At 38.1% G+C, this 72,089-nt stretch overlaps 4 protein-coding genes across 4 annotated transcripts; all 4 read left to right on the forward strand.

Moving 5' to 3' along the window:
- Positions 1 to 13,049: 13,049 nt before the first annotated feature.
- Positions 13,050 to 13,991, forward strand: LOC101826744 (olfactory receptor 9I1-like). Its single transcript, XM_005063786.2, has one exon. It carries the CDS (start codon positions 13,050 to 13,052, stop codon positions 13,989 to 13,991), a length of 942 nt encoding a protein of 313 aa, XP_005063843.1.
- A 20,134-nt stretch (positions 13,992 to 34,125) lies between these two features.
- On the forward strand, positions 34,126 to 35,061 carry LOC101827001 (olfactory receptor 9Q1). The gene has a single exon (XM_005063787.2). The coding sequence runs from the start codon at positions 34,126 to 34,128 to the stop codon at positions 35,059 to 35,061; it is 936 nt and encodes a 311-aa protein (XP_005063844.1).
- Positions 35,062 to 47,078: 12,017 nt separating this feature from the next.
- Positions 47,079 to 48,023, forward strand: LOC101827276 (olfactory receptor 9I1-like). Its single transcript, XM_005063788.2, has one exon. It carries the CDS (start codon positions 47,079 to 47,081, stop codon positions 48,021 to 48,023), a length of 945 nt encoding a protein of 314 aa, XP_005063845.2.
- Positions 48,024 to 64,381: 16,358 nt separating this feature from the next.
- On the forward strand, positions 64,382 to 65,332 carry LOC101837634 (olfactory receptor 9I1-like). The gene has a single exon (XM_005063241.1). The coding sequence runs from the start codon at positions 64,382 to 64,384 to the stop codon at positions 65,330 to 65,332; it is 951 nt and encodes a 316-aa protein (XP_005063298.1).
- The last annotated feature ends 6,757 nt before the right edge of the window (positions 65,333 to 72,089 follow it).

Below are 72,089 nucleotides of genomic sequence, written 5' to 3' on the forward strand. Positions count from 1 at the left end.
GGGATATCAGGGTATAAGTCATCTCATCAGGGAAATAGGGAAGGGGTATCTCTCTATGGTGGGGAGGGAGGTGAATAAAGAAGAAGATGGGATCAGTATAAAGGAAATAACAGGGTACAAGTGATCTGATCAGGGAAACAAAAAAGGGGGCTCTTCAAAGTAGAATGAGGAAGATAGAAAACAGGGGTTTAAATGTCTGAACAGGCCATAAGGAATCACACTACTTACTATTTATTATAAAAATCCTTAACACTTGTAATCTGCATATAATTATACATATTTAATTTAAACTTTTTTTCATCGGGTATGACAATATCTCCTCCAAGAGCAAAGTGCTCCTCAAACATACAGATTATTACTGTTGTCCTTGGTTGACATACAGAGGTGTAAGGCAAGTCTTTATTGCTAAAGACACTATGTACCTCAGTCACAGGGCTCAGAGATCCATGATCTGGAACCAACATAAATGACGCCTACTAGAGGACTATTTACAAGGTACCAGAAGATGCTGTGAAAGATTCCAAAGGAAGGAAACATCTAGAAGTCATACCAGGATATGCCATTTATGAACCACAATAATTTCCAGCATGGTACAATAACCATAGGATACAGCAGTGATCTTCCTGTTAACTAACACCTCTCTAATTGGACTTAAGCCATAATAAACAAAACGGAAACCTTTTCTCATACTTTAAACCTAACCAACTACTCAGTGCTAGTGAAGTTGTGATCTTGGAGGAGAACCTACAACCACTAATTTACTAGAGCAGCATAATCCCTAACAACATTGTGAATACTTGTTCTTAAACCTACAGATATGTGCTGTTCTCAGACTTAATCAAGGAAACCTTTATTTGCAACAGACATAAATCATTACAGAAAACCAATACCAATACAAATGTAGACTTGTGGAGCCCAGTTCCAATGGACATATTTACCAAACACTCCTGTACTTAAGGCTCGGTGAGCACTTTGGGAGAGTGGACAGAAATACTGCATGAGCCACAAGACCAAAGAGTTTGCTGAGAGATCGTGCCCACTAATAAACTCAGATGCTACACCCATAAAATCTTACACACATGACTTCCTAAATAGTAGCTGGACGGAGAGGACACCAATAGACATGCTAAATTTGGTGGAGGGAAAGTCTATAAGGCTTCAACCCTACACAAAGTAATAAAGAATAGTGACAGCAGGAAAACTATTCTTTTCTAGAGAATTACACACTAATTGGGTATCCAATAATAGATGGTTGGCCCCGAAAACATACATACAAGTGACATTATAAAGATTGATCAGGTTTTATTTTAGAATATATATATATATGATATATGTATTTTTAGAATATATATGTGTATGTGTGTGTGTGTACATACAATAAAGGAAAAGGGAGGCCATGAATTTGAAAGGGAGCAAGGATAGGTATGTGGGGGGATTTTGAGGAAGGAAGGAGAGGAGAGATATTATATAATTTTATTACAATTTCAAAAATATAACAAAAAGTAAAAAATCATACATGAATAATAAATAAATAAATCCATTTCCTCCCAAGTTGGTTTTGGTCATGGTGTTTCACCACAGCAATAAAAACCCAAATCAAGACTAATTACCATTCTTCATCCTATCTTGTTTTGAAGATTACACTATTAACACTTGGGGTATTACATAATTATTGTTGTTCCTTTTATAACATTTGTATTAATTTTAGGGAAGAGTTCCATCTTAGATTAGGTTCCTTTAAAAATCAACTGGGATAGAGCTTGGGGATGAATGTATCCATGAGGGATTCCTCACAAAGTAAATATGCAAGAGAGAAAATGAAACAAACAGCTAAGCAAGGTGTCTCTTCATCTGGAGTACAGTGTTGTAGAGAAGACAGATATTTCTACAGAGAAAGCTTGTGAATTTTCTTTGAGACAACAGCTTGGAAGTATGCCTGTGGGAAGCCATCCTAAAGGAAAAAGAGATTTTCCTTTAGGGAGGTTTGCATCATTGTTGGTAGGTGTTAGATATATCTAAAGTGGAGATAGGGAAATAAATTTGGGGGAATATGAGTGTTCTTCATCCCATATAAGAATGAGAAATAAATCTGTATTAATAAATAATTCAAGTTACTCATGTTATAATTCCTGATGTGGTATGTATGTATGTATGTATGTATGTATGTATGTATGTATGTATGTACACACACACACACACACACATATATATATATATAAAATGTCAATATTCAGCATATATATGTGTAAACATACAGACACACACACACACAGACACACACACACACACGTGTTTTTTTGGGATCCCTCAGGGGACTGAGTCTAGGTCCTACTCCACATACGCTTAACTTAAATTTGTAGGATGCACAGTATTTGGGTATTTGCATACAGTCTATATACATCATCCTGTATACTGTAAATTATCACTAGAAAACATAATATTTTATACTATGTTAATAACATATAAGAAGATGTCATATATCATTTTTCAGAAATAATGACAAGAAATACTTGTACTGTATTTATTCTGTAAAAATGTAATGCTTCTCAAACACTTTCTGTCCCATGTTTTTTGAATCTATGACTATGGGTCCTGTGGATATGAAGACCATCTCTACAATCCAATATATAGTTATATAGTTATAGTGATTGTATGTCTATAAAACGTAGAAACTAAAATCACAGATATATATTATGATGTTTTATATTATACAACATTTGCAAACTTGTGCTAGTTAGCTTTCTATAGCAGAGGGAAACTGTATTACCAAACAGCTCTCAAAGGGCTTATTTCATGTTACAGGTTATATCTCATCATGAGGGGAAGAAGGGAGGAACTCAAGGGAGAAACCTAGAGGCAGGAAAAGAAACAGAGACCATGGTGGATCTTTTAATGGCATGCTTCCTGATCTTTGCTAAGATAGTGTTTTTATAAAGTTCATGGTCCCTGTCCTAGGGATGACAGAGCCCCCATTGAGATAGGCCCTTATACTTCAGTTGGCAATCAATAAAGTGCCTCATAGACATGAAAACTGGCCAAGCTGATCAAACAATTTCTCATCTGAGACTCCTTCAGATAACTCTGGTCTATGTCAAACTGACAGGTGAAACTAGGAAATACTGTTTTCTCTGTAACTTTTTATGGGATCCCTCCTCTACACAAGAGCTTGGAGGGTATCCATGTTTCAAAACAATTGGGAGGAATCTCTTGTTCTCAAAGTACCACGATTTGAGCATATTCAAATGTAGATGTCACTACAAAAGAGGCAGTTTATCAACTGAAAAGAAGGTTTGTAAGGTAGATCTTTCCTTTCCTGTGGTTACTTAGATGTTTAAGATACATAGCTCAATATTTTTGAATGACCCAATGACAGATCCTGCTACTTCCCAAAATATTGTATTGGGATATTGGACCATCTCAGTAAAATTACTGTGTAATGGTTATAATTTCCCACAACTCATCTCAACAGAACAGCCTACAATGATACAGGAACATCAACCTCAAGTTTAAAAATGTATATTTCTGCCGGGCAGTGGTGGCGCATGCCTTTAATCCCAGCACTCGGAGGCAGAGGCAGGTGGATCTCTGTGAGTTCGAGGCTGGGCTGGACCGATAGCCTCCAAAACAATACAGAGAAACCCTGTCTCGTAAAAACAAAAAAAAAATGTATATTTCTATACCTGTAAGCATGTTGATAGTTCCAGACTCTGTTCTGAGTGTTTTATAAGTATCATCAGGTTTAACTTCTATAATCACTCTTGGGGAATAATTGAGAAATGATAATTCACTTAAATTCACAGTGTAGCAGGAGGATTTCAACCCATGGAATCTACTGTCGAAGTAAATGAGCTAAAGAAGTGTATTTTTATCTTCTTCTTTTAAAGTGTTGACAATGCTTTTTAGAATGGGGTTATTATTATTGTGATTTAAATTTTTTCCTTTATATTTTGAATATCCCTTTATATTTTTAATACCCCATATTAAATAAATTTCACTAATCTGAAAAAATAATACCAAGAAACTATAGCCTAGTAGTTACAGGCATCAAGTCCAGGCCCCATGGTTCCCATCTCAGATGTTCTTTTTTGAAAAAGATTTCTTTCATGAGAATGAATAAGCTGCTTGCATGTGTGTATGTACATCATGTGAGTGCAGTACCCTTGGAGGCCAGAAGAGAGTATTAGCTCTTCCAGAAAAATGTGAGTTCTGGGTCTTCTGGAAGAAAGGCTAGTGTTCTAAAATGTTGTACAGCTCTTGACCCCTTCAGTTCTTCTTTTTATTATGGCTGAGTGTTTTATCACTCTGCCTTTCACATTATTTATTGTAGACTATAATAGTGGTAGGAGCTGACTTATGAGATTTTTTTTGTCAGAACTTGCTGGCTCAAGTATAAATTAAATTATTATAGTATGTTAATACTGCCCCATATATAATTAATACATATCCAATTAAAAATTAGTTGAATAAATGAATAAGCAGTTTGCTAGGATTTTCCATAGTCAAATTATTTTATTTGTGTCTCATAAATGAGATTGGCCAGGGTAAGTCATTTCAGATTGCTGACAAGTTCTCAGAAAGCAGAATACAGAAGAATCTTCCCCTTCTCCAAAATGAGATTGAATCACTGTGGGGTTTTTGGATAGGATGAAGTCTGGGTGGAGGAGTATTAAGAGTGATAATATAGGGGATATTTTCTGAAGGTGTCTTTCCTCTGAGAGTGAGAGAATCCTAATTAGAAGCTGAGGGCATGATTAGAAACTCCACTCAGTTGTAATCCCTTAGCCTCAGCCTTCTAATTGCCTTGCTGTGATGAACGATCCAGGCCAGAATAGGGCAGAGGTCCCACACCTATTAGCAGGTTCTCCTCTTATGCTGGGGCTGCAGACGCCAGAGATGCCTCTTTTTCCAGACCCTCAAAGTTCCAGTTAGACATCCTATTCTTCCCACACTCCTATAACTCCCTGTATTTGGGAAGGACCTTTGGTCTTGCTGAAGGTGAGTGTAGCATTAGCTGTTCAGGGAGAGAGAAAGAGAGAGAGAGAGAGAGAGAGAGAGAGAGAGAGAGAGAGAGAGAGAGAGAGAGAGAGAGAGAGAGAGAGAGAGAGAGAGAGAGAGAGAGGCAGTTCAGATTTCAAATGTACTAAATAACCTGAGTCTTGCTTTACTTGCATCTAAAATATGCCCTTCTTTTAGTTTCTTTGCAAAACAGTGTCAAAACTAAGCATAATCTTCTTGTGTCTTGCAAGTATACCTAGCACTTAAAATCTTTGGCTTTCATCTGCAGCTGATAAGTATTTTTATATATGCTTTTGGTAATTATTTAAAGTGTCAGAAGACCTGAGATCACATGATGAAATTACACAGAAAAGTGGGGAGGCTATTCAGTGATTTTTGTATTTAATTGTCCTAATTTCCCTTGAAAGAATTCATTGCCTGCTCCCATCATTTTCTAAAGTAGGGATATTGGAAGCTCTGGGATCACAGGCACTGTGCTAAGACTCCGAAAAGAGTCACAGCTCAAGCAGTTCAAGCAGTAGAAAGAATATCTATGGCTGCAGGAGTCATAGAGTATAATTATCCCAACCATTACCCTTGGCTTAGTGGTTTTAGGCAAGACCTTCTTCATTGCAAGGTCTCCGTTTCCTTTTCTCCAGGAGAGGTGGTAATTGCACTTTATCTTTAAGAAGGCAGGGAGGTGAAGCAACGACTTTCAGATTTTCATGTACATCTAAGTGTGAACAGCAGACAGGGCAGGCTAATCAGGATATGGGTAAGGAATAGGGAGAGATAGTTGAACTCTAGGTGTGTGCTACTACCTGAGAGTATATTATAGGGTTGGAAAATGAGGAAGACTTACAGGATCTAGAAAATGTCACATATTTCTGCCACCTTTGGAAGGGACGGCATATCTCTGGGGCACTTGCTGAAGAGTCTCTGATGTCTGGTACATTTCTAGCATTTATTTCTTCCTAGCTTTCATGACTCATTTTCACACCACCTGACATCTTTGTGTCTTACTTTCTTCCTCTTAAAATGGACTGTATGAGGATCAGGTGAGGTAACAGGGGTACTGTGTTCTAAAATAAGGGGTTTTGGGTAATTTGTAGTTTGTAGAATGGGAGGCTTTCCTCTGTGTACCACAGACATTTGACTAAACATGAGTTATATTTTTCTCATTCCATCCTCACAAAATTGCCATAGATTGAATAGTTATTAGGATTGTACTGTGCATCACATAGCTGTTATTCAGGCAATTGAAGAGACTGGCTGGATTTGATCAAATTTAATAGACCTTCAAAGAATTCTAGCTCCTGACATCATGCTGTTTTTACTTCTGTTATTTCTAGTGAAAACTTGCTGTCAGAAACTTTTTTCATGTTTTTTTATTCAACTGGAAATGACAATTTTTTCTAGCCAAATTTATGAGGGAAACATTTAACTATATCAGTGTATTATATGTGTGCTAACGTGTTTCTCTCTCTGTCTCTCTCTCTGTTTCTCTCTCTGTCTCTCCTCTCTCTCTCTCACTGTGTGTGTATGCGTGCACGCACATGCATGTATGCGTGTGTGTGTGTGTGTGTGTGTGTGTGTGTGTGTTTTGTCGAGGTTTTCCTGCATGTGCGTGCATGCAGAGGTGGGGACCATAGGTTGGTGAAGGGTGTACCCTAAATCACTCTCCATCTTAGCAGTTTTAGATAAAGTCTTTCCTTAGACCTAGAGTTAATCATACAAGAGGGACTTGCTAGCAAGTCCCAGGTTTCTTCTGCCCCCACCTTCAGTACTCTGACTACAGGCATGAGCACTTGCGCTTGACTTTATGTGACCCCTGGGTATCTGCACTTATGTCTTAATGATTGTGAGGCAAGCACTTTGCCCATTGTGACATCTTCTTAAACCTGCATTTCTTGAATAGAGATGATTTTCATCTGTAGCTTAATCCATTTCTGGATGATGTAGAGAACTGTCATATTTTTCATCATTTAAGATCTGAGGACCTACATGTTCAGCAACACACTAAGAGGAAGCAAGAGAATGCTGCCTCATACTCTGCTATCCTCCTTCACTTTTAGCTCAGCCCAGGCAGATAATGTTAATTTGGTCATAGGAACAGGGGGAGCATTATAGTCATCTGTACCACTTATTTTATCTATTTTCCAGCATCTCCATCATGCTGTCGACTACAGAGTAAATAGGTAAAAATCTTTACACATTTTATTGCATAATTCCAGCTGATATCACTGGATACTTAATTTCAGGCACATCATACAATGTTTGTGCCTCACCATTTAAACATAATTTTAAGTCTGTCATGGAGTTTCTAAGTGGGATGTATAAATATTCTTCAGATCCATGGCATATCTCATTGTAAGTGCTATTCTGAAGCTGCTCTCAAGGCATACAGATAATCTCTTGCAAGTACAAATCTTTAAATTTTATTTTAGAATTATCTTTCTATGTATTTTATTTATTTCACAGTATTATCTTAATTCTAAATCCACACCTTTCTCAGTTTTAAGAGTCTGTTAAAGTTTAGTGGAATTTCTCACTTCTGAAATACCTGCTAGTTTCCTGAGGGTTAGCTAAGGTTTAGGAGAAAGCATTGGTAATCTCAGCAAACCACCTTGAGCACCTTTTTTTTCTAACTTTGGAATAAGTGGAATCCTATATCATAGGTGTGAGCATCTTTGGATGATAAAGGAGGAACTGTGAGGTCTGGTGAGGAGGCTTAAGGGATAAAATGCCTACCGTGCAAATGTTTGTCCTGGGGTTTAAGGTGGACAGGCATAGTGGCCAGTGGCACTCCCAGAATACTAGAGGCAGAGGTGCGATCCTGAGGACAAGGTGGCTAGCTGAACTAGCTGTATTGGGTGATCTCTGAAAGACCCTATCTCAATAAACAAGGTGTAGGATGACTGTTGAACAGATTGAAGAATTTCTGGCTTCGACAAGGACCTGGACCCCTACATGCATTTCCACAAACATACATGTATGTAAGTATACCACATATACAAGCAAAATATAAGTCTTGGGAAAGCATGATTAATGTTCGTAGAAGAATATCCCAGTTACAGAGATCTTCTTAGGGAGGCCCAGAAGTGAAGTATTTCTTGACTTGGTGAGCAATTAAGTAACAGAGAGATGTGGATGGAAAGTGTGCGACCTTACTTTGGATGGTGGCGGATAGTGGTGGACTTAAATTGCATTAAGAATCACTTTGCTCTGTTACCTACTTTCTAACTGAAAATTCCATGCATGGGGCTTAAAAATAGGACACTGATGTTCCAGTATTCTGTTTGTTCACTCTCAACAGTCATGTTCATCTAAAGTTCCAGGACAAAGATTTCCTCTGCAATCCCACACAGCCATGGCTCTTCTTTCTACATGGAGATTTTGTTTTCCTCAACCTAAGCTATTAGGAATTTAATTGGTTATTCTGTGTAGAAATATAAACCATTGTGGAGCAGTGTAAGAACTTATACAGCTTACTCCATATCAAGATGATGGCCTTTACAACATTTTGCAGTTCCTCTGATGTTCAGCAGCCACTGACAGTCAGTTCTTCGAACCTTCTTTAGCCCATTCCAAAATGAACATATTCACAACATACTCAGTCATGTATGAATTAGGAACCCCTCTCTATAGTATTTTTTTAAAAGTGCATCTATTTTACTTTTAACTGTGTGTGTGTGTGTGTGTGTGTGTGTGTGTGAGAGAGAGAGAGAGAGAGAGACTTTCTTTTAAATTTCATTTATTAAAAATGATCTGTGTTTTGATATCTACAGATTTCGGTATGTGTTCTTTAAAGGTATAAGAACTTGTAATAACTTTTGAGGCTGGAGTTTCATGTATCTTTGAGCTGCTTGACAAGTGTGCTAGGTGCTGAACTAGGGTCGTCTGCAAGAAGAGTATGTGCTTCTCGCTGCTGATGCTTCTCTCCAACCCATTCACTAACTCCCTATGACAGAGAAAATCAGTGTTTTGGAAGAAGATGGAAATAGGATTATTCCTTAAGAATACAAAAAACAAATAAAACATTTATATCATATATCCCAGATGTGGGGGCAAACTACTGGACACTGACCATTATTCTACCATTAAGTGAGCTTTTGCCAAATATCAATTGAAGTTTTACTTCATTATCTTTCTAAATCCATGTGATATCTTTTTAAAATTTAGAGTTTTATTTCACTTATTCAAAGAGGACAAATAGAATGGCACACAAATTCCACATCATAGCACTTCAGAACTCCAAATGATGAGTATAGAAAGGCAGAGCCAGGGATGCCTGACACATAGTAATAACCTCTTCTGTGTAGGAATTCTAATTTTATGATGCCAGCTCTGTATTCTTTTGTTGCTGTTGTTTGTTTATTTTTTTAATTTTTAATATTCTAATTTAAGTTAGAAACAAGCTTGCTTCATATGCCAATCCCAGCTCCCTCTCACTACCATCCTCCCCTGACCCCCCACCAGCACCCCATCCCATTTTCCCTCAGCTCCCTAGGGAGGGTGAGGCATGCCTTGTGGGATCCCCAAAGTCTGTCATATCATCCTGGGCAGGACCCAGGCCCTCCCCCAGGTGTCCAAGCCAAGAGCACATCCTTCCATGTGGAATGCAGCTCTGTCTCTTAATGAGCTTTGCAGGCTAGTTCTGGAATGACTTGATTCATGTATCTCCTTAGTGGATAATAATCTGGCATTTAACAGTTGGGGCAAGTCATTGGGGATAAAAAACTTGGAAAATGTCATGATGTTTGGCAGTACAGACAGGAAAGACCAATCAGAAAAAATGCTCTAGAGGTTCTAAGAGTATTTGTTCTTTTTGACTGTCTGTAAGCATCTAAGTCCACTTTTTCTCATAAACATATCAAAAAATAACCCCAATGCCAGGTGTGGTACACAGTTGTAATACCAGAATTTAAGAAGGTGAGGCAGGATAGTAGGAACCTGAAATCTACATGGGGCTTTGTGTATGTGTATATTTATGTTCTTTAAAAAATAAGAAGACACCCCCCAAAATAAGAGGAATCAAAAAATCTACTGATACACCTATAGTTACATTGTCTTTTGATATTTTTAATTTAAAATAGATTTTTCCTTAAAATATATATTTTTATTACAGTTTCCCCTCCACCAACTTCTCTCATATCCTCCAAATTTCCCATCTAACCAGATCCATATCCTTTCTTCCTCTCTTGCTCATTAGAAAAGAACTAGGTATCTAAAATAAAAAATAATACAATAAGATAAAATAAAGTCAAATAAACAAAACAGAAGAAAAAGCCCCAAAGCACAAGAAATATCTATAGATTCAGACACACATATTAACACATACGGAAATCCCATAAAAACAGAGAATTGGAAACCAGAATGCATAAGCAAAGACTTGTAAGATAAAATGCCAGGTAAATCATTACAATAACAAATCTTCAAAATACCCTTGAGTTAATTTTGTATTGGCCATCAACTACTGTGCATAGGACCTGCCTTGAGGAATGTTTCCTATACCCAAAGAGACATTTTTGAACAAAATTAATTTTCTTTTGTGATATGTTGTCAGTTTACAAGATAGCTTCTAGATTACAAATGGGGACTGTGACTACTTTTCCTCTCAGTGCTAGGACCAATGTGGCTTAGAGTTGGGCAGGCCCTGTGAGTGTTGGCATTATTGTGTGAATTCATATTTGTTTCAGTCCTATTATGTCTAGAAGGCCTTGTTTCCTTGTTGTTTTTCATTCCTACTGGCTTTTACAATCCTTCTACTTACTCTTCTATAGAGTTCTCTGATCTCTGAAGGGAGTGATTTGATGGAAACATTCCATTTCAGACTGAGTGTAATGAGATCTCTCTCTGTAAACTGCCCAGTTTTGAGTCACTGTGTTTGTTCCCATCTACTGCAGGAAGGTTTTCTCTGATGATGGCTGAGTAAGACATTGATCTGTGGTATAGCACAATGTCGACAGCAGTCATTTTATTGCTATGTTCTTTTAGTACAACAGTAGTATTTGGTTTTCCTATAGGTCCATAACATGTCTGATCTTAGTTTTTTGACCAGTGTCAGTTCTGAGTTCCATTTCAAGGAGTATGTCTTAAACCCCAATAAGTCAGTGGTTGGTTACTCTCACAAGTTTTGTGTCCCTACTGCACCAATATATATATTATAGGTAAGACATCATTGAAGATCAAAGGGTTTGTAGCTGGGTTGGTGTTGACTTTTTTCTATGGTAGAATACAGAGTATTTTCCAGTACCATGAATACTAGTCAGCAGAGGCTAAGTCTCTGGGTAGACACCAGCTAGACTCCTCTGTGTTCAATGCATTATGTATGTGTTGTCTTCAGCAATACAAACTTACCATCAATTTATGGAAAACAACCAATTGCCTTGGCAAAAATGTAGGTTGTTTCAGGGGTTTCCCTGGGTCTCCTTTGTCCAACAACTCAAGATATAATCCACTACTGATATTGGAGGTTTCATTTGGTGGTTGAGAGATGTTTAAGTTGGTCCCTTATTTTATTTGAAGATTCCATTTCAATTTCTTTCATGTATGTATATATTTTAAGAAGATTTTTACTATGCTAAGTTTCCATATGATATCTTAATGGTCCTTATTTTTAGATGTCCCACCCAACATTCTATCTCTTACCCTTATTTTTTCTCCCCGTATCCATTTATTCCTTCTGTTTCAGTCCCTGACCCCTGTTCATCCATAACTGTAGCAAAGAAGAAGAGACAACCCATAGAACTGGAGAAAAGCTGTACTAACCATAAAGGTCCTAGGGGATTCATATCCAGAGTTTATAACGACCCTGAACTATTAAACACTCAAAACTAAGTCATCCAATAAACCAAGGGCAATAACAAAACAGAGAACTCTCAAAAGTAAAAAATACAATACAAAGAGCCAATAGATATGTGAAAAAAGTTCAATATTCTTAACCATCACAGAAATACAAATTAAAACTAAATTATGATTCTATCTCACCCGAATAAGAATGTCTATCATTATGAAAACAAATGGCAGTGAAACTTGGTAGCATCAATCTACATTATTATTATTCTGGAGAGTGGGGGAAGAAGATCACAATTCAATATCTTCTTTAATTGCAAAGTGAACTCATAATGAGCTATTTCAAAATTAAAAAAGAAGTGGCAATGAACATTAGGGTATAGTTCAGTGGAAAAAAACTTGCTTAGCAAGTTTGAGTTGAGTTACCACTAAAAACTCATCATCAACAGCAAAAAGTACTTAAAACATTTCTGGTGATAATCTGAAGAAAGAGGAACCTTTACACTTGATTGGAATGCAAACTGGCCCACTCAATATGGAAACCATCACAACAACCCATCAAAACACTAACATTAGAACTGTCCTACCAAACTGTATTACTTCTGGGTGTGTCTCCAAAGAGATTCAAGACAGCATGACACAGAGACACTTACACACCAGTGTTTATTGCTGCCATAATCACAATACCCACAACATAGAACCAAGCAAGATATCCATCAACAGATGAATAAATATTGAAAATATGGTAGATATACACAGTGATGTTTTAATTGGCTATAAAAACAAAATCATGCCATTTTAAGGAATACTGGTTGAAACTCCTACTTAGAATGATTAGTTAACTTGTTCAATGTCTGAACGGATTTTTAAGCTATACTATCAGATCATTGTTTCTGAAAAGCCTTTTTCTAGATGAACTTGAAGTCAATATATAGTATTAATACAAGAACTGCAGAAATTTGGAAGTCCCTGAGAAACTGAGTGCTAAGCCTCAATTTGCCTGTTTTCTAATTAAGAAGCCATGTGGGATGTTTTAGTCACTTTCTCACTTTGTTATTCTTCTGTCAAAAGTGCAAATAACACAACATTGTGTGCTTCACAGGATTTATAGACCAAATAAAAGCAACCTCATGAAAATAGTGAAGTGTTTGCAAATAATGCTCATTAAGAAAACCATGTAGGTTGTAGTTTTCATATTTAATTATTAGTGGAATCTTCTTATTAACTGTTATTTTATTTCCTCAGGTGACCTTAGATTTATGGCAGACAATGGCAGCAGGGTGACAGAATTTATTCTGATGGGGTTCCAGCTTCAGGCAGAGCTGCATCTAGGTCTCTTCTTTGTATTTCTAGCATTTTATCTCATCACGATGGGAGGAAACCTCGGCATGATCCTGCTAATTCAGAGTGATCCTCGACTCCACACACCCATGTACTACTTCCTCAGCCATCTGTCCTTCCTGGATATTTGCTATTCATCTGTTATTGTTCCTCAGCTGCTGGAGACCTTGGGGACTCAGAAGACGGTCATCACTTATGAGCGCTGTGCCACCCAGTTCTTCTTTTTCACCTTGTATGCTAGTACTGAGTGCTTCCTTTTGGCCGTGATGGCCTATGACCGTTATGTGGCTGTGTGTAGTCCCCTCATCTATGCCATGGTCATGACGCCACAGACTCGCCTGGGGCTGGTTGCTGCAGCATACTTTGGTGCAATGGTAAATACTGTGGTCCGGACTGGCTGTACCTTTTCCATTTCCTTTTGTAAATCTAACAAGGTTGACTTCTTCTTTTGTGACCTCCCACCCCTGCTGAAACTTGCCTGTAGTGAGACCAAGTCAAAAGAACAGGTGATCTTCCTTTTGGCATTCCTGGTTATCACAACTAGCATTTCAGTGATTCTTATATCCTACATCTTCATTATCTGGGCTATTCTGAAGATTCGTACAGCAGGGGCCAAAGCCAAGACCTTCTCCACTTGTGCATCTCACATGATTGCAGTGGCTATTTTTTTTGGAACACTCATATTCATGTACTTGAAAGGTAACATGGGTAAATCACTCTGGGAAGACAAGATTGTGTCTGTATTCTATACTGTGGTGATACCTATGTTGAACCCTATGATCTATAGCCTGAGGAACAAGGAGGTGAAGGAGGCTCTGAAGAAAGCTTTCAAAAGAATGAAGATTTCCCAAGGAGTGTAAGACTTAAACTCCATAAGTCCAGAAGTTCCTAACAGTCCTTTGGGCATTTGTTTTGTCTTCTTAATATATGACTGTTTTCATAGTTGTATTCATATATTGAAGCAGAAAGTGAAAGTTTGGTTTCCAGAAATTTTATTAGCTCTATGATTTTGAGCAAGAAATTCTTTGTATCATTTTATCACACATAAATTTTTTATTGAGGTTTTAGAGATGGCTCAATAGTTGATAGTGTATCTTGTTCATGTACAGGACCCAAATTCAGTTCCAAGCACTAACTGTTACCTCTAGCTACAGATCCATAGGCTCTTCTGGCCTCCATGGGCTTCCTCTCTCTCTCTCACTCCCATCCCCCACATATACACACATGATTACACAATTAAAAATACTACTTTTTAAGAAGGAAAATTTCCTTTTTGCTATGATTGAAAGTCAAGAAATGTTTAGCTCACATGAAGACAGTCTGAATCAATGGCAAAGAAATTTATAATTGGAAATACATTATAAAATGTAAGATTTATTTTTATATATGTTCTGGATATTGTTGACTGTTTTAATCAGCTACTCCACTGTTTCATATGAAACTCATCTTTTAACTCTGATTATTACAAACAACAGCATGTTTCTTCTGTGGTGAAGATAAACTCTTTGGCTAAGCAGATATCAACATTGGACAAAGAAACTGAACTCACTCACTCATAAACAATTTAGGTGTTTTTCATGGAGGAATAGAAGTAACCAAACAAAAGAAGGAAGACTGGGTGGAAAGGATTTATGATTCAGGAATACTCAACTAGAGTATGTTTGCTTATTTCCAGGAGGGTATAAAGTCAAGATACTGAAGAATAAAGGGAAGAAGTAATGAATTATATTAATTATTGAAACTTTTTGATCTCGATATATAGCTAAACTGAATCTATAGCATTATACTAGTTTTTGATGAGCAAGGTTTAGAAATTCTATTTTTTTCTCATCATTATTCATGGACAGATGCTTCAATTAATCCAGATTATTTTCTGTTCTCTATTGATAGATACCACTATCTTCTCGCATCTCCTCTAGGACATTTATTTTATCGTCAGAAAACAGAGAAGGACAAATCTATCACCTTTTAATGACCCCCATTACGTGTTAGAAAACTTACTTGGGAATATCTCTATGGAGACTTCACAGTCTTGTTTGTCATTTAATTAAATATATAAAGACTACTGTGTAGCAGAGAAAACATTTGTTTGGAACATGATAAATAAAATACACAATAAATTACATATGAGTTATCCTGAATGGAATTCGAAACATGGGGCATAGTCATATACCAGGCCAGACCATTATATAGATAATTAATTTTCAAAGTTTTGGAAAGTAGAAATGAAAAATATAACAAAAACAAGAATCATGGATCATTTTTAATTTTTTAAGTAAAGCTTTAACACAGTCTGGTGTGGTTAAAACAAAGCATCCCCAAAGAACTAACATGTAGGCAGAGACCTAAATAATTAAGTATGCTGTTTTACTGAAACTATATCAGACTGGAATAACTGTGAATGCAAAGTTCTGTGAAAGCAGATGAACCAAAGAGAAGCCAGATTGAGGGAATCTTCCTTTTTTCCTGGATTTTCAAATTGGATTTTATCTTATGTTTAATGATAACTTTTTATTTTTATCAAGTTGTATCGTAGTCTCTTATTAGACACTAGAAGGTTTATGGAAAGTGATCTGGTCAAATAATTACAATAAATCAGTTTACTCTTTCAATAAAGTGCTATTAACATAATCCATTGTTCTGTTCAGTATTATATCTGAACAGGATTATATATTGAATGAAATAAATTTTTATTTAAATTAAAAACAGTCTTATTTTACATACCAATCCCAGTTCCCTCTCTGTCCCATCCTCCCATGATCCCCACCCTGCATCTATTCCCCAGGGAGGGTGAAGCCTCCCATGAGGGATCATCAAAGTCTGACACGGATTGAGGGAATCTTAGTATAAAAATGCAAGTGGTGGATTCAGGAAAAAGCAGGGTCCAGAGCCTTGCAGGTTTGCTTATGGACTTGTGAATTTTATTTCAATAGCAGGATATGACATGTTAGTTCTGACTTTCAAAAAAAAACACCCTTTTCCTGTAGTTGGTTGGGTTGGAAAGGAGGCCAGTGGGGATGGAAATAGAGGAGCATAGACTTAACTGTGTAAGAAACAGCTGGCATATTCTAGTGCATGGTGGTATATTTCTGTGAGATACAATATTATGCTCTCAAATTCATAGGAGGAAAGAAAAAACTAGCAGGTGAATAACTGTGATGAGAGATTATGACTAATTCTTAGAAAAAAGGTAAAGTTGAAAAAATATAACTTGGTGGTATCTGCCTTGGCATTTGTGCACAATAATTTACATAAGGTCTAATATTTCTATGTTCTATAGGCTATGCCAGTTATCAAATGGTTATTTTTTTAATTAATCTCATGGTCTATGCCAGGCTGTGATAGTGAGCTTAAGAAATCATTCATTACAGAGAAATTTTAAATACAAACACACATACAAAAAATTAGACTAAGGTTTCTATTCTTGATGGTAGTGGGAATTAGTTACCTCACTTTCCTACCAGTTTCTACTTTGTAGGTCAAAACTAACTTACTCACTTATAGATGAGTCATTTTATATAACTAATGTATGCTTATTAAAATGTCTGAAACAGACAAACGAATGATTTTCCCAGTATTGAGTCCATGCACAATTACTTCTGGAATACACAAGGCAGAGTAAAATGAGTTTTAGTGATTACAGGCATTGCTTTATTTTTAATATTATAATTTTGTTTTATGTATATGAGTGTTTTGCCAACAAGCATATATGGATGGTTACCATGTACATGTAGTTAGCAAAGAGGCCAGAAAAGAACCCTATATTCCTTGGATCTGGAGTTGTAGATTGTTGTGAGCTATCATGTGGAGGTTAGGAATTGAGTTCTATTCCTCTAGAAGATCAAGTGCTCTTAACTACTGAGCTATCTGTTTTGTCACAAAAGCCTAACTCATGAATTTATTGTTTTATCAGTGACACATATCAATAAATGAATGAAACTATTTACTCTCTGATCAGTATGAAGTTCTGTGCTAAGATTCCCTTAGCTCATGTAAAGGCAACTTTCATTTTTTTAAATGCCATCCTTAAATAAAATATTTTTCACTCCTTATTTTATTTTATCACTGGCCTCAGACTCAAGGATTTTCTTCATCAGCCCTTCAGGTGCTGAACTTGAAGTCCCAGGCCACCACAGAGACTCACACATAACATTTTAGAAGTAGAAAACAGTCAGTGGTTTTGCAATGGGTTTCTTTTTTCTTTACAACTTATAATCTGATTACTTTAGAAATTTGACTTTTAAATGAAAAGATTTCACAATAATATATTCGCTCAAATATACACACAAATGACACTGAAAATATGAAGAAAGTAGGATTTCAAACTGCATTTTTTTAAAGCTGGAAAAGACAAGTGGCTATATTCTGGTACTATAACAGTGGTTGTAACTAGACATACAAGATCAACAAAGTTACAAACCAGTCTAAACCCAGCATAGGTGGAAGAGAGGCTCATGTAGTGCCACCTTAGCTGAGGAGTTGTTGGCAAATGATGACTGCTGGGGGAGGGGAAAAAGTTTTCTTTGGGGCTACAGGCCCTGACAACTACATGTTCTCCAATAGATGATCCTATAGCATTGTATACACAGGCAGAATCAAATAAAATCATTGAATTTAAAACTAAAAGGAAAGTACATGAAGTTGGGAGGAAGAAGTCATGGGGAGGCATAGGAAGAACCTTGGAAGGGAAGGAATAGGGATGAATTTGTGCAAAATATATATGTATGAAATTCTCAATAAGAGAAAGTGTGGGGGGGGTACCATTGAACGAATTGGTACAGGATAATGCTTCCTGAATGTAACACCAGTAGCCTAGACAATGAGATTGACAGTTAATAAATGGGACCTCCTGAAACTGAGGAGTTTCTATAAGGCAAAGGACACAGTCAACAAGACAAAAAGGCATATCACAGAATGGGAAAAGATAATCACTAATCCCACATTTGCCAGAGGGCTGATCTCCAAAATTTACAAAGAACTCAAGAAGCAAATCTCCAAAGCACCAAAAGATGCAATTAAAAAATGGTTTACAGAACTAAACAGAGAATTCTCAATAGAGGAGTCCAAAAAGGCTGAAAGACACTTGAGAAAGTGATCAACATCCTTATCCATTAAGAAAATGAAGACCAAAATTAATCTGAGATACCATCTTACTCCTGTCAGAATGGCTAAAATCAAAAACACTGAAGACAATTTATGCTGGAGAGGATATAGAGAAAGTGGGGGGAACACTTCTCCACTGCTGGCAGGAGTGCCAACTTGTACAGCCACTTTGGAAATCAGTCTACCATAAGACCCAGCAATTCCACTTGTAGGCATATACCCAAAATATGCACATTCATACAACAACAACATCTGTTCCACTGTGTTTTGTTTCTTTATATTAATTTAAGTCAGAAACAAGCTTGTTTCACATGTCCGTCCCAGCTCAATCACCCTCCCCTCCTCTCCTCCCCTACTCACCAGGTCCCCCATTCCCTCACCCAATCTCTGATCCCCAGGGAGGGTGAGGTCCTCCATGGTAGATCTCTAGTGACTGTCATTTCATCAAGAGCAGGTCTTTGGACCTTCCCCAAGAGTCCCAGCTGAGAGAGCATCACATATTGTCGCATGGGCACTCAAAGTCTATTTATAAGCCAGGGATAAATATTACCCAAGGACCCATGGATTACCTAGGCCTCCTCCCAGACACCCAACTTCAGAGGGTCTTAGTCAGTCCCATGCTTTCTACACAGCTATCAATCTGATGTCCAAGAGCTTTCCCTTCTTCTGATCAACTGTTTCTGGGGGTTAAACCAGCCCAGTATTAACTCTTTTGCCCATCAGTTCTCTTTTTCTGACACTGGATTCCAGGAGTTCAGTTCAGTGTTTGTGGGTATCTGCCTCTGCTTCAGTCAGTCGCTGGATGAAGGTTCTGTTTCCCAGACTCTCTGGCAGTGGGATTGTATGCTGGCACTCCCCTGATTCATGTCTAAAACACATAAATGCATGAGTACATACCAGGTTTCTCTTTATGTGACTGGGCTACCTCACTTAGGATGGTTTCTTCTACTGCTGTTCATTTGCCTGAAAATTTCAAGATTCCATTGTTTTTTTTTCTGCTGAATAGTATTCCATTGTGTAAATGTTCCATATTTTCTGTATCTATGCTTCAGTTGAGGGGCATCTGGGTTGCTTCCAAGTTCTAGCTATTACAAATAATGCTACTATGAACATAGTGTAACAGATGAGCTTGTTGTATGAATGTGCATCTTTTTGATATATACCTGAGAGTTGAATTGCTGGATCTTGTTGTAGACTGATTCCATTTTCCTGAGAAATCACCATACTAATTTCCATAGTAGCTGTACAATTTGGCACTCCCACCAGCAGTAGAGGAGTGTTCCCCCTACTTTCTCCACATCCTCCCCAGCATAAACTGTCATTGGTGTTTTTGATTTTAGCCATTCTGACAGGAGTAAGATGGTATCTCAGAGTTGTTGTGATTTGCATTTCCCTGATTGCTTGGGATGTTGAGCACTTTCTTAAGTGTCTCTCAGCCATTTTAGACTCCTCTACTGAGAATTCTCTTTTTAGTTCTGTAGCTCACTTTTTGGGGGGGCATCATTTCAATATCATATGTCTAAAGTTATATACACTTATGGTTGGGTTTTCTATTTTGTTCCATTGATCCAAATGTCTGTTTTTGTGTGAACACTGTGTTACTTTTATTACTAAACTGCATTGTACTTCTGCATCAAGGTTATGCATCAATTCTGTCTCCAGGATGCTGCATTGAGTTCTTTGCCTGAATTCCTTTAAAGATAGTCTCTGATCTCAAACAAGAAATTTCCTTCCTTAAGTCACTTTTCATAGTAGTGTTTTGTCACAGCAATGGAAAACAGAACTAGGAAATGGTGCTTTATGAAGTACTATTTCTTTGCTTAGTTTAATTAAGGGATTTAGTTGTTTGTGCTTTGACATTCTGCTACAAGCTGACATTACAGAAATCAGTCGCCATTCCCAGTCTTCTTTCTTTTTTGTGTTCTTTTTTTATTTATATTTAAGTTTAAATTTAGATTAGAAACAAGGTTGCTTCACATGTCAATTCCAGGTCCCTCTCCCTTTACCTCCCCTCCTCCAGTGCCCTCCCCCCAACCTCCCCAATTGTCCCCTCATTTCCCCAGGGAGGGTGAGGCCCTCCATGGGGGTGTCCATAGTCTGTCATTTCATCCAGGGTAGGGCCTAGACCCTCCCCCAAGAGTTCAGGGTGAGAGTGCATCTCACATTGTTGGATGGGAGTCCAAAGTCCATGTGTATATTCGGGATGAGTACTGAGCTACTGCCCAAGGCTCAATGGATTACCTAGACCTCCTCACTGACACCCACATTCATGTACCCCACTTTTTGATTGGATCATTTGGTATTTTGCAGACTTGCTTTTGAGTTCTTTGTAAATTTTGGAGATTAGCCCTCTGTCAATTGTGTGGTTAGTGAATATGTTTTCCCAATTTGGGGGGTTACCTTTTTGTCTTGCTGACTGTGTCCTTTGCCTTACAGAAGCATCTCAGTTCCAGGACATCCCATGTATTAATTGTCGATCTTAGTGTCTGTGACATTGGAGTTATGTTCCAGAAGCAGTCTCCTGTCCAATTTGTTCAAAGGTGCCTCCCACTTTCTATTCTAACAGGTTCAGTGTGCTGGATTTATGTTGAGGTGTTTGATCCATTTGGATTTAAGTTTTGCGCATGGCAATAGACATGGATAATGCCAATATCCAGTTATGCCAGCATCATTTGTTAAAGATGCTTTCTAATCCTGCAAAGGTAAACAGCACACCTACTGGAAGTATAAGTAAATATTTATTGTAGAATTTACTCACAAGAGAAAATCAAGCAACCCAGATAAGCTGAGTATTTTTCTGCTGCCGAACTGGAAGTGGAAAGAGAGCGAGACGTTCTGCTAACAGTCTTTTATACCTTCCTCCGTACACACCCCTAGGCATCCCCAGTGAGGCAAAGTTTCTTTACTGCTTCAAACACCTTTTCCAAAGTATCCTTATTTGAATCAGACAGTAGTATGTCATCCATATAATGATATATTAACAAATGTGGAAATTCCTTACGAATTATTTCTAGAGGTTTTTGCGTGAAATATTGCCACAAAGCTGGGCTATTTAACATACCTTGAGGCAGCACTTTCCACTGGAATCTTTGTACCAGTCAAGAATGATTATAGGTAGGTACTGTGAAGGCGAACTTTTCTCTGTCATTTTCTTGTAACGGTATAGTGAAAAAGCAATCTTTTATGTTTATAACTATAATTGGCCAATCCTTAAGTATTAGAGAAGGTAGTGGCATCCCAGGTTGTAGAGACCCCATAGGCTGAATTAACTTGTTGATGGCTCTAATATCAGTAACCATTCTCCACTTACCAGACTTCTTCTTGATAACAAAAACAGGTGAATTCCATGCACTAGTTGACTCCTCAATATGTCCAGCATCTAGCTGTTCCTGAACTAACTTCTCCAAAGTCTCTAACTTCTCAGATGTCATAGGCCATTGACCCACACAGACAGGTTCATCTGTTAGCCATTTTAAGGGTAGAGCTTTTGATTGCTCTGTAGTTTTGGCACTAGCATCAAGTTTCTGTACAGCCTGTACATTTGGCATGTTTCCTGTACTGCCTTTCTATATTCTTTCTACCACCAAGAGCTTGTCTATAATTCCTATCTAATACAGGAGGAATGTTAGTCTGCGTATTACATTGCTGTAATAGATCACAACCCCAGAGGTTTATAGCAATATCTGCAACATATGGCTTTAACCTTCCTCTCTGTCCTTCTGGCCCAAAAAAGTCAACCCGTCTAACACTCTATTTAATTTGAGATAGGGTTCCAATCCCTAAGTATTGAATGTTACCCTCTTTTAAAGGCCAAATTGGGGGCCAAGACTTCTGATTTAGGATGATGTCATCCCTAGTGTCTAAAATGCCATTAATCATCATGTTATTTACTTTAACTAGTAACTTGGGTCTATGATATTGTATAGAAGTTTACCAAAATATATGTTTTGTATTTCCTCCTGATATAATTGGTTCATCCTCTGGAGAGAATGTATTATTCAGTGCTGTATTATTTACAATGGGCAGTGGATTTTCTAATTGTCCTGGGAGAGGCTGTCCTCCATTGTCACTGGGAATGACCAGACTACCTTGGGTTTTGGGGATTTCATGAGACCCCTGCACAAGTTTCCCAGCTGTAAAGGTCTACCTTGTCTATCTGTAGTCTACCAGCATTCCTTGGCCCAATGTCTTCCCTTTCCACACCTCCTGCAGAGACCAGAAGGCTGAGGCCTTTTGTCTGAAACATTCCTGGTAGAAGCATTATTTCTGGGAATACATGTCTGTTGAAATTTTTGGAGATTGCCTCCAAAATGCAGGCCTCTATATCATCACAGGTAGGGTATTTGGCATTCTGGTGCCTTCTCAAACCTGTAGAAATCGTTTCACCTACCCAAGCTCCTGTATTCTGACTTTTACATTCAAGGTTAGCTGTATATAGGACCCATTCCTCCAATGGCACTGATCTTTTTTTTTTTTTTTTGGTTTTACGAGACAGGGTTTCTCTGTTTTGGAGGCTGTTGGTCAAGCCTGGCCTCAAACTCACAGAGATCCACCTGCCTCTGCCTCCCGAGTGCTGGGATTAAAGGTGTGTGCCACCAACGCCCGGCTTCTGATCTTATTTTTAATGGCCAAAGTACCTGCTTGCGTTGTGGATTTGCATTCTCATATGCCAAAGATTCTATTAGGAGTCGCTTAAATTCTGGATTTGTTACTTCGACTTCTATTGCTGTGGACAATTTCTCTAAAATTCAGTGAACCCTTGGACCCTGTACTACTTTTGGGTATAGGGTTGCATTATCTCTCCTGTTTCACAAACCTCATCCAAAGTATTCAAAGCAGCTGTATGGCATAAAGATAACATGTGCTTGTCATATGCAGACTGAACCTGCGGGTCAGCATAAGCACCCTACCCTTTTCAGTTACAGATACTGGGGAAACCATAGGTGAGGGCATACCAACCTTAGGGAGATCTTTCCGGCATTTGAGCGGTGTAGGGAAACCCGTGTCCTGACCTGTTGCCTGTATGTCTGATACTGAATATCAGATTGGACATCTTTTAAGACCTGCAATCTATTTATCATTGTTTCTCTGAGCTCTTGAAGTTCTTGGGTCAAATAATTTTCTAAGGACATAATGGAATTGTTCATTTTTTTGCATTCATCATTTACACATGATTCCAAATATTTAATATTCACATCCTTAGAAAGTATCTCAATAGCATGTAAACTGCCTTCCAGAAATAACGTTCTATCAGCTAGTTTGTCATTGCTCTCAGACATGGAACAAATCTTTTCTGTTAGCATTTCAATTTTATGTTCCAGTCTTTGTAGTTTGCTAGTGAAATCATCAAACATGGAACAGTTTTGTTGGTTAAACATTTCAACATTATGTTCCACTTCTTCTATTCTGTCTGTTGAATCGATAGATATGGAACACATTTTTCCTGAAAGTAATTCAATTTTATGCTCCGTCTCTTTAAACCTGTTTGTCAGATCTACATTATCATTTTTAATATCCTGAACATTTTTTACTGAACCTTCCTTACTATCCTGCAAGGAATTTTCCATTTCCTGAATTTTTTGTACTAGGATTTCATAACCATCCTGCAATGACTGTATGACCTGTATAAGTTTGTCATATTTTGTCCTAATTTTGAACCATTTCTTTAGCAAAGTTATATGGATTATGAAACTAATAATCACCATCGTGGGTATAAAGTACCTTCCAGGTAGGTCCTCAACCCTTTCTAACATCCCATCCATACAAAACCAAGAAAATTCTTAACATCCTGCATTGTAATGCTAGTTGCCATTGTATAAAGCAGTTAAGTTTGTTACCAGTGGAGTTCTATTCAGGTCAAATTCAGCAGGCCACCAGTGAAAGAACACGTGGCCGCGAGAAAAATCTCCGAAGACCATTTAACCTTACCAGCAGGTAGAAGGTACTGGTTCCCGGAAGTGGGAATTGTGCCTTGTTGAGCAAAGTGGTGGGGAACTTAGCAAAAGGAGAATTCATGTGTGCCTGGGCCGGCTGTGGTTGGGCTGAGAAGCAGCCACTTTCAGGGCACCTGGATCCAGGTTCCGGAACTTTTGACACCAAAATGATGGTGCAATGATAAATGGCACACTTACTGAAAGTATAAGTAAGTATTTATTGTAGAAATTACTCACAAGAGAAAAACAAGCAATCCAGATGAGCCGAGTATTTTTCTGCTGCCAAACTAGAAGCTGGAAAGAGAGCAAGAAGTTCTATTGTCATTTATACCTTCCTCAGTACATGCCCCTAGCCATCCCCAAAAGTGGGCCTGGCTAGTTATGTAGTTCACCACCTGCATCCATATATGTCTCTAGTCATGCCTAAAGTGGGTGTCATTAGCAGTACGGTAAGCCACCCTTTTATTACCTCATCTGTATGTGCCTCTAATATGCCACATGGCTAATGGTGGAGTACCAAATTTCACCCTACAGCTTTCTTTTTTCCTTTGCATAATTTTAGCTTCTTTGTCAAAGATCAGGTGTTCATATGTGGTGAATGGGTTAATGTCGGCATGTTCAATTCGATTCCATTGGTGTATCTGTCTATTTTTGTGCCAATACCAAGCTGTTTTCAGGACTATAGCTCTGTAATAGAGCTTGAAGTCAAGGATGGTGATGCCTTATACCCAAAAGATGCCCATTCATACAACAAAGATGTCTGTTCCACTATGTTCATAGCAGCTTTATTTGTAATAGCCAGAACTTGGAAGCAACCTAGATGTCCCTCACCCGAAGAGTGGATAGAGAAAATGTGGTACATCTACACAATGGAGTACTATTCAGCAGAAAAAAATAATGGAATCATGAGATTCGCAGGCAAATGGATGACACTAGAAGAAACCATCCTGAGTGAGGTAACCCAGTCACAAAAAGAGAAACATGGCATGTACTCTCTCATATATGGATTTTTAGACATAGATCTGGGGAATGCCAGCCTACAATCCTATGGCCAGACAGTCTGGGAAACAGAAACTACATTTAGTGGCTGGTTAAGTACTGAGCTGAACTCAAGAAAGCCAGTATCAGAGAGGGAGGACTGATGATCAAAGGGATTAAGACTGGGCTGGTTTAACCCCCAGAAACAGCTGACCAGACAAAGGTTAACTCTTGAATCCCAGGCATCAGCCTGGGAATCCAGCATGGGACTGATCAAGACCCCCTGAATCTGGGTGTCAGTGAGGAGGCCTAGGTAATCTATTGAGCCTTGGGCAGCAGATCAGTACCCATCCCAAGTATACACACGGACTTTGGACTTCCATAGAACAATGTGAGGTGCACTCTCACCCTGAACTCTTGGGGAAGGGTCTAGGCCCTGCCCTATATGAAATGACAGACTATGGACACCCCCATGGAGGGCCTCACCCTCCCTGGGGGAACGAGGGGATAATGGGGGGGAAGAGGGGAGGGTACGGGAGGAGGGGAGGGAAAGGGAGAGGGACCTGGAACTGACTTGGGAAGCAACCTTGTTTCTTATCTAAATTTTAAAAAAAAGAATAAAAAAAATAGAAAAAAGAATCAAAACACACACACACACACAAAAAAACTGTGACTACGTACAACTTATTGTTCAATGATTGGAAATGTGTGAATTAGTAACATATTTCAATTTCCATTTTTATGATTTCTGTATTTTATAAATTATGTATCATTTTATAACTGTTCGTGTAAGAGGAAAAAAAAGAAGAATTGTTTGTCTGCAAAGAGGAAGCAAGGGAGGTAGGAAATGTGACAGTGTGAAAAGTTGCTTTGTCCTTGTGTCCTATCCTTATTACAATTACAGGAGATGTTCAGATTTAATAAACAATAACTGGTTAAAAAAAAAGGGATGGTGATGCCTACAGATGCTGCCTTTTTAAACAGGGTTGTTTTGGCTATCCAGCTCTTTTGTTTTTCCATACAAAGTTAAGAATTGTTCTTTCAAGGTCTGTGAAGAATTGTGCGGTGGTATTAATGGGGATTGCTTTAAATCTGTATATTGCTTTCGGTAAGATTGCCATTTTTACTATGTTGATCCTACCTATTCAAGAGCATGTGAGATCTTTCCTTCTTCTAGTGTCTTCCTTAATTTCTTTCTTTAAAGACTCAAAGTTCTTGCAATACATGTCTTTACTTGTTTTGTTAGTGATACCCCCAAGGTATTTTATGTTGTTCATGGCAATTGTAGAGGGTGATGTTTCACTGCTTTCTTTATCAGCCCTTTTATCATCTGGATGTAGTCAGGCTAATGATTTTCTTGAGTTGGTCTTGTATCCTGCACTTTGCTGAAAGTATTTATCAGCTTCAGGAGTTCCCTGGTAGAGTTTTTTTGGGTCATTTATGTAAACTATCATATCATCTACAAATAGTGAAAGTTTGACCTCTTTCTTTCCAATTTGTATCCCCTTGATCTCCTTTTGTTGACTTATTGTTCTAGCTAGAACTTCAAGTACAATATTGAAGAGGTATGGAGAGAGTGGACAGCCTTGTTTTGTTCCTGATCTTAGAGGAATTGTGTTGAGTTTCTGTCCATTTAGTTTGATGTTGGCTGTTGGTTTGCTGTATATAGCTTTTATTATGTTGAGGTAAGTTCCTATTATCCCAGATCTCTCCAAGACCTTTATCATGAAGGGGTGTTGGATTTTGTCAAAGGCTTTTCCAGCATTCAGTGAGATGATCATGTGATTTTTGTTTGTAAGCTTGTTTATATGGTGGATTACATTGATGGATTTTTGTATGTTGAACCAATCCTGCATGCCTGGGATGAAGCCTACTTGATCATGGAGGATGAGTTTTCTGAAGTGTTCTTGGATCTGATTTGCCAGCATTTATTGAGTATATTTGCATCAGTGTTCATGAGGGATATTAGTCTGAAGTTATCTTTCTTAGTTATGTCTTTGTGTGGCTTGAGTATCAAGGTTATTGAAGCCTCGTAGAAAGAGTTTGGCAAAAACCCTTCTCCTTCTATTGCATGGAATAATTTGACAATAATTGGTATAAGCCGTTCTTTGAATTTCTGGTAGAATTCTTCACTGAGATGATCTGGTCCTAGGCTTTTTTTGGTTGGCAGATTTTGATGACTGCTTCAATTTCCTTAAGGGTTATATATCTATTTAAATTGCTTATCTGTTCTTGATTTAATTTTGGCAAGTAATATCTACCCAGAAAATTGTTCATTTCCTTTAGATTTTCAAATTTTGTGGAGTACAGGTTTTCAAAGTATGACCTGATGATTCTCTGGATTTCTTCAGTGTGCGTTGTTATGTCCCCCTTTTCATTTCTGATTTTGTTGATTTTCATGTTCACATTCTGCCGTTTGGCAAGTTAGGATAAAGGTTTGTCTATCATGGTGATTTTCTCAAAGAACCAACTCTTCCCTACATTGATTCTTTGTATTGTTTCCCTAGTTTCAGCTTCATGGATTTCAGCCCTCAATTTGACTATTTTCTGGCATCTACTCCTCCTGGGTGAATTTGCTTCTTTTTATTCTATACCTTTCAGTTGTGTTGTTAATTCTCCAGTGGAACTATTCTCCACTTTCTTCAATTGGCCACTTATTGCTATAAAATTCCCTTGTAGCACTGCTTTCAAAGTGTCCCATAGGTTTGGGTATGTTGTCTCTTCAATCTCATTGAATTCTAGGAAGTCTTTAATTTCTTTTTTTATTTCTTGATTGACCCAGGGATGGTGCAATTGTGCATTTATTCAACTTCCATGAGTTTGTAGGGTTTCTGAAATTTGTGTTGTTGTTGAATTCTAATTTTAAAGCATGGTGGTCTGATAAGGTTCATGGAGTTATTCCATTTTTTTTGTACTTGTTGCCAAGCATGTGGTTGATTTTTGAAAAGCTTCCATTTGGTGCTTAGAAGAATGTACATTCATTTTTATTTGGGTGGAATGTTATATAGATGTCTACTAATACCAATAGGGTCATAACTTTGATTAGTTCCTTTTCTTATTTGTTAAGTTTCTTTCTGGTAGTCCTGTCTAGAGGGGAGAGTGGAGTGTTGAATTCTATCATTGTAAGAGTGTGGGGCTTTGCATGTGATTTGAGTTTTAGTAATGTTTCTTTTATGAGCATGGGTGCCTTTGTATTTGGGGCATAGATGTGCAAATTTGAAACTTCTTCTTGGTGGATTTCTCCTGTGATGAGTATGAAGTGCTCTCCTTCATCTCTTTTGATTGATTTTATTTTAAAATCTAATTTGTTAGATATTAGGATTGTTACCCCCGCTTGTTTCTTGGGTCCATTTGATTGGAAAATCTTTTCCCAACCTTTAACTCTCAGGTAATGTCTGTCTTTGAGGCTGAGGTATGTTTCTTATATGCAGCAGAAGGATGGATTCTCTCTTCTAATCCATTCTGTTAGCCTGTGTCTTTTTATGGGTTAGTCAAGACCATAAATATTGAAGGATATTAATGACCATTGATTGCTCATTCTTGTTACTTTTGGAATAGTTGATGGTGGTGGAATTATAAGTGGATTTCCACCTCTTTTCTTTTGGCTGTTGGTAAGGTGGAATTATCTATTGCCTATGTTTTTCTGGTTGTAATTAACTCTCTTCATTTAGGGTTTTCCTTCCAGAACTTTCTGTAGGGCTGGATTAGTGAATAAGTATTGTTTAAAGCTGGTTTTGTCATGGAACATCTTGTTTTCTCCATCTATAGTGATTGAAAGCTTTGCTGGGTGGGTGTGGCAGCCTAGGCCAGCATCCATGGTCTCTAAATGTTGGTAGAATATCTATCCAGGACCTTCTGGCTTTCATTGTCTCCACGGAGAATTCAATTCAGGTGTGATTTTGATAGGTTTGACTTTGTACATTACTTGGCCTTTTTCCTTTGCTGCTCTTAATAGTATTTCTTTATTCTGCATGTTAGGGGTTTTTATTATTATGTGGCAAGGTGACTTCCTTTTGTGGTTCACTCTATTTGGTGTTCTGTTGGCTTCTTGTACTTTCATTGGCATGTCTTTCTTTAAGTTGGGAAAGTTTTCTTCTATGATTTTGTTGAATATGCTTTCTGTCCCTTTGAGGTGGATTTCTTCACCTTCTTCTATACCTATTATTCTTAGGTTTGGTCTTTTCACGGTGTTCCATATTTCCTGGATACTTTGTGTTAGGGATTTGTTGGACTTAAGATTTTCTTTGGTTAAGCCGGGCAGTTGTGGCGCATGCCTTTAATCCCAGCATTCGGGAGGCAGAGGCAGGCGGATCGCTGTGAGTTCGAGGCTGGGCTGGACCGACAGCCTCGAAAACAATACAGAGAAACCCTGTCTCATAAAAACCAAAAAAAAGAGATTTTCTTTGGTTGATGAATCAATTTTTCATAGTGTTTCTTCAATACCTGAGATTCTCTCTTCCATCTCTTGTATTCTGTTGGTTATGCTTGTATCTATAGTACCTGACCATTTGCTCAGCTTTTCTATTTCCAGCCTTCCTTCAGATTGTATTTTTTTATTGTCTCTGTTTAAGCTTTCAACCCTTGCACTGTTTGAATTGTTTCTTGTAAGTTTTGCTTTGTATTTTCCTCTATTTCTTGCATTTGTTGAATTTTTTGGTTTGTGTTTTCTTCTATTTCTTGCATTTTTTGGATTGGTTTTTTCCTCCATTTCTTGTATTTTTTGGTTTGCTTTTTTTTCCATGTCCTTAAGGGTTTTTCTCATATGTTCTTTGAAGGCCTCTATCATTTTCATGAATTTTTTTTGTTTGTTTTTGTTGGGACTTGGAAGCTGGCATTCGCTGGGTGGTCTGAATCCCATCAGCCTGGGATCCCCACTGCACAAAGTCCTCAGGTCTCCAGTGCTTCTGCTTATGCCACCAGAAGTTAGGCTGGCCTCACCTCTCCTGTCCTGTGGGTGGAGAATGGGACTTGGGAGCTGGCAATCTCTGGGTGGGCTGAATCCTGTTGAGCTGGGATCTACCTGTTCCAATATGTGTATAGCAGCACTATTTGTAATAGCCAGAAACTGGAAGCAACCTAGATGCACCTCAACTGAAGAGTGGATAGAGAAAATGTGGTACATTTACACAATGGAGTACTACTCAGGGGAAAAAATGGACTCTTGAATTTTGCAGGCAAATAAACAGCACTAGAAAAAAACCATCCTGAGTGAAGTTAACCCAGTCACAAAAAGAAAAACATGTTATGTACTCACTCATATATGGATTTTAGACATGAATCAGGGGAGTACCTACAATACCACTGCCAGAGACTCTGGGAAACAGGAAGGACCCTAAGAGACATATACATGGTACCCCAGAGAAGGTGGAATGAGACCAGATCTCCTGAGCAGAGAGAGGGGAGGGACAAAGAGAGGGGGAGAAGAAGAGGGGAGAGGAGGACATGGGGGAGCTGGATGGTTGAATCGGGGGAAGAATAGAGTAGAGCAGGATGAAAGAGAGCATTTTAGGTTTAAGGGGAGATCTGGCACTAGTGAGATTTCCAGGGATCTACAAGGATGATACCAACTGGAAAACTAAGCAATAGTGAAGAGAATACCTTAAATGTGCTTCTCTGATAATAAGTTTGACAACTATCTTATATGCTATCCTAGAACCTCCATCCAGTGACAGAAGAAATCAGAGGCAGACACCCACAGCTAAACACTGAACTGAACTTGTGGAACCCAGTGACAGAGAGGGGAGAGTGATGAGCTGAGCAAAGGGGTAAAGACTGGGCTGGTGAAACCAGAGAAACAGCTGAGCTGAACAAGGGGGAGTTCTTGGACCCCAGACTGATGACTAAGATGCTAGCATGGGACTGATCCAGACCCCCTGAATGTGGGTGTCAATGAGGATGCCTAGGCAATCCATAGGACTTGGGTTAGTAGATCAGTTTATATCCCTGGCATACAAATGGACTTTGCATGCTCATCCTACAATGAGGGATGCTCTCTCAACCTAAACACTTGAGGGAGGGCCTAGGCCCTTCCATGAATGATATGACAGACTCTGGAGATCCTTCTTGGAAGGCCTCACCCTCCCTGGGGATTGGAGTGGAGACTGCGTGGGGGGTTTGGGGGGATTGATGGTGGGGTGGGTGAGGAGAGGCGGGAGAGGGAGCCAGGACTGACATGTGAAACTAGCTTGTTTCTAATATAAATATAAAATAAAAATAAAATATCTAATCAATGAAAAACACAGCATTAACACTTTAACTGTAAAATTTTGCAAATGTGCTTTTTTATATGCATGTATGTATTTGTGAATGTATATATACATATATACATATATATATTAATTTGAATGAATGAACATAGATATGAGCTAAACTAACTAGATTATCATTACAAGGGCAGCAGTTGATGGAAAATAAAAGCATAACACCTATAATTCTTGATCCTATGCCCTTAAAAGAAGGATGTGTTTGCAGATTTTCTTTTGTTTGTGGAGTATGAGAGTAATAGTCAGGCATTGGGACCTGATGCTGGGGGAGCAGCTGTATTTTCTCCTCTGTGACAGGGACCAGGTTCCTTGTTAAGAATTCACATAGGTAATAGATGTCTTTCCTCAGAGACCATTTTAAACACTCTGTGGGCATCTCAGAGTTTTATAACCAAAATTAGTGTCCTCTCTTAAATGTGTTTGTGATAGAGTTGGCAGTACATAAGAAAAGGCTGTTCCCAGCCTCTGCTGACTGTGTCTAATGTGTAATTGATCAACTCTCGGGATGAAAAATGCATCCTGGCAAGATATAGTAGATTCTGGAAACAAACAAACAAACAAACAAACAAACAAAAATCTTTGGCATGGCATATGGCAAGAAGAATCTCAACAATTATTGTAATAAGAGTCTGTTAAGGCATTATTATGCTCTAGTTGATTTATATGGTGTGTGTGTGTGTGTGTGTGTGTTTAGGAAAGAAAGGGTCTCCGAGGAGCTAAGACTTTTTCAGTCTCATAACTAAAATTGTAGTAGATGAACAGGAACCAACAACCCTCTTATAGCCCAGGGCAGTAGAGCCTCCATTATATCATTAGGTTACTTCTTTGCCAGGGAGATGGAATACAATAACCTTGTTTAGACTAAGGGTAAGTAGTGGATAAAGAGAAATGAGGATCATTGGGGTAAAACCAAACTTGAATTCGGATGATCAAACTGACCCGGCTCTCTTAACTGATGATATTCAGTCCAATGACCAGAATTTATTCCCTTTATCATTCTCCCTAGTACCTTGGTCCAGTACTAACCTAGCTATCAAAGATTTATGCTGTAATGTTTTCTAACATCTTGCCTGCCCTGCTGCACTGGAATTTAGCCAAACTACACTCTATTCACCATTTGAGTTTTTTTGACTTAATGGTGGACATTTCCTAAATGAGAGCTATTGGAAGAAACCAAGAAATCATGTAAAATCAATTACAAGGTAAGCAGTTTCTAGCATATGTACATCTTTGTGCCTAATGGCAGTTAGATCATTTCCTAGCTGTGTTGTCTTGGACTTGATGCTTAAGTGTGTTCTTAGTTTCCTCATCCACAGAAAGAACATTCATTTATAAAGTCATGAAGATTAAATGAATTAATGCTTATGTCATATCAATGTTTTTTAATATTGAAAATATTGTTCTGATAAAAACCTATTTTTGTAAAAATAAGCACTTTATTTCTGCTTAGTAGTAAATTTTAAGGTTATAGACAGAATTACAAAACCTAGAAAGAACTTGCTTTAGTCACTGATATTTTTCATTAGCTGTACTGGTCTCATGTGTTCTGACTTTGTAACTGGAATACTGTCACAGTACTGATTTTCTTCAAGGTATTTCCCATCTTATTTAATAACTTCATTCTATAAAATATGGTAAGCCATTACTGAGTGATGAATTCCCAGGGGATATTTACTGTCTGGTAAAGAAATAATGAAGGGAGGCTTCTTATAAAAACTTGAGATGTGAGAATCAGTGTAAGCACTGGGGACAGGAAAGGTAAGATATTCTAGACAGAAGTTGTGCTTGAAGCACAGACACATCAGTGAAGGGAGGAATATTAAGGCTGCCAATAATTCAGTACATCTGTGGAAATTATGGGAAAATGAGGTGTCTCTGTGTGTGCCAGGACCGAGAAGGAAGGTGGTTAAACAAGGAAGTAAGTAGGGGAACTATCATAGATAGTACCAACAGGTTGAGAATGCTAAGCAATTCCTGCTCTTGACAGGGTTCCATGACTACATTTATTTCAAATGAGTGAGACATGATCAAATTATCCTGAGTGAGGTAACCCAGTCGCAAAAAGACAAACATGGTATATACTCACTCATATATGGATTTTAGACATGGATCAGGATAGTGCCAGTCTGCACTTCCACTGATAGAGAGTCTGGGAGACAGGAAAGAACCTAAAAGATATGCATATATGCATAGTACCCAAAAGAAGAGGATTGAGACAAGATCCTCTGAAATAACAACATTTTAATTGCTATCAAATTAAAAACAGTGGCAATGATTGGTAAGAAGTTACTTTGAGTCAGGAATGAGGGAGAATGAGGAATGGTGGTTGAATCTGGAGAAGAGATGACAAGGGCTGAAAATAGGGGAGAAGCTGGACCATTGAGGAAATACGGCAGAATCCTGAGATGGCCAGCATCATGGTAGGAAAATGACCATAAATTGCTGTAAAGACTCTGCTGTATTTGCAGGGTTCACACAGCTACTTTGTAATGCCAGTGGAATTATCCACTCTCTTGTTGGGCACATGTGTGCGTGTGTTTTATTTTCCCTTCGGTATCCTAGGATGACTATCACGGAACTCCCTTGAAGGAAGGAATTAAGACCTACCATGTTTAAAGTTCCATCATATGTTAAAAGGTGAACACTGTACTTGTAAGCACATCCTGCATGCAGCATCCTGACTTGCTTCTAATGCTCTCTCAGGTATCACTGACTTCATGGCCCAGGCAAACCTCACTTTGGTGACAGAGTTCCTCCTCATAGCGTTCACTGAACACCCAGAACAGGGGCTGCCTCTGTTCTACCTGTTCTTATTTATGTATCTCTTCACTTTACTGGGGAACTCAGGCATGATTGTTTTGATCCGCATGGATCGCCGGCTCCACACCCCTATGTACTTCCTTCTAAGCCATCTCTCTTTCATGGACATCTGCTACTCCTCTGTCACTGTTCCTCAGACAATGGCCGTTCTGTTGGAGCATGGGGCTGCTTTAGCCTATGCACGCTGCGTGGCTCAATTTTTCCTGTTTACCTTCTTTGGCTCCATCGATTGCTACCTCTTAGCCCTCATGGCTTATGACCGCTATGTGGCCGTGTGCCAACCTCTGCTTTATGTCACCATCATGACACAGAAGGCCCTCCTAAGTTTTGTGGCTGGGGCTTATGTTGCCGGTCTCCTCAGTGCTTTGGTGCGAACAAGCACAGCATTCTCCCTCTCATTTTGTGGAAACAATGAGATCGACTTCATATTCTGTGACCTTCCTCCTCTGTTAAAGCTGACCTGTGGGGAGAGCTACCCACAGGAATTGGTGATCATTGTGTTTGCCATTTTTGTCATCCCTGCCTGCATGGTGGTAATTATGGTTTCCTATCTGTTCATCATTGCGGCCATTCTGAGAATCCCTTCGGCAGGAGGTCGCGTCAAGACCTTCTCAACCTGTGCCTCCCACCTCACCGCAGTGTCACTCTTCTTTGGCACCCTCATCTTCATGTACCTGAGAGACAAATCCGGCCAGGCTTCAGAAAAGGATCGGGTAGTGTCTGTATTCTACACAACAGTAATTCCCATGTTGAATCCACTCATTTACAGCCTGAGGAACAAGGAAGTGAAGGATGCTCTAAGGAACGTTCTTAATAGAGTCAAGGCTGCCTAACCTCTTCCTACCTTGGGAAACTATCTGTTTTCTAATGTCAGCACTTTAGGATTGTTTATTCACACAATTCCCAATATTTAAATGATACAGGGTTTATAAGAAGTGAGAATGTTGAGATCCAGGGAGAAGCAAGAACAAATGTAAAGAAGAGATTTGAGTGGAACATTAATATTAATGTTTTATTATATTTCCTCCATTAAATACATACTATAAAACCATTAATATACTGATTCATCTATTTGTTCATCAAACTGTGTTATCCTTTATTCACATCAATGTAAGTTGCATGAAACAGTGTTAACACACTATCACTATGTTCTTTAAAACCGTGTTTTCATTTGAGATTAAAAATTTAGAATATATTTAGAATATAAATAAAAACTTTTTGAGATATGGCTCTATGTAGTCTACTATGATCTCAAACTCTCTATGCACGTGAGGATGATCTTGAATTTCTGATCTTCCTCTACCTTATGATTTCTGTAATTAAAATTCTCCATTACTTGCTAGACTTAGGCAACTTAGGATCAAACATAGGACATTATGTTTGGTAGGCAGGAATTATCCTACCCAATTGTATTATCTACTAGCTTTAGATGACATTTTAAAAGTGGATAGGGTGGGGGGGGAGAAGGTGAGTGGAATGGCAGGACAGGAGGGAGAGGTTGTTTTAAAATAAATAATAACAATAATAAAATATTTATTTATTTTCACTTATTTGTGTATGTGCTATTGTGTGTGTTAGAGAGAGAGAGAGAGAGAGAGAGAGAGAGAGAGAGAGATTGAGAGAGAACGACATTCAATTTCCATGAGTTTATAGGGTTTCTGCAATTTGTGCTGTCGTTAAGTTCTAACTTTAAATCATGGCGATCCAATAAGATACAGTGGTTTATTCCACTTTCACTTTTTTACCTGCTGAAGTTTGCTTTGTTACCCAATATGTGGTTGATTTTAGAGAAGATTCTATGGAGTGCTGAGAAGAAGGTATATTTGTTTGTGTTTGGATGGAATGTTCTATAAATGTCTGCTAAACCCAATTGAATCATAACTTCTGTTAGTTCCTTTATTTCTCTGTTAATTTTCTGTCTGGTAGTAGTCAGTTAACCTGGGTCTTTTTGTAGGTGAATTGAGACCATTAATGTGGAATTATCTATTGCCTATGTTTTTGTGGGTGTAGCTAACTTCCTTGTGTTGGAGTTTTCCTTCCAGTACTTTCTCCAGGGCTGGATAAGTGGATATGTATTGGTTAAATCTGGTTTTGTCAAGGAATATATTGTTTTCTCCTTCCATAGTGACTGAAAGCTTTTCTGGGTATGGTAATTTGGACTGGCATCTGTGGTCCCTTAGTGTCTGTAGAACATCTATCTGGCACTTTCTTGTTTTCAAAGTTTCCCTTGAGAAGCCAGGTGTAATTCTGATAGATCTGCCTTTATGTTACTTGGCCATTTTCCTTTGCAGCTCTTAATATTTTTCCTTACTCTGTATGATTATTATTTGGGGAAGGGACAACTTTTTTGGTTCAGTCTATTTGATGGTCTGTAAGTGTTTTCTACTTCTATAGACATGTCCTTCTTTAAGTAAGGAAAGTTTTCTTCTATGATTTTGTTGAATATGTTTTCTCTGCTTTTGAGCTGGACTTCTTTACTTTCTTCTATATATGTTATTCTTAGGTTTGGTCTTTTCATGGTACCCCATATTTACTGTATATTCTGTGCTAAGAATTCTTTGGTGTTAACATTTTCTTTGGTCAATGAATCTAATGTTTCTTCAACACCTTAGATACTCTCTTCCGTTTCTTGTATTCAGCTACTTATGGTTTGCATCTGTAGTTTCTTATTGTTTACCTACATTTTCCTTCCCCAACATTCACTCAGTTTGTGTTTTCTTTATTTCTTCTAGTTCAGTTTTCAAGTCTTGAACTGTTTGATCTCTTTTCATCACCTTTTTGATTGTTCTTTTTTTTTCTTTTTTGTCTTTCCTTGCTCTTTAAAAAGGATTTGTTGATTTCTTCCATTTTTTTGGTTGTTTTTTCCTTCATTTCTTTAAGAAAGTTTCTCATTTCCTCCTCAAGGGCCTCTATCATCTTCATAAAGTTATTTTTAAGGTTGTTTTCTTCTGCTTCATTTGAGTTGGAATATTCAGGTCTTGCTGATATAGAACCCCTAGTCTCTGGTGGTGTCATATTACTCTTTATGTTGTTGAATGTGTTCTTTTTTGCTTTGTTTTTCAAGACAGGGTTTCTCTTTAGCTTTGGAGCCTGTCCTAGAACTTGCTCTTTAGATCTGGTAGGTCTTGAAGTCACAGAGATCTACCTTCCTCTGCTGATGGGGGAAGTCCTGTGTACATGTCAATAAAGCACTGTTGGCCAATAGGGAAGTAAGATAGGTGAGACTAGGAGTCAAGGAGGACTCTGGGTAGGAGAAACACAGGAAGTCAAGATGTAACTGCCATGGGGTAGGAAGCCTGGAAATTTCTCCAGTAAGAGAAATACTTAGATTAACAATTATGGGATAAATACTTAAGTCAGAGCTAGCCAGTAAGAAACAAACAAGGCCAACAGCTTCATAATTAATATAGCCTCCTGTGTGTTATTTGGGACTGATTCGGCTCTGGAACCAGGCTGGAGGGAAGGCTTCCCTTTACACTCTGCCTCCTCAGTGTTGGGATTAATGGCATGTACCACCACTGCCCAGCTTGAATGTCTTCTTATACTGTCATTTACCCATCTCTTCCTCCAGTGGATGCAGGTGGAACCTGTGATTCAGGAGGTCTCTTTTCCTCCAATTGGGCTAAGTGGGTTTTGGCTTATGTGGTCATTCTTCCTTTCCTGGTGAGAGTGGGATCAAGTGCTGGATGATTTTGGGTATGGGGATGCAGCCTCCAGGTCTCTGGGGTTTTGGTTGGTAGGGATGGGGAGTGCAAAGTACCCCAGGCCATTAGGACCTAGATGTTAGGGGCCTCCTGGTGGGGGATGGATGGCCCACACATTCACCTCTGCCGTTTGGAGGTGGGGTTAAGGCTACAAAAGTGGTAGATGCTGTGGTAGATGTTTTGGGGTCTGGGGGTGCAGCCCACAAGTCTCTGGGGCTTTGGTGTGTGTTGATGGTAAGTGTAATGTGCCCCATGTGATTAGGACATAGATGTTATAGGTCTCCAGCAGGGGTGAAGAGGGTTGGCCCAGGCACTCACCTCTCTCGGTGGGGGTGGGGCCAAGGATACAATGGAGGCAGATGTGGTGCTGGATGGTTTGGGTGTGGGGAGACTGCCCCCATGTCTCCAGGGCTTTGTTGGGCAGAAGTTGGGAGCACAAAATCCTCCAGGCTATGTAGCCTACCTGTTTCTAAATAGAACAGAGGATGAGATTAAGGGGGGTTGGCAGGATGTGGGGGAAGAAATGGGAGGAGAGGAAGTAGGGAAAATGTTGATGGGATGTAAAATAAATGAATAAACAAATAAAATTTTAAAGATTAAAACATTTCTTGTGAAAAGTGAAATATTTTATTCTAATGTTTTGTTCCTGGATACACTTTAACTGCTTTTACAGTCATGAGACACACTTCAAACTTCTCTCCCCAAAGTGTTAACCCCATCAACCATCAAAGGTTGAATAAATATTTCTTCCCTGAAAGATGCAAAACACCACCTTCACTGTACACATGCTTCTTGTACACACTTAGATGTGTCTTCTGGGGTTTTTATTTGATCTAGAGATATATTTCCAATTATTTCAAAAATATTTTTCTTCACACTAAGCTTCCATGTCAGGATAGTTTACACCTGTCTCCCATTTTATTTTCCCAAATTTTCCTGGTTGTGTCCACCCAGTTTTCCTTTTTTCTCACATTATTTCCTCTGGGAATAATTTATTCCTAATACTATGCTATTTTTAGTAGAATTCTCCTTATAATATGATGATGTTTTTAAATAGATCACTTGGAAAGCAAATAGAAGAGACCATTTCATCTCTTGAACAAATCATGCCTGAAGCCATCCAGATCAAGTTGAAAATTATAAATTTCATACTGCTCTATAGAGTGAAGCCTTTTTCTTGTCAGCTGATTTGGTTTTTTCCCTGGGCTTTGCCTCATTGTACTCCCCAAATAACACACAAGACACTGTATTAATTATGAAGCTGTTGGCCTTGCTTGTTTCTTACTGGCTAGCTCTGACTTAAGTATTTATCCCATAATTGTTAATCTAAGTATTTATCTTACCGGAGAAAAGTTCTGGACATCTTACTTCTCTAGTGGGCTACATCTTGACTCTCTGTGTTTCTCCTACCCAGAGTCCTCCTGGACTCCTAGTCCCACCTATCTTGCTTCCCTATTGGCCAACAGTGCTTTATTGACATATACACAGGACTTCCCCATCACTGCTCATTGGTATACATTTTGACATCTTAGTATATATTCTGTAGATATTTCTATACTTACTTTTATTTTAATAAATCTGCCAGACTTGGTACTGAAACTTTCTAAGTTCAAATGGTTAAAATTAAATCATCAAATAAAATGAAACAATACCTAACTGTAATACTTGATGGGTGGCTTCAGGCATAATTTGTTCAAGAGATGAAATGGTCTCTTCTATTTGCTTTCCAGGTGGTCTATTTAAAACAACATCATATCATAAGAAGTCTTATGTTTTAATTTATGTTTTAATTCTCAAACTCTACCTGACATTAAAATATCTCAAATACTAGACCTGTCTCTAGCTCAGTGGTTCTCAGCATGTGTATCGTGACTCCTATGTGGGTTGAATGACCCTTAAAGAAGTCACTTAAGACCATTGGAAAACATAGACATTTACATTACAATTCATAACAGTAACAAAATGACTATTATGAAGTTGCAATGGAATAATTTATGGTTGTGGGTCATTTCATCATGAGGAATTGTATTAAGGGTTCACAGCATCAGGAAGGCTGAGAAACACTGCTTTAGTTGCTACATATGAATATTGACCATAAACAACTCATAACTACATCATTTCCTAGAGAATTTACCTCATTAATTATTTTCTGTAGACATGCCTATCAAGTCACATCCCATCTGTTGAAGATGGTGCACAGTCAATGAGTGATTGACATGACCTCCAAAAAGGCTAATTCTTTGTTTATAAGCAGAATGTCTGCTAAAATTTATATTCAAGAATTCAAAAGGAAGAGGACAACACTGGACTCTTGATGAAAAGAAAACTTCATTAAGTATTTCCTGCTTTATTTTTTAAAGTGCAGTATTCCTGTGGGCACTCTGCTGGTGAAACCATTTTCCCTGCTTCAAGTCTTTTTCAAAGGAACTTAGTGTAAGATATAGCACCTCCTTAAACTTCAAACAGAACTTCTAGAATAATGCCTAATTTTAAAAACAACAATAATTAACCAAAATGCTCTGGTTATCCATCCCAGTCATTTAAAAGGAAGGTGGAGAGCTAATAGATGCTGTGTAACTTCTATAACTACCTGTACCTGCCCAGAATGTAAGTGTCTCATCACTATTGACTGTGTGATGTCCGTCCTCTTCCTCTACCCTGTCCCAGATTTTCACTGTACTTTGCAAACTTCCAGAAAACAGACTAACTCACCACAGAGACATTTCAATGTTTATTTTCAGAAAATGGCAATTAATATTGCCAAAAATGCATTGACAATTACAATTACTCATGCTAACTCTCAGGAGTCACAGCATTTAATTGTCTGCCTCTGTTCCTTTTAATAGGTTCTTAAATCAGTTGGCATCTGCAGTTGAAAATCTCTGTCTAGGCTGAGTGCCTCCTAGACATCAAAGAGTTTATCCAGGTGTTGTTATTTAGAAGGAAATGAGGTGAGGGTGTCTTTGAGAGTCCTTTTTACTGAAAGAGCTCTAAGACCTCAATTCTAAGTGGATAAAAATAAACAGAGCAGAGGGTGAGAAGCAAGGTGCTCTAGGAATCATCTATGTAGAACAGGGGGCAAATCACTAAGAATCAAGGAAGAACAGTTGACAGTCAGGGCAAATTGAATGATTCTAACAAAAAGAATGTTGATTTCAGAGACAAGTAAATTATAGAAAATGGAACAGAGAATAGTGACTACAGATATTCTGGAATTTTTTTCTTTAATCCAGGGTAGCAGATGTACTACTCAGAGTTGAAACAAATGAAGTGCATTTAAACTATCCCATACTCACTCTCCCCTAATTCAGTAACCACATTTCCTTATGGAATTCTAAGCAGGTAATGGAACTGCTGTGTACTGAATTGTGACTATATAGCAAGATTGAGGTTGAATACAGTATAAAGAGACCTTCATGAAAAGTCTTACTTCAAGCTCCAGTCAGTATCAATACTGCCTCTCTATAACAAGTTGAGCAAAACATAAGTTAAGTCAGTGTCCAAAAGTTTATTTCCCGAAGGAGTTGCTATTGAGCTGTATGACTCAGGATGTTTAGAAGTTTCCATGTAATCCCCAAAGATTTGATTTTATCTTCCAGGCTGAGTGGAAGGAATGAGATAATGAATGTCTTCCAGGGTGCATTCTCTCTGCAGGGCTTGGTTTTTCTTAGAAGCCCCAAAGGCATCTCTGGAGCTGATTTGTAGTCAAGGGAGACCTTTGAACTTTATTACTCTCACAGCAACATAGATGATTCTGCGAAGTAATTTTCAAATAACTATCACCCTGGAAACCCTGGAAAGATACTGTCTCTAAAATAAGTGGCACATGAACTAGGAAAGGTGAACTGGGGAGATTTGGCCTTGGCAATTGGAAACTGCCATCTCATGGAACCTTGTTTATCCTAGGAATATAATGGGTAAGACTGAGTTATGTTTTTAAATCTTTGACTGAAACTCAATTTGATGCAAATGAGGCTGTTATTAGACTATAGAGTTTAGACACAAGATTTCCCTCTAAATTATTATATGCTGTATTCATCCACTAGGGGGAACCAGCCTTATACATTTGAATGCTTATTTCCACAAAGAAAGACTTTGTGAGACTGACTACCCATGGAAACTTATTTAACTATCTGAGTCCAAGTCTCCTGAAGGACAAAATAACTCATATGATCATAGGATTGTGTAAGTCAATGTGTGCAGAAAGTGTCATATTGTGATTGATTCAGAAAGATGGCCTAAGTAAGTTCAACTGTAGGGTGGGGCCCAAAGTAAAATCTAAAAAGCTTTTCTTTTTAGTTGTGGCATGTCTGGAAAAATAACTGTGTACCCAAAGCTCAGTTTCTACATATTCAAAATAAGTTTGACCGTTGCTACTTCCTAATGTTTCTGTGAAGGCAGATTGGGAATAACACTTTTAAAAGTACTTAGCATTTGCTTGAAGCAAAGTAAGAACACAATGCATATGTAGAATATTTTGAGACATTAATTACACAAGTGAAGAATTGGACTCTGTTGAACTTTAATGTCTCCAATGATACTCATCCTTTAGAAGAAAAAGAAAGAGTTTGTGATTACGTTACAACTTAAAGTGTGAGGTTTAGGCCCCCAGTATTCTATGTGGCATTATTTTTGGCTAAGATACTTCTCTTTCCCTATGAATTCCTCAGAGACCTCATTATTTTCTATTCTATGTGTTATAATCAAGATATATTACAGGTAATACTGTAAACCCATACGTGTCCAAGGCTTTCTTAAAATGCTCATTAGCCTTTTAGTTACCCAACACATCTGACTCTGTTACTCTTTCTGTCCCCTCTTCTGCAACCATTCCTGAGCTGTGGGAATAGAAGGTATATGGTAAACTGGGCGTTGGTGGCTCACACCTTTAATCCCAGCACTTGGGAGGCAGAGGCAGGGGATCTCTGTGAGTTCGAGGCCATCCTGGTCCACAGAGTGAGTTCCAGAAGAGCCTCCAAAACAATACAGAGAAACCCTGTCTCAACCCCCCCCCAAAAAGAGAAGAAGGTATGTGGTATGTGTCTCTGATTTATGAATGAACATTCTGAAGTTGTTTTTTTGTGTGTGTATTTTCCATATATTTTTATTTAACTTTTTACGAATGTCACTTTCAGTTCCCTTCCCTCTCCTCTTCCCCCACCCCCTAATCCTCCCAACACATCACTTCCACTCCACCCCCTCTGCTCCCCAGGGAGGGCAAGGGCCTCGATGAAAGATTTTCAGGGTCTGTCACATCATCCCTGGAAGGGCCAAGGTTCTACCTTATATGTCCAGGCTGAGAGAGCAACCCACCACGTGGTATGGGTTCCCAGAGTCCTTCTGTATTCCAGGAATAAACAGTGTTCCACTCTTCCAGGTCCCACAGATTGCCAAGGCCTCCTCTCTGTCACCCAGGTTTGGTGGGAGGGTGTCTGGTTCAGTCCCATGCTGGCCCCTCAGTTATCAGTCTGGAGTCCATGTGTTCTCCCTTGTTTAGGTCAGCTGCCTCTGTGGGTTTGCCAGACCCGATCTTGATTCCTTTGGTCATCACTCTTCTTTGCAACTGGGTTCCAGGAGTTCAATTCGTTTCACAGCTGTGGGTGTCTGCCTCCATCAGCCATCGGATGAGAGTTCTAGGATGGCATATAAGGTAGTCATCATTCTCATTATCATGGGAGGGCATTTAAGGTATCCTTAATGTCAGTTGGTGTCATTCTTGTAGATCTGTGAAGATCTTACTAGTGCTAGATCTCTCCTCCAACTTATAATGGCTTCCTCTTTTCTGGTATCTCCCATCCTTTTCTCCTCTATTCTTACCCTGGCTCAACCTTCCTCCTCTCCCCTCCTCTTTCTTTCTCTCTTTCTCCCATCTCCTTCTACCCTTCCCTTCTCCCCACCCAATCCAATTAGGAGATCGCATCCCCTAACCCTTCTCTGGGTTACCATGCATATCTCTCTTAGGGTCCTCCCTGTACCCCAGACTCTCTGGCAGTGGGGTTGTGGGCTGACAGTGCCATGCTCCATGTCTAAAATCCATATATGAGTGAGAACATTCCATACTTGTCTTTTTGTGACTGGGTTACCTCACTCAGGATGGTTTCTTCCAGTGCTGTTCATTAGCCTGTAAATTTCAAGATTCCAATTTTTTTTCTGCTTGCGTAGTGCTCCATAGTGTAAATGTACCACATTTTCTCTATCAACTCTTCAGTGAGGGGCATCTAGGTTCTTTCCAGGTTCTCGCAATTACAAATAATGCTGCTATGAACATAGTTGAGCAAATATCCTTATTGTATAAGGGTGCGTCTTCTGGGTCTATGCCTAAGGGCGGAATTACTGGATCTTTTGGTAAACTGATATCCATTTTTCTGAGGAATCTCCTTACTGATCTCCAAAGTGGCTGCACTAGTTGTCATTCCCACCAGTAGTGGAGGAGTGTACTCTTTTCTCCACATCCTCTCCAACATAAACTGTCATTAGCTTTTTTGATTTTTAGCCATTCTGATGGGAGTGAGCTGGTATATCAGAGTTGTTTTGATTTGCATTTCCCTAATGGCTAAAGATGTTTAGCACTTTCTCCAGTGTCTCTTGGCCATTTTGGATTCCCCTATTGAGAATTATCTATTTAGTTGTGTACCCCATTTTTTAATTGGATCCTTTGGTATTCTGGAGTATTGCTTTCTGAGTTCTTTGTAAATTTTGGAGATCAGCCCTCTGTCAGATGTGGGGTTTGTGAATATCTTTTCCCATTCTGTGGACTGTCGTTTTGTCTTGTTGACTGTGTCCTTTGCCCTGCAGAAGCTCCTCAGTTTCTGGAGGTCCCATTTATTAATTGTTTATCTTATTGTCTATGCTACTGGTGTTACGTCCTGTACCAATTCGTTCAAGGGTACTTCCTACTTTCTCCTCTAGGAGATTCAGTGTGGCTAGATTTATGTTGTGGTCTTTGATCCATTTGGACTTAAGGTTTGTGCATGGTGATAGGTATGGATCTATCTGTTGTCTTTTACATGCCAGCATCCAGTTACTCCAGCTCCATTTGTTGAAGATGCTTGGTCTTTTCGATTGTATAGTTTTAGCTTCTTTGTCAAAGATCAGGTGTTCAAAGGTGTGTGGGTTGATAGCAGGGTCTTCGATTTAATTCCATTTGTCTACCTGTCTGCTTTTGTGCCAGTACCAAGCTGTTTTCAGGACTATAGCTCTATAATAGAGCTTGAAGTCAGGGATGGTGATGCCTCCAGAGGTTCCTTTATTGTACAGGGTTGCCTTGGCTATCCTGGGTCTTTTCCATATAAAGTTAAGGATTGTCCTTTGAGTTTGGTGAAAAATTGTGCTGGAATTTTGATATGGATTGCATTGAATCTGTAGATTGCTTTTGGTAAGATTGCCGCGTTTACTACGTTGATCCTGCATATCCAAGAGCATGGGAGATCTTTCCATTTTCTGGTATCTTCTTTAATTTCCTTTTTTAAGGACTCAAAGTTCTGGTTACACAGGTCTTTTACTTACTTGGTTAGAGTTACCCCAAAGATATTTTATGGTGTCTGTGGGTATTGTAAAGGGTGATGTTTCCCTGATTTCTTTCTCATCCCCTTTATTGTCTGTATACAGTAGGGCTACTGATTTTTTTGAGTTAATTTTGTATCCTGCCACTTTGCTGAAGGTGTTTATCAGCTGTAGTAAAATTTAAATGAAAGAACCACATTATTGTCAGATCCAGAAATCATTAGATGCTATCTAAAATTGATGACTACAATGACAAAATAATAATGGCCAGCAATGTTTAGCTGTTTCTTTATGATGAGCACTGTTCTACTCTCCTTCCAGCACCAAATTATTTAGCATTGAAAATACACAAATGACGTAGACATGTATTTCCTTATTATGGTTACAAAATTATAAGAATATGGATTTAAAGACACACACACATATGGACATGCACACATACATATATATGAATGATATGAAAATACAAAGGGGACTATGGGACAAGAGGATGGGTCCTGCCTGGGAGAGAGAGGGGAAGAAGAAATGGTTACAGGGAAAGAAAATCAAAGTATCATCTCTTTTCTCTGATATGTAGAGCCTATGTTGTTCAAAGAGGTAGTATTTGATGAAAGAAAAGAAGGTAACCAGCTGGAGGACAGAGAAAAATACCGGGGTAAATGGGCAAGAGCAAAGAACACTTATGTATATGTATAAAATATCGCAATAATGATAAAAGAATTAACAATAAAAACAAATGGTTTCACAAAGGAATAGAGGCACAATAATATTAGATAATGTGACACATGACACAGAACTAAAAAATTGGAAGACTGTGAATTTGGATACATTTCAATTTGGATGCTACAAATTGAAAAATTATTGAAGCACAGTGTATTAAATATGATGGTATTTGAAATGGAATGGTAAACACTGAAATGGAAAAGAATGTAGTTCTAGTATTATTTGAATAGGCGATATCCTGGAAATGGTATAATAGTAATAAGAAGAATATAAAGAAGTGTGTAATAAGGGATTACACCACACATAAAAAACCAGGCTCATCAATTCTCTACTTCTTTAAGGCTTTCATGAAAAAAACTAAGTTACTCAGATTTGCGAGTAAGGGCAAAAGCTAAGGTCAGTGTGTGGGAGGAAGAAAGAGGCAGAGAGGAATGGAGGAAGGGAAGAAGGGAGTGATTGAAGGAGGGAAGGTGAGAGAGGAAGAGGGGGTGGGATTCAACTTCAAGTAGAGAATTAACAGGTTGGACTTCTTAATGATAGGGAGGCTCATATGGACAGCAGATGAGCATATGTTGCTTTGCAGCAAAGGAGACTCTTTCCAGTAATGGGATTGGAACAGAGGTACAAAGGAGCATTTTGGTCCTCCCCAAACCTGAGGGTCATCTCTTTTGTTCTCACAGAAAGTTACAGATGTAAACTAGAGTTAATTTGTAGCAGAAATAGCAACTGAAGAACTACCTCACACAGTTTGGAAATGTTTAAAGAAAATCAGTCAAATTCAACAATTCCTGAAAAGCACTCATATAAGTAGGCTCAGAAATACAAATTTAACACCCACTACAGAGAAAAGACTGGCCTTCAGTCCTGGATTCTTTATAATACACTCTTGTCTTCAGATGAGTAAACAGTTCACATTTAATATGACCAAAAATAATCTCACCACAGTAACTGAATTCGTTCTTGTGGGTTTTACTGACCATCCAGAGTGGGAGATTCCTCTCTTCCTAGTGTTTCTGATCTTCTACCTTATAACCATCCTGGGGAACATGGGTATGGTCATTCTTATCCAGGTAAATGTCCAGCTTCACACCCCAATGTATTTCTTCTTGAGCCATCTCTCTGTAATGGATGCCTGCTACACCTCTGTCATCACCCCTCAGATACTGTCCACACTGGCCACAGGCAAAACAGTCATTGCCTTTAGTCACTGTGCAGCTCAGTTCTTCTTTTTCACCTTCTGTGCAAGTACAGAGTGTTTCCTGCTGGCCGTGATGGCCTATGATCGCTATGTTGCTATAAGCAATCCTCTGCTCTACACTGTGGCCATGAGTCCTAGAAAACGCTGGAGTTTGGTAGTGGGAGCCTATATGTGTGGGTTGTCTGGGTCCATTCAAAGAACTACATGTACCTTCTCCCTCTCCTTCTGTGAAGACAATAAGATCAATTTCTTCTTTTGTGACCTTCCACCTCTGCTGAAGCTTGCCTGCAGTGACACAACAAACGCTGAGATCATCATTGTTTTATTTGGGAACTTTGTCATCTTGGTTAATGCCTTGATCATTCTCATTTCCTACCTGTTAATCATCAAGACTGTAATGAAGATGAAGTCTTCAGGTGGCAGAGGTAAAACATTCTCCACATGTGTCTCCCACATCACTGCTGTGGCTCTTTTCTTTGGGACTCTCACTTTTATGTATATAAGGAGTGGCTCAGGCAAATCCCTAGAGGAAGACAAAGTTGTGTCTGTCTTCTACACTGTGGTTATCCCCATGCTAAATCCTCTGATCTATAGCTTGAGAAATAAAGATGTTAAAGCTGCCTTCAGAAAGATCACTAATAGACTGCAAGTGTCCCAGAGTGTATAGAACTGAGTAAGATGACCTCTCCTCATTGTCAATTTTTTATGCATATCATTATTGCTGATTGATACCAGAAATATATTAATTATGTATCTATGAACAGAGAGAATGTTGATAAGTTGTTACAGGCAAGAAGAAAAGTTGTTATGAATTTTCTGTCCAGGAATGGAAGTTGTAGAGTGTAGTTTTCCCTGCCAGCCACCTGGGCCCTGCCACAGTTGCAGTCCCCAAATAACATACAAGACAATATATTAATTATGAAGCTATTAGCTGTTTCCTTGTTTCTTACTGGCTAGCTCTGACTTAAGTATTTAACCCATAATTGTTAATCTAAGTATTTCTCTTACCAGAGAAAAGAGTCCAGAACTCTTAATCCTCTGGCGGCCTACATGGTGTCTGACACTGCCTCTCTTTCCCAAAATTCTCCTTGACTCCTCGTCCCACCTATCTTGCTTCCCTATTAGCCAACAGTGCTTTATTCAACAACCAGTAAGAGAGACAGATTTACAGAATGACATCTCCTATCAGGAAGTATTCTTCTTTTTCTGTCACTGTGTCCTGCTCTGACACCATCACTTACAGAAGTTCTAAGGGATCATGTGATTTTTTTACTGTTAATCCCGGTATACTTTCCATATTGTCTTCACTGCTGTCCATATTACTGTACTTATTGTGTCAAGTATTACATTTCAGGACTCCTGTGAATTGAGTTACCTGACTTTTTTGTTTTTCTTTTTCGTATGTAAAGTATATAATACAGGCTTCTTCCTCCATTGCAGTGTCTTTCTTTATTATGGGTCTAGAATAAAAGAGCTTTCAAATTGTCTTGATAACTCACTGTTTTCCTTCTTTCTTTGTTGACATGTTGGCAACTTCAGAATGAGCTTAGCCACCTCACCTATGGGAGGTGTCTACAAGCATAAATTCTGGCTCCAGAAGGATAGTGCAAATGTTACTCTTCCTCACCCTATTGCCTACCTCATTGGAAGCTCTCATCCAAGTATCCTGCTTTTAGGATTAGCAATGTAAGGGAGCACAGAAACAGACAATTAAACCACTCATTCCCTTATTTATAGGAGACTTGATGGCCTGTGAGTACAACAGCTCCTACACCATGTTATACAATCTCAAAAGCCAGATGAGATCTCAGAAATTGCATTTGAAATATTTTTTCTGCCACAGGAAGAGTTCTATTTGCATTTCATTTTAACTTCAAAGGCAGATGAGAAGATGTTGTCACACATGACATTTGCTTTTAGTAATAATGAAAACATTCCCCCAGATGTACAGTACTCAAAATACAGAGCAGTAGAAAGGCATGTGGTGGTTGGAATCTAAATCTTATTTAGCCTCTAATTAATTGTGAAAATTTGGATCTAAAGTAAGTACAGCAATACCTAATTTAAATATATTATGATAATTGAGTAAGATGATAAGTAAGAAATGTCCTAGCATAGCTCAAGTGTCAGTTTAGATTGATCCCTTTCTTTTCATTCTCATACCTGTGATACCAACCCTATACTGTTGCTGCAATTCAATGGCCATCTAAAAATTCAATATTGATATGATCCAATGATTATAAAAGGCAGTGGACAGAGGAAGATTAATTAATCAAGCAAATTTTCATGTTTATCTGTGGAAATACATTTGTTAAACCTCACATAATCAAAGGTAACTGAAGAATACTTTCTTTAAATTTTCTTTTGCTTTATTTTTTACTTCATGTGTTCGGGTGTTTTGTCTGCATGTCTGTGCACCAAATGTGTGCAGTATCCACAGGAGGCCAGAAGAGGACACCAAATCACCTGGGACTGGAATTACAGTTGGCTGTGAACTGCCCTGAGGTGCTGAAAACTGAACCTGAGTCCTCTGGGTGACCTCGTCCTCCGGATGACCTCATATCTCCTAAGTGCAGATATATCTTTCCATTTCCAAAGACATCTTTCTTGCTGAGCATATTGCTTCATGCCACTGAACTCTTAAATCTTACTGCCATTTCTGAGGCACTTATTCTTTTCCCTCCATGTGAAAATGACCATTAAATTAGAATAGATGTCTAAGGAGCTTTCTGTTCATTGATTTTGTTCAGCATCTGGCCCATGTTATCCTAATAAAAGTTTTCAATATCCTTTATGAATGAAAAAACATGACAAAGATTCAGACTAGGAAAAGAGTTTACCCAGGCACAGTATATACAAATAACTACTAGAATTATGGAGAGATGCTTAATTTCAGTAATAATCAGTAGTTTCATGTTTAAAATCTGAATATGTTGACTGGTTTTGGAAAAATTTTAAAAACATCATGGCCTCATATTAGAAAGGATGTGTACACTTGTGGATATAAACTGATTTAATGATCATACAAATAGTTTGATATTTTCATATGAAAGTAAAAAACAAAAGCAACACAACTAAACCAGTGACCTGGCTATGGACGAAGAAACAGCCCTTGCTTACTCACAGTCACTGAGATACAGGTAACGTCTTCCTAGAATCTTGCTGTAGGAAGTCAACACTCAGAACATTTTCCTTCCATGTTCATTCATCTGGTACTAAGTGTGCATGCTTTGGCTGGAACCAGATGTCATTTGGGAATATAAAGAGACATTGAATATGTAAGCACTTGGATAGATGGCACTAAAAAAAAAATAAGTCAATGTAGGCACTTAGAGCTACACACTTTTTTGTACAATTACTTTCATTTTACCCTGTAGGTTTTGACATGATTTATTTTCACTCAATTCTAGAATTTTTAAGGTTTAATTTTATTTCCTCAAGAACCCTTTCATCATTTAATAATATATTGTTTAATTTGCACAAGTTTCTGTAAATCCTATGGTCTCATACTCCTGATTTATAGCTTTATTTCACCATTGTGATTATATAGAACACAGTAATATGTTTCAGTATTTTCCTCTATTTATCACATTGCCTCTGGGTCTTAATACATAAACTACTTGGAGAAAGATCCATGAGCTTCTAAGGATCTGAATTTTATAGTGTTTTAATGAGATGATCTATAACTGTGTAAGAAACCCCTTGATATACAGTGTCATTTAGTTATCTCTCTCTCTCTCTCTCTCTCTCTCTCTCTCTCTCTCTCTCTCTCTCTCTCTCTCTCTGAGTGTGTGTGTGTGTGTGTGTGTGTGTGTTCACCTGTCAATTAATTTGAGTACTGAGGTCAATCACTACTATTGTGCTGTGGTTAATTTGTGGCTTTCCATCAAGTAGTATTTGTTTTATGAAACTGAATACACTCATGTTTAATACACATGGATTTAAAATTAAAATGTCTCCTTGATGGGTTGTTCTCTTAATCACTATGAATTCATCTCCTTTGTCTTCTAAATTTTCGTTTGGAGTCCATTTTGTCAAATACTAAAATCACAGCTATTGCTTGTTTTCTCAGCCTATTTCATTGTAATATGTTTTCCATCCTGTCATCATAAAGAAGCACCTGTCTTGTGTGCTTAGTTACATTTTCTTTGAGGTAACGAATAGATGTTGATGCTTTTTGGTCCAATCTGGTAGATTTTATCTTCTGATTGGAGATTTAAGGAAAGTAATGTTCAGAGTTATTGTGGGAAGATAAGTATCAATTCCTGTCATTTTGTTGATTGTGTAGAGTCTGTTGCTTTCTTATTTCTCTGTTATGCAGTTATTATTTCAGTGTGGTTTATTCTTTCCTGTGACATCATTTTTTTTCATTCTTTTTGTCTTCTAGTCAAAGGTTTTCTTCAAGTATCTTGGCTAGTGATCATGAACTTCTTTCGCTTATTTGTACATGGAAAGTTTATTTTTCTTCTTTAATGATGACATAGCTTTGCTAAGTATAATAGTTTCAACTGACAGTTGTCTTTCAGAACTTGAACTGTATTATTCTAAGCTCTGGCTTTTAAAGTTTCTATTGAAAAATTCATGAGGATGCCTTTACATATAACTCGGTGTTTTTCTCGTGCCACTTAAAATATACTTTTTTCTTTTTCTCTTTATTTGGTAGTTTAATTATGACACGATTATAGATCTCTATTCTTTTTTAGTCTTGTCTTCTTGCTGTTCTAGATGCCTGTTTTATCTAGATTGCACATCTTTCCTTATTTTGGGGGTAATTATCTTGATTGTGCTAAAATATTTTCTATGCCTTAGAATAAAATCGTTCTCATACACATAATTATTATACAGGAAATTTTCATAGTTTCCCACATATTTTATAAGTCTCCCTTTTTTGCTTTCTCTTACATTAGTTGATGAATTTGGGGTTTGGATAACATGTACTAGAAGTATTTGTGAAGGTCAGAGGACAAATTTCAAGGAGATGGTTCTCTTCTTACACCATGTGGGTTGTGGGGATTGAGTTCAGATATTTAAGACTCCACAGCAAGCACCACAACCCATTGAGCCATTTATTCACCCAACTTTTGTGTTAACATTGTCTTTATCATCATTGAATTGCTTCCATTCCTGTACTTTATCTCCAGCTCACATATTCTGTCCTCTTTCCCACACATTCTATTGGTAAAATTTTCCACATACTCTTTTCCTTGACTTAATGCAATGGAAATTTTAAATACTTCAGTTTAGTATTTAGTTCCTGTTTCATGTATTACAACTGTATTATTTCATTTAGCTGTTTTGCTTGGGATTTGTTAATTTTCTTTTTTGTTATATATGTGAAAACATTGGATTATTGATAAGATACATATCAGATTTTCTGATCTTTGGTAACCTCCTTTCTTTGCAGCATATCTTTGTATCTCCTGGTATCCACAATCTCAAAACCCTGGCTAGGCCAAATGCTTGCTAAATATCAAAACGTTTATCAAAATCTTGATACTTGGAAGGTATATAAAATCAGTGACACTCCTTATGCTATAATATTTTCAATCTTAGAATACAAAGTAAGAGAAAGGCTAGGCTGAGTCTAACTGAAGAAGACATGTTTTTAATGGGCTGTAAGAATCTACCATGAAGTTGAAGAAACAAGACTAACCACTAATGAATAATTATGGACTATGTAATACAAATGCGGTTTCGGCAACTTATATGTTTCTAACAATAAAGATTGTGGGTTTCAGAGGCAGGGAATATATGATAAACAAAATGAAGAAAGGTGCTGGAGAACTCTGTACATGGATCTTGAGGGGGTGGGAAAGCATACTGCTCAGTGCAGAAGCAGTTGCATCATCCTTAAACTAACATAGACTCACTATTTTTCAAGTCAAAAATCATCCTTCCTTATGAAAATTGGCACAGTCAATACTGTTGGGTTTCAGATCTGAGTCATAACTATATAGTGAGTATAAAAATACGTATAGTGTAAAGAGAATTTTAGGTGAAGAACTCTAATCTGACTTTCAGGCCACTGACTGACTAACTCAGCAGAACATGTCCATTTCCTGTAGAAGCTACTGTTGATCTCCAGAACCTAGAAGTCCTAGGAATTTTCATGCAATACCAAAGGTTAGATTTTATCCTCTAAGGGAGGTGAAAATGCAAAAATAAGCCTCTGCCTGAGAGAAATGATGGAGGAGATTTTCCCAGGAGTCTTGGAGCTCTCCCTGGGCTGATTTATAATTCAGGAGAATAGTTTCCATTGTGTAGCTCCTACATGCCATCCCCAAATGCATTTTAAATACCCACTCACTTGTTATCCAAAAAACCATCCCCAAATGGTCTTATTACATTGAACCATGTGTGTAATGTCAGTTGCTTTAAAAAATACTTAATGCCTTTAGTAATTTGAATCCAAAGGCTCCAAGTTGAACAGGGGGATTCTACCATTTCAGAAACCCAGGAAAGATCCTGGGAATTCCCAAACAAGCCAGCAAAGACAAATTGTGGAGACAATAAGGCAGTTGCTACTGGACCTTCTCTTTTTAATTTATTTTAAGTTATGTGTGTTAATGTTTTGCTTTATGCAATTTGTGCACCATATATATGCCTGACACTATCAGGAACCAGAATATGGCATCAGATCCCCTGGAACTGGAATTACAGATGATGGGGAGATGGTATGTGGGTTCTAGGGATGGAAGATGAAAGATGAAAGAACAGTCAGTGCTCTTAAATGATCAGATATCTCTCCAGTCCCAGATCTTCTCTTCTTAGGGTACCATATCAATCCTCAGAGTTCAATTTTCATCTAAATTCACAGGTATGTACAAATCATTTTGTTTTTGCAACTGCAGGTTTTCATTTCTTTAGGATTGGGGTTACTAGGTACCTTTTAGAGCATAAGTTGCTTCAGTGAGGCTTTTACCAGAATGTAGAGCTTAGTTTTGAGATTTTCCTGAGAATGTGAATTCTGTCCTTCTGGTGTGTATGTTGAAAGGAGCAATAATCACTTATATTAGTTACATATTTGAAATAAGATAAACATACATTAGATTCCAGATTTACTTATTGCTTTTACCTTGGGAAACATCCTCATCTATTTAAGCTTAGTCTCCTCAAGGACAAAAATAACAATTCTTTCCTAGAATCACCAGATTATGTAAAATAACGTGTGAAGAACATGTCACATTATGATTGATGAAGAGCAGTTATGCAATGAACAAAATTCCTCTGTTCAAAAAAGCAGCAGGTCATAAATTAGTTCAATTGCAGTAAGGGTGTCAAAGTGGAATACTTTGCTTTCAGCAGTGACATTTCAGACAATTTATTAAATACCTCTGGTTTTCATTTTCCTTGTCTGTAAAATAAAAGTAAAATTTTGAACATTTCAATATGGGATTATGAAGTTTAAAAGAAATAATAACTTTAGCATACTTGGCATCAGTCTGTCTCCAAAAATAAGCTCAATAATTGTGTAGTAGTGTTTTGAAAGATTGATTATGATAAGATGAGGAAAGATAACAGTTTTGATCTCCTTTAACCACCTAGGGAATCAAGCTTTGCAAGAAACAGAAGGAAGAGGGGGAGAACAGGTTGAAAGTTAAAGTGTAATTTTTAGTATTAATTTCTTTTTAAAAAATTATTTATTGTAACATATTTCTTTTTCTTTCCCTCTAAGATCAAATATTCTTTATTGTATATTATAAGTTATGATATCAACTCATACAAATCCCCAAGTTTTTTTTCCAAAATGTTCACTAACAATAAAATGGGTTCAGTAAGGTTGTTGGCTTTCTTTATTCTAGGATCAAACCAATTTGATGGTGTCTTAAACCCTAAAGAGTTTAAAAACAGCATCTTACAAAAGTGAATATCATCTGTCTCACCCTGAAAGTTTCCTTTGTGAAATACCTTAGAAATTTATGTAAACAAAGTCACATTTGATTATTAGGAAAAATTACGATTCTTAGTCACTAAACCATGTTTAAAATTGCACACTTTGTATATACATAGATATATACAAAGGAATCTGTCAAAATAAGAAGGAGTGTAGGAGCATCTGTATGTTTATTGATAGAAATATTTATGAAAAGGGTAGACATAGATTACAGTAAATGAGTCATTTTTTATTATGAAGGATTTTTTTGATTTTTTGAGACAGGGTTTCTCTGTATTGTTTTTGGAGGCTGTCCTGGAAATCGCTTTGTAGACGAGACTGGTCTCAAACTCACAGAGATTCACTTGCCTCTGCCTCTCAAGTGCCGAGATTAAAGGCATATGCCACCAACACCCGGTTTTACTATGAAGGATTTTATAATAAAAATGCCATGTCTCTACAGCAAAACAATTCCTGATTAAGTTTATTAAAAATAATCTCTTAGTATATTTTTCATGTTCATGCATTTTGTTATATAATTAGCAACTTTGAGCCAGCAAGTTTCAATTGAATTATATGGTAGGGAATGTGGTGTTAAAATATTCGACAAACGGTTCTGAGGAGGCAGTGTTGGATAACGGAAGCAGGGACCTTTAAAATGGACAATGATACCTTTGTATGCAAACTTAATGGGGAGTTTCCATATCTGATTTCAGTTTCTCTTTCATAAGTCATGTGCCAATAGTATCTCTCTAGTGATATTATTGACAGTAATCTATAAAATATTAAAAAAAATCAATCCCTTTGAGGTATCTGGGTTTCCGTGAAGAAACTTTCAAAGATCATTAGAATGTTAGGAACTTTCATGAAGAGGCATAATGCATATGGAAAATGGTAAGTAGCATGCATGTTGAGTGATGATGTGACTCAGATATGTGACATATGGAGGAAAGAAACTGAAGAAATGCAACATTTGTTTTGAAAAACCAATAAAGCATAGGAAAAGAACAGAAATTTCACTTAATATTTGAAATACATTCCCAGAATCAACAGAATTCTTTATTTCATGGTACATATACAACTGTAATAGAAAAACACCATTTACTATTTCCATAACTATCAACAAGCAAGCCACAGAACTAGTGAGAAGAGCAAGTACTGGTATAGGAATAGGATGAAAGACAATTTGATTTTTAATTTTTATTATTATTTTAGTTTTAAATAGCTTGTTCACATGTCAATCCCAGTTCCCTCTCCCTCCCCCCCTCCCGCAACAACCCCACCATGCCCCCCAGCCTCCCACCCTATCACCACTTCCTTCTACATAGGGGATATCTAGAGTCTGTCATTTCACTCAGGGCAGGGTCCAGGCACTCCCCCTAAGAGTCCAGACTTAGAGAGCATCCCTCTTTGTGTTATGGACACACGAAGTCTGTTTGTATGCCAGGGATAAACACTGATCTACTGCCCAGGGCCCCATAGGTTGCCCAGGCCTCCTCACTGACTCTCACATTCAGGGGGTCCGGGTCAGGCCTCCCAGCTGTCGGTCTGGGGTCCAAGAGCTCTCCCTTGTTCAGATCAGCCAATTTGCTCATCACTCCTCTCTCTGTGTCACTGGGTTCCATGGGTCCAGTTCAGTATTTAACTGTGGGTGTTTGTCTCTGCTTCCATCAGTCACTGGATGAAGGTTCTAGGATGGTTTTAGATATCAAGTTCATTATCATGAATGGGCATTTAAGGTGGTTACTCCACTATTGCTTAGCTTGCCAGTTGGTGTTATCCATTTAGACCACTAGAGGTCTCACTGGAGCCAGATCTGTCTTCTAACCTATGACTCCCTCTTCCCCCTCTTCTACTCCCCCTTTCAACCTTCCTGTTCCCCCATGACCTACTCTCTCTTCCTCTTCTCCCCCTCTCTTCTTCCCAGCTCCCACTCCCCCCCAACCCGCTCCATGTTCCCAATCTGTTCAGCAGATCTTCCCTCATTCCTCTTCTCTGGGGTACCATGCATATCTCTCTTAGGTACTTTCCTGTTTCCCAGACTCTCTGTCAGTGGAAGTACAGACTGACACTATCCTGATCCATGTCTAAAATAAATATATGAGTGAGTACATACTATGTTTGTCCCTTTGTGACTGGGTTACCTCACTCAGGATGGTTTCTTCTAGTGCCATCCATTTACCTGCGAATTTCAAGATTCCATTGTTTTTTTTTTTTTTTTTTTTTTTTTTTTTTGCTGAGTAGTACTCCATTGTGTAAATGTACCATATTTTCTCTATCCACTCTTTATTGGAGGGGCATCTATGTTTCTTCCAGGTTCTGGATATTACAAATAATGCTGCTATGAACATAGTGGAGCAGATGTCCATGTTGTATGCATTTGCATATTTTGGACATATGCCTAAGCATGGAATTGCTGGGTCTTGTGGTAGATTGATTCCCATTTTCCTGAGGAATCTCCAAACTGATTTCCAAAGTGGCACTCCCACCAGCAGTGGAGGAATGTTCCCCTCTCTCCACATCCTCTCCAGCATACATTGTCTTTGGTGTTTTTGATTTTAGCCATTCTGACAGGAGTAAGATGGTATCTCAGAGTTGTTTTGATTAGCATTTTCTGGATGGCTAAGGATGTTGAGCACTTTCTTAAGTGTCTCTTGGCCATTTTAGCCTCCTCTACTGAGAATTCTCTATTTAGCTCTGTACCCCACCTTTTAATTGGATCTTTTGGTGTTTGGAGACTTGCTTCTTGAGTTCTTTGTAAACTTTGGATATCAGCCCTCTGTCAGATGTGAGGTTAGTGAGTATCTTTTCCCATTCTGGGGACTGCCTTATTGTCTTGTTGACTGTGTCATTTGCCTTACAGAAGCTTCTTAGTTTCAGAAGGACCCATTTGTTAATTGTCGATCTCAGTGTTTTTGCTATTGGTGTTATGTTCAGGAAGCAGTCTCCTGTACCAACTCATTGAAGAGTATCTCCCACTTTCTCTTCCAAGATTTTCAGTGTGGTTGGATTTATGTTGAGGTCTTTGATCCATTTGGACTTAAGTTTTGTGCAAGGGGATAGACATGGATTTATCTGCAGTCTTCTGCATGCCAATACCCATTTATTGAAGATGCTTACTTTTATCATTGTATAATTTTAGCTTCTTTGTTAAAAATCAAGAGTTCATAGGTGTATCGGTTAAAATCAGTGTTTTCAGTTCGGTTCCATTCTTCTACCTGTCTATTTTTTTGCCAATATCAAGCTGTTTTCAGGACTATAGCTCTATAATAGAGCTTGCAGTCAGGTATGGTGATGCCTCCTGAAGTTCCTTTACTGAATAGGGTTGTTTTGGCTATCCTGGGCCTTTTGTTTTTCCATACAATGTTGATTATTGTTTTTTCAAGGTTGGTGAAGAATTGTGCCGGAATTTTGAAAGAGATTGCATTGAATCTGTAGACTGCTTTTGGCAAAATTGCCATTTTTATTATGTTGATCCTACCAATCCAAGAGCATGGGAGATCTTTCCATTTTCTGGTATCCTCTTTGATTTCTTTCTTTAAAGACTCAAAGTTCTTGATATACAGGTCTTTCACTTCTTTGGTAAACATTATCCCCAGATATTTGATGTTGTTTTTGGCCATTGTAAAGGGTGATGTTTCTCTTATTTCTTTCTCAGCCACTTCACCATCTGCATATAATAGGGCCAATGATTTTTTTGAGTTAACCTTGTATCCTGCCACTTTGCTGAAGGTGTTTATCAGCTCTAGGAGTTCCTTTGTAAAGTTTTTCCAAGCACTTATGTAAACTATCATATCATCAGCAAATAGTGAAAGCTTGACTTCTTTTCCTATTTTTATCCTCTTGATCTCCTTTTGTTGTCATATTGCTCTAGCTAGAACTTCAAGTACAATATTGAAGAGATATGAAGAGAGTGGAGAGCCTTGTCTTGTTCCTGACTTTAGAGGAATAGCGTTGAGTTCCTCTTCATTTAGTTTGATGTTAACTGTTGGTTTACTGTATATTACATTTATTATGTTCAGTTATGTCCCTGTTATCCCTGATCTCTCTAGGACCTTTATCATGAAGGGGTGCTGGATTTTGTCAAAGGCTTTTTCAGCATCTAGTGAGATGATTATGTGGTTTTTCTTTCACAGTTTGTTTATATGGTGCATTACATTGGTAGATTTTCTAATGTTGGACCATCCCAGCATCCCTGGGATGAATCCTACTTGGTCATGTTGGATGATTTTTCTGATGTGTTCTTGAATCCTGTTTGCTAGTTTTTTATTGACTATTTTTTCATGGATGTTCATGAGGGAAATTGGTCTATAGTTCTCTTTCTTAGTTGTGTCTTTATGTGGCTTGGTTATCAAGGTAATTGTTGCCTCATAAAGAGTTTGGCAGTGAGCCTCCTGCTTCTATTGTGTGGAATACTTTGAGGAGTATTGGATTTAGCTCTTCTTGGAATTTCTGGTAGAATTCTGCACTGAAGCCATCTGGGCCTGGGATTTTTTTGGTTGGGAGACTTTTGATGCTGCTTCTACTTCATTAAGGGTTATAATACTGTTTAGCTTGTTTATCTGTTCTTGATTTAGTTTTGGCAAGTGATATCTATCCAGGAAATAGTCCATTTCCTTTAAATTTTCGAATTTTGTGTAGTACAGATTTTCAAAGTATGCCTAGATGATTCTCTGGATTTCCTCAGTGTCCATTGTTATGTTCCCCTTTTCATTTCTGATTTTGTTAATTAGCATGCTCTCTCTCTCTGTCTTTTGGTTAGTTTCGACAGAGGTTTGTCTATTTTGTTGATTTTCTCAAAGAAACAAATCTTTGTTTCATTGATTCTTCTCAATGTTTTCCTGGTTCCTACTTGATTGACTTTATTCCTTAATTTCATTATTTCCTGGCGTCTGCTCCTCCTGGGTGAGATTGCTTCTTTTTGTTCTAGAGCATTCAGCTGTGCTAATAATTCTCTGGTGTGACTGTTGTCTTGTTTGTTCATGTGGGCACTTAGTGCTATGAACTTTCCTCTCAGCACTGCTTTCAGAGTGTCTCATAAGTTTGGGTATGTTGTGTCTTTATTCTCATTGAATTCCAGGAAGGCTTTAATTTCTTTTTTTATTTCTTCCTTTACCCACGGATGGTGCTATTGTGCATTGTTCAATTTCCATGAGTTTGTAGGGTTTCTGCGATTTGTGTTATTGTTGAATTCTAATTTTAATGCATGGTGGTCTGATAAGATACAGTGGGTTATCCCAATCATTTTGTATCTGTGGAGGTTTGCTATGTTTCCTACTATGTGGTCAATTTTAGAGAAGGTTCCAAGTGGCACCAAGAAGAAGATATATCCCTTTGTGTTTGGGTGGAATGTTCTATAGATGTCTGTTTTTTCTTTTGTTTTTGTTTTTGTTTTTATGAGACAGGGTTTCTCTGTATGTTTTGGAGGCTGTCCAGCCCGGCCTTGAACTCACAGAGATCTGCCTGCCTCTGCCTCCGCAGTGGTGGGATTAAAGGCGTGTGCCACCACCGCCCGGCTCTATAGATGTCTGTTAAACCCAGTTGGGTCATAACTTCTATTAGTCCTTTTGCTTCTTTGTTAAGTTTCTGTCTGGAGGTCCTTTCTAGAGGTGAGAGCGTAGTGTTGAAGTCTCCTACTACTAGTTTGTGAGATTTTATGTGCGATTTGAGCTTTAATAATGTTTCTTTCATGAATGTGGTTGCCTTTTTATTTGGGGCATAGATGTTCAAAATGGAGACTTCATCTTGATGGACTTTTCTCTTTTGATTGATTTTAATTTGAAGTCTAGTTTGTTAGATATTAGGATTGCTACACCTGCTTGTTTCTTGGGTCCATTCCATTGGAAAATCTTTTCGCAACCCTTTACTCTGAGGTAATGTCTGTCTTTGTCATTGAGATGTGTTTCATGTATGCAGAAGAATGGGTTCTGTCGTCCTATCCATTCTCTTAGTCTGTGTCTTTTTATAGGCAAGTTGAGACTGTTGACATTGAGGGATATTAATGACCATTGATTGATGATTCTTGATTGTGCTTGATTTATTGGTAGTGGAGTTATTGTGTGTAGGTTTTCTGCCCTTTTTCTTTTGGTGTTTGGTAAGGTGGGATTATCTATTGCCTGTGTCTTTGTGAGTGTAGTTATCGTCGTTGTGTCTAGGTTTTCCTTCCAGCACTTTCTGTAGAGCTGGATTCATGGATACGTATTGTTTAAATCTGGCTTTGTCATGGAATATTTTGTTTTCTCCATCTATGGTAATTGAAAGCTTTGCTGGATTCAGTAGTCTGGACTGGCATGCTTGTTCCCTTAGAGTTTGTAGGATACCTGTTCAGGATCTTCTGGCTTTCATAGTTTCCATTGAGAAGTCAGGTTTAATTCAGATAGGTCTGCCTTTATATGGTATTTGGCCTTTTTCTTTAGCTGCTCTTAATATTTTCTCTTTATTCTGTAGGTTTGATGTTTTGATTATTATATGGCAAGGTGACTTCTTTTTCTGGTCCAGCCTATTTGGTGTTCTGTAAGATTCTTGTATTTTCATAGGCATATCCTTCTTTAGGTTAGGGAAGTTTTCTTCTATGTTTTTGTTGAATATGTTTCATGTACCTTTGAGCTGTATTTCTTCACCTTCTTCTATACCTATTATTGTCAGGTTTGGCTTCTTCATGGTGTCCCATATTTTCTAGATATTTTGTGTTAAGGATTTGTTGGTTTTTAGATTTTCTTTGGTTGATGACTATATATCCTCTATTGAGTCTTCAACACCTGAGATTCTCTCTTCTATCTCTTGTATTCTATTGGTGATACTTGCATTAGTAGTTCCTGATCATTTACCCAGCTTTTCTATTTCCAGCATCCCCTCGTTCTGTGTTTTCTTTATCGTTTCTATTTCAGCTTTCAATCCTTCAACTGTTTGAGTTGTTTCCTTCATTTATTTGGTTTTTTTTTTCTTGGTACTCTTTACATTCTTTGAGAGATTTGTTTATTTCTTGAATTTTTTGGTTTGCCTTTTTCCCCATTTCATGGATTTTTTTTTTTGTTTTTTCTTCTATTTCTTTAAGGGATATCCTTGTTTCCTCTTTGATGGTGTCTATCATCTTCATAAAATAATTTTTAAGGTCTGTCTCCTCTACTTTGTCTATGTAGTGCATTTCAGGTCTTGCAGGAGTTGGATCTCTAGATTCTGGTGGAGTCTTGTTGGTTTTTCTATTGCTGAGTGAGCTCCTTTTATACTGTCTTCTTCCAATGTGTGCAGGTGGGGTTTTTCTTTCTCCACTGGTCTCCTTCTTTCCTGAAGCTGAAGCTGGGGACGCTGAAACTGAAGCTGGGGTTGCTGGAGGTTTTGGCCTGGAAGGGCTGATGCCTTTCCTTAAGCGGGGGTCACCGGAGGTTGGGTTCTGGAAAGACTGATGTCTTTCCTGATGCTGGGATCACCAGAGGTTGGGGCTGGGAAGGGCTGATGCCTTTCCTGTGTGGGCGGGTCTTCTGGGTACCAGGAGAGGGCCCCTGGAAGACTGAGGGGATGGGTGTTAGGCAGGGTATAGGGAGTGGCCACTCGAGTCCCAAGGTCACCTTAAGCTGGGGTTGCTGGAGATTGGGGCCTGGAAGGGCCGATGCTTTTCCTATGTGGGCAGGTCTCTGGATGCCAGGATTGGGTCCTTGGAAGATTGAGGGGATGGGTGTTGGGCAGGGGATAGGGAGTAGCCTTAAGTAGACCCAAGCTCACCTAAAGCAGGGGTCACCGGGGGTTGGGGCCTGGAAGTGCTTGACAAGTTTGCTTTTAGGAGAAGAAATACATAGATCATTTCATTTTGTGAGGGGATAAAAATAATTATTGTTCCAAAGTAGCTAATGTTTGTGAATCTGTATTCTAGCAATCTGTAATCTGAAAATACATTGTTAATGAGATGCAGAGGTAAATATAGAGAATTTATATGAGTGAAATATATTGTCTTTCAGAAAAGGAACCAATAAGTCATATCTAAAATGCATAATAATTCTAGAAATAATAATAAATGATCATATTTAGGTCTTTCTGAACTGGATGTTATATCCCTTACACACACTAAATTACTTACTACTAGCAGGATAGTGGTAGTATGTGCTTTTAATCCCAGCACTTCGGGGGCAAGTAAAGGAAGACCCCTGTGAGTTTGAGGCCATCCTGGTCTACACAGCTAGTTGTAGTCCAGCCAAGGCAACACAAAGAATCTGTGTCTCAAAAAAAAACCCAAATAAACATAAAACACTAAACACTCACAATAACCTTATAATAACCTATAATAAGGCATACTTTTTCTTTATTATAGATAAGAAATTGAGGCATAGATGGCAAGTTACTTTATCAAAGCCACAAAATGAAGAGAAGAATGAAAATACATTATGTTGAATTTGGTAATCTCTGAGCTAGATACTAAAAGACTAAAGTACCGTGAAAAATATATTGACAATTTAGGAATTATTTATTCATTTATCTAGTGTTATTTATTTGTCTCTTTCTCTGTCATCTCTCCCTCTCTATCTTTCTCTTTCTCTCTCTCTCTCTGTGTGTGTGTGTGTGTGTGTGTGTGTGTGTGTGTGCAGAGACATATTGGCTATCTGTGGAGATTAAGGAACAAATCTCTGTAGTGAATTCTTTCTAGGTATCTGTGGGATATGGGGGACTAATTCACATTATCAGGACTGCTTGCAAGTGCCTCAGTCATCTGAGATGTCTTGCTTGTCTTTCTTGAAAAGAAAGCATTAGATGGATTTGAGTGTCAATAAAGGTTAAACTGAGATCACTGTGTGGTAGGTATGGACAGATTATATCTTTATACAAGCATATGGAACATGTGTGATTCAAGAGAAAAGGTTGGAATACATGTTGTCTTGGCCCCTTTCAAACCTGAGAGTCACTTGTACCTTCTCTTCACAGAAATTTCCAAATATAAGCCAGAATTAACCTGAATCAGAAACAACAGCATAATTCTCTGCCCTGTAAAATTTAGAAAATACTCCAGAAGAATAAGCCTGGTTCAAGATTTCTGAAACAAGAGTTGTAATTAAGTTCATAGCTGTAAATTCAATTTCTGCAAGAGAGAAAAGGAGCTTGTACTTTTGTCCCTGTTACTCTTTTTCGTCATTCTCATTCACAGATTAACAGTCCACATTAATTTTATGGCTAAGAACAACCTCACCACAGTAACCAGGTTTGTTCTCATGGGTTTTAATGACCTTCCCAAGTGGGAGGTACCCCTTTTCCTGGTGTTTCTCAGCTTCTATCTTGTCACAATTTTGGGAAATATGGGTATGATCATTCTCATACGTGTAGATATCCAACTCCATACCCCAATGTATTTCTTCCTGAGCCATCTTTCTGTGTTGGATGCTTGCTATACCTCAATTATCACCCCTCAGATCCTGGCTACACTGGCCAAAGACAAAATGATCATTTCCTATGGTCAATGTGCTGCCCAATTCTTCTTCTTCACCATATGTGCAGCTACAGAATGCTTCCTGCTGTCTGTGATGGCCTATGACCGTTATGTTGCTATTAGCAATCCACTGCTCTACACTGTGGCCATGAGCCCTAGAAGATGCTGGAGTTTGGTGGCTGGAGCCTATTGTGGTGGATTGTTTGGGGCCATCTTAAGAACCACATGTACCTTTTCTCTCTTATTCTGTGAAAATAATCAAATCAATTTCTTCTTTTGTGACCTACCACCTCTGCTGAAGCTGGCCTGCACTGACACAACAAATGCTGAGATTATCATTGTCTTTTTTGGCAACTTTGTCATTTTGGCCAATGCCTTGATCATACTCATTTCCTATCTGCTCATCATCAAGGCTGTCATGAGTATGAAGTCTTTGGGTGGCAGAGTCAAGACTTTCTCTACATGTGCCTCCCACCTCACTGCAGTGTCTCTGTTCTTTGGAACCCTCATCTTCATGTACATATGGAGCAGCTCAGGAAAATCCCTGGAGGAAGACAAGGTAGTGTCTGTCTTCTATACCATAGTCATGCCCATGTTAAACCCTCTTATCTATAGTCTGAGGAACAAAGATGTGAAGGCTGCCTTCAGAAAGTTTACTGGTAGATTCCAGGTTTCGCAAACCTTGCAAAATTGAATGAGAGGAAAACGTTCAATTTTATTCCCACTATTGGTATTTCCTGGGGGTTTTCCTATACCTTGAATGAAGGAAGCAAGCACGTGTTAAGGAGTGCAAAATACAAAGTGGTGGAATTAATACTTGAAATTCCATTGTACTTCCATGTTATGTCTGTCACTGCCAGCTAGTTACTTGGTACTAGAAGCTACTGTTATTCTGCTATGTCACTCTGGATTTCCTGTCTTTCTTAGTTTACATCAACATTACAAATTGTGTAAAAGGTCATATCATGGGGATACTTTAAATTGTGAAAAATTGTTTTTCACCTCCCTTTTAGATATATAAATGCTTGGTCAATGTAGTTAGGCAGAATGATGGCATAGCACTAGCTCACTGTCTCATTAGATTGTCTATTTGCTGTGGTCTAATTGACACATTTTTAAAATTACCTTGTTACTCCCTAATTTACTGTATTTCTTCTTGTATGTTATATTCTGCTAAGAGTTTCCAGATGAGATAAGCCATCTTCCATATTCTGAGGCCTCCACAAAGGGTAAGTGGAGTTTATAAAAGACACAGCACACCCCTGTTCCTCCTCATACTTTTGTTTATGTTATAAGGGGTTCTCACTAAGCACCTGTGTCATTCATAACACAGTGAGAATAGACAGATATAGATAGTTTAAGCATACCTTATATTCTCGGCAAATATTTGCTTAAGGAGAAGAGTAGCTGGAGGTCCTATACAAAACTGGAAATCCTTTCATAGCATAATATTCATTTCCTTCACTTCTAAGTACAGAGTCTATATCAGGTAGTAACTGCTTTGGAAATAATTTTTCATTCCTGTGAATGGTCTCATCTGAGTTTTAGGTAAATGAGGAAAACGTTACAAACAAAATTTTTATTTTGAAATTAAGGAAATATTTCCTTGTTCTTCAGAGTTCTCAGTGTGTTAATGTAAGAAAATCCACACTTGAGAAAAAGATGCCATGCCACAGGGTTCAAGAAGAGGTTTTTATTTTAATTAGGGGACAGGATCATAAAAGGGAGAAAGGGAAGGGGGAGACCAGTCTCTGGAGACAGAAGCAGCAAAAGAGAGGACATAGGAAAGTGGAAGAGAGAGGAGAGAGAGGGAGACAGAGTAAGAAGGAAAAAGAGGATCATACAGAGAGATAGGAAGATAAAGAAAGAGAGAGAAGGATAGTAGATGGGCAGGGCCCTTTTAAAAGGGAACCTAGTTGATATGAACAGGTGTTGTTCTTAGTGGCTGCACCTCAGGGCGTATCCTGTCAGAACTCCAAGGACAGGCCAGTACAGATGCCTGAATACTAACACTCAGAGTATGTAGAAGAATATAAATCCTATTTTCCCTCTAGTGAAGCTTTGGGTAAATTAATTCCTCAGTCTAAATGAGGCATAACAACTCCAAATTCAATATATATATTACAAAATTATCTACAATGATAAATAAAATATCTCCCAGCAAAAATCAGCTGTCAGTATCAGCCATTCTTTGTCAACCTATGACCCTTGCCACAATTCTGTTAATAAGCCAAGATAGTAAAAGATCATGAACTGAAGTAAAAGAGTTAGTCTATGATTATCTATATAAAAAAGACTTGTGTAAAAAACTAACAACTTACAAGTTATGTTTTCATTGAATGCATTATTCTAAAAGTAATATTGTTTTATATTTAATACATTATGAATTCCATTTTAAATAGAGTTTTGTGTTAAGATCCTGTTTGAAAATGAATATCTTTTCTTAAAGGGTGGCTAGTACATATTTTGTGTCAATTGTTTCTGGTTAAACTCTAAGCAAATAGCTGTAAATTATAAATGAGCTATAAAAATTTCTGCAGAATGATTAAGACTATATTGGGTATTTGAAAATAAAACCTGTATGTTTCTTTCTTAGAAGTTTTGGAATATAAGGAGTTCACAAGGAAAGGAAATATGTACAAAGATTTGACTTCTCACTGTATAGGGAAAATGCCTTCTTTTTAAATGGGTGCATGCTAATTATACAAAATAATGGATTTACCTATGACATTTTCATATATGTTTGTAATATACTTAAATATATTGTCTCTCTAATTCTCTCTTGCTCTTCTCTCTCCCTCCTGTTGTTTCCCTTTCATGTTCCAAATAGTCTCTGTTCTGGTTTTATACCTGATATTTGAATATTGTTTCCACAGAGGAGAATACATGCAGTAGTTTTCTTTTCTGAATATGGCTATGTCTCTTAACATGATGAGTACTAGTTCTACCAACTTTCCTTCAAATGTTATGATTTTATTCTTGATGTAATACTCAATTGTATTGTCTGTTCATCCAATTATAAACATCAACCCACTTAATTTTCTTCAATAAATGCTTTCCCTGGTTCTTTATTTTGATTTCTTTCTCTTCTAGCCGAGAGTCTATCTATATAGTTGACTTATTTGGGTTTTATTTTGGGAGTGTTTGTAAATGGACCTAGGGTCTTATGCATGATAAAGGAATACTCTATCACTTAATGATACCACATGGATTCTAATTTTGGATTTTAATTTTGCTGACTTTTACATTATTTCATAAACAACTTGACATTAAGTAAGGCAAGACCTTTTTTTCTTTTAAAACTTGTCAGGTGTGATTTATATGGAAATCGAGTACTTCACAACTGAATGATTAGTTTTGGGAATGGGAATAAATGACAGGGAAGATGTCACTTTTTCATATTTTATATAAGTCCTTGTAGGTCAAGGATGGTGCATAAGAAATCACCAAGAATCCTTGATCCTGTACCATTCTCTAAAGTTCATTTAGAGATGTTCTGATGAACTGGAGAAACTCATAAGGAAAGTAGCAAATAATAATTATCTCTAGACACATATATCCATGAGGATTTTGGAGATCAAGAGGACAGACATTAATGAGTTTAAAGAAAAGTAAGTTCAATTATCAGTCATATTTATCTGGGGTGTCTTCTGACTTTGTGATAAATAAGGGACTTGTAGGTAAAGTACTGGTTAATCAGATTGTTCCTAAATAGTCACAGCTTGAAATTCAACTATTCCTGTCATTAGCAATCTCCTTATTTTGGGGCCTGAGACTGTTTGCCTACAAATTGGAAAACTTGAGCTATTTGACTTACAAGACGCCTTTTAATCTTAGTGTCCAATTCATCACCTGGGATTGTGCTGATACTTTATAAAATGTGAAACCACTTGTTAGGGATAGTATGAGTTTTCTGCCACAATGTACTCATTCTGTATCTTTGGTGCCACCCATAAGCATGCATTCTTTCATTTTAGACTGTAAGGAAAAATGCTGACAGAGATATGCAAATCCCCCAAGAATTCCAAAATGTGGAGTTCCAGGACAGCCAGGGCTACACAAAGAACCCCCTAAATTATTTTATGTCTATGAGTATTTATTTGTATATCAACCATATGTATGCTTGGTGCCTATTGAGGCTGGAACAGAGCATTGGATCTGTGAAACTGGAGTTATAAATGATTCTGAGATACCATATGTGTCCTGGGAATTGAATTTGGTTCTCCGGAGGATTAGCCAGTGCTCTTAACTCCTGAGCCCTCTCTACAATCTCTATTCTTACTACTAATATACTTGTGTTGGGAATAAGTATTACGACAGTGTACATGTGGAAGTCAGAAAACAGCTATATGGAGTTTCCTTTTCATGCACCTTTATATGGGTTTTGGAGATTGATTCAGCTTACAGGGCTTTCATGGAAAACACATTTACACACAGAAATATCTCATTGGCTTCAATGTGCCTATTTATGAGGTTTGACATGATTTTTGTATGTAATATATTGTAGAATGATTCAATGTCTCTAACTAGATAGATGGAGTTCATTGAATTCATTAAAATTTTCCTGAAAACAGGGCTCCAATTACCAAACAGCTGATTGCCTGATACCTAGTAGTGGTGGGGCAAATGAGTGCACTCAATATTGTTTATGAAGAAGAGCTTTAGGGACTCAGCTTTGGGATCCACTTCACGACTCTAGAGACAGTCTTTCATAGGAGGACAGATGCTATCTTCTCACAGTTCCCCAGGGAACCATCTGGAAGGATGCTATTTCTATAAATTACAACTCAAAACCATTCCCAGTTGAAGTATTTGCTTGTGAGGAGAAAGTCACACTGTGACATAAAGGAGCCACATCTAGAAGTGAATCATATATAATCATAATAAAAACAAAAGATGCTGTGTTTTTATTAAATTCATTATTGTTTTACTGTATGGCATTTGGACAATTTCTGAGCATCTTTAAATCTGTACTGTTTAATGTGTACCCTTCCCCAGGAATACCAGGATACTAAAGAAATGAAAGGTCTATGCTTAAATGCTTTTGGGAATGTGAGGGTTAAATTTGATGTGTTTTCTTAACCATGAAACTTTATATATGCAGTCATACAGTATGATTTAATATGTAAAGAACAAATAGCAAAAAGTTGTATTTAAGTGTATGGGAACATTTAACCATGTTCCTGAAACATCTGCCTCAGACACCTGAGAACATGCAAGAGCCATGTGTCAGTTACTCTCAAGCTTTGCTTCACATTGTAGTCATCAGTGAATGAAAACAAAATATACTGATATCTGGCTCCTATACTGATTTAATTATTACACACTCAATTATGAACCTCTGAATTAGCAGTGCCCAGAGGGATTCCTAAGTACTGTAATTTAAGCAGAACTATTCTAGAGTCCCCTGGTATTGTCCATGCTCAGGAGAGTATCAGTCAAATCAGTAAAGACCTTCTCAGGTCATTGTTATGATACTTTCTGTATTCACCTTTGAAAACTTATTTGTAAGAAAGGTGGAGTTCATGGAACTTGGAACGTACAGTTTGTGCACCACACACAGGAAGTAAAGTAGGACTGACTCATACAGAAATCTTTTCAGGAATTGTCTTCAGATATATTTTTGGAGATTACTTGCATGAGAATATATTGAGATAATCATGAACAATAGAGATATCTACTTCCCATTATGGATACACAATGTAAGAATCCATGGAGTTGATTATGTTAGTATCCACCCATCAGAGAGTTATTAAAAAAAAAAGAGAATTTCTCATATACTTTGAATTTTTAGAACAAGAGATGTGGTGAAGGCTGTAGTCATCCTGGGGAATTTTTTAGATATTATTTATTTATAAATTTAAATTTAAATTAGAAACAAGTTTGCTTCACAGTCAATTCCAGGTCCCTCTCCGTTTTCCTTCCCTCCCCCCCCTGTGCCCTCCCACCAACCTCCCAAATATCCCCTCATTTCCCCAGGGAGGGTGAGGCCCTACATGGGGGTATCCATAGTCTGTCATTTCATCCAGGGCAGGGCCTAGAACCTCCCCCAAGAGTTCAGAGTGAGAGTGCATCTCACATTGTTAGATGGGAGTCCAAAGTCCATTTGTATACCCAGGATAAATACTGATCTACTACCCAAGGCTCAATAGATTACCTGGGCCTCCTCACTGACACCCACATTCAGGGGGTCTTGATCAGTCCCATGCTGGATTCCCAGGCATCAGTCTGGGATTCAAGAGCTAAGCCTTGTCAGGTCAGCTGTTTCTGGGGGTTAATCCAGCCCGGTCTTAATGCCTTTGGTCATCAATCCTTGCTCTCTGTCACTGGATTTCTTGAGTTCAGCTCAGTGCTTAGCCGTGGGAGACTGCCTCTTCTTCCATCAGCCACTGAATGAAGGTTCTGTTTCCCAGAATCTCTGGCCATGGGATTGTAGGCTGGCACTCCCCAGATCTATGTCTAAAATCCATATATGAGAGAGTACATGCCATGTTTCTCTTTTTGTGACTGGGTTACCTCACACAACATGGTTTCTTCTAGTTCCATCTATTTGCCTGCAAATTTCAGGATTCCGTTGTTTTATTCTGCTGAATAGTACTCCATTGTGTAAATGTACCACATTTTCTCTATCCACTCTTTGGTTGAGGGGCATCTAGGTTACTTCCAAGTACTGGTTATTACAAATAATGCTGCTATGAACATAGTGGACATCCTTGTTGTAGGAATGGGCATCTTTTGGATATATGTCTAAGAGTGGAGTTGCTGGGTCTTGTGGTAGGTTTATTCCCATTTTTCTGAGGAATCTCCTTACTTATTTCCAAAGTGGCTAAACAAGTTAGCACTCCCACCAGCAATGGTTCCCCTTTCAGCACATACTCTTCAGCATAAATTGTCCTTGGCATTTTTGATTTTAGCCCTTCTGACAGGAGTGAGATGTTATCTCAGAGTTGTTTTGATTTGCATTTACTGGATGGCTAAGGATGCTGAGCCCTTTCTCAAGTGCCTCTCAGCCATTTTAGACTCCTCTATTGAAAATTCTCTATTTAGTTCTGCAGCCCACTTTGTAATTGGATCCTTTGGTGTTTTGGAGACTTGCTTCTTGAGTTCTTTGTGAATTTTGGAGATCAGCCCTCTATCACATGTGGGATTAGTGAATATTTTTTCCCATTATTTGGGCTGCCTTTTTGTCTTTGACTCTATCCTTTGCCTTGCAGAAGCTTCTTAGTTTCAGGAGGTCCCATTTATTTATTGTTGATCTCACTGTTTGTGCTACTGGTGTTATGTTCAGGAAGCTGTCTCCTATACCAATTTGTTCATGGGGAATTTTTAAGTTTTCCTTGTAGACATTAGTTACTTCACTGTCTGTTCACTCCTGAACTCCATAATTCCTTTTATGAATCCTCATTTGCTTCACTATGCTTTTATGAACTGAAAATATACCCTATCACAAA

Source organism: Mesocricetus auratus, unplaced genomic scaffold (genome assembly GCF_017639785.1).
Source record: "Mesocricetus auratus isolate SY011 unplaced genomic scaffold, BCM_Maur_2.0 Super-Scaffold_4256, whole genome shotgun sequence".
Taxonomy (NCBI): Eukaryota; Metazoa; Chordata; class Mammalia; order Rodentia; family Cricetidae; genus Mesocricetus; species Mesocricetus auratus.

Coding starts and splice junctions, on each gene's coding strand:
- LOC101826744 (XM_005063786.2), top strand. CDS start 13,050: ATGGCAGACAATGGCAGCAGGGTGACAGAATTTATTCTGATGGGGTTC.
- LOC101827001 (XM_005063787.2), top strand. CDS start 34,126: ATGGCCCAGGCAAACCTCACTTTGGTGACAGAGTTCCTCCTCATAGCG.
- LOC101827276 (XM_005063788.2), top strand. CDS start 47,079: ATGACCAAAAATAATCTCACCACAGTAACTGAATTCGTTCTTGTGGGT.
- LOC101837634 (XM_005063241.1), top strand. CDS start 64,382: ATGGCTAAGAACAACCTCACCACAGTAACCAGGTTTGTTCTCATGGGT.